Consider the following 50,982-nt stretch of genomic DNA (forward strand, 5'->3'; position numbering starts at 1 on the left):
TTTTTTGAAGCTACATTTCAGCGGATATCATCCACGTTATCATTATCACTCCCTCTTATCAGGAGTGAACATTGTTGGCAAAACTTTTGTCGTTTATTTCGACTTCCTTCATGTCAGTTGAATTCGTTTTGTTTCCTTCTAGGTGATGAGTTGACTGAATGAACCATTCGAGGAACCTTGGAACTTTGAACTTGTTTCCAAAATATGAATCGTGATAACTCGTATACCTCCTTGAAATTTCTATTGAAACGATTTGTTGTTTTATTGTTTCAGATTTTCTCACGATACGGAAAAGTCATGAAAATTGTAACGTTCACCAAGAATAGTAAGTACATAACTACTAGTAGCTACCCAGGTATATGAGTTGAGAAAACTTATGCAGTCTCTTGTAGAGATGATGTTCCAACTACATTCATAAATATCACGTAGTTTCCTCATGGCATTATTCACTTCTCACTTCAAAAACAAAGTACTAAATTTTCTCTGCTATGCTCGCCTTACATATTGTTTTGTCATGTTAACAAATTGAACATGAAGTAATGTAAGTTTATGACAACCCTAAATAGAAAGTTTCTATCCCATTGCAACAATATTCCTCTTCTAGGGTATAGTGCTAAATGTTGTTTGTTCTGTTTCTAGACTCATTTCAAGTGTTGATCCAGTATCCAGATGTGGTCACCGCACAGTCAGCTAAATTGGTAAGAAAAGATGGGGTTGGGTGGGGGGGGGGGGGGTTTGGGATTCGAACAGGAAGGAAACATCTGCCAAACAAACTCTACAATGTGCCCCAAGAGGAATGGACTCCGCTCTTTATCTTCCCTTCCCTCTTCACCTTTTCCTCCCTCTCCTGTCCCCTTTATTTATTATCTCCCTCTGTTTCTCCCCACTAGATGAATCTTATATTATTTATTCCCACATATTTTTATGGCCTATAAATTTTCTAACAGATCTTCCATTTTACCCTTTCCTCTGTTGTTCTCATACACGTTCATGGGTGGATATAGGTATGATCTAGGAAAGGCTATTCTATTGAGGTATTGAATTGTTTTACTCGGTTAAAGACCTCTTTCCCTCATGTAACTACATACCTAATGTTTTTGGTTACCTAGATTCCGAAAGTATTTGTTATTGGCTCAGTCAGGTTACCCTCAGTGCTCAGAAGGGACTAACTGAAGGCTGGAGGTTGTGGCTGAGATAAACAAAAAGGTTTCTACGCGGTCATGGACAATTTAAAGAAAGAAAATAAGATGGAAATGGGTTAATGTTGTTTTAAATAAAACACAATGTTTTTTCTGCACAAGAATAATAAATAATGAAATTATACAAACAAGAAAAAAAAAGAGGAAGGTAATGAATAAAAAAGAATACATGCAGATTTTTAATTACAATGGAAAAAAGTACAAAAAGCAAAGAAAGGTGGATATATTTGACCAGATATTTCTTCACAGCACAGCTAGCGTTTACTCTTTCTTTTGTATCAAAGCACATTTCCCTCCAAAACGGATGCATCTCACATCCATGGGATGGACTTTCTCTCCTCAACTTTCCATTAATTCTCCTTCTTGTATGCTAAATTCTTTAATACCTTACTCTCTTTTTCTTTGTTCCTCCAAACTTTGTGTGGACTTTCTCTCCTCAACTTTCCATTAATCCTCCTTCTTGTATGCTAAATTCTTTAATACCTTACTCTCTTTTTCTTTGTTCCTCCAAACTTTGTTCAACTTTTTTTTCCTATGAACTTTTCACTTTATTCTTTTGTTATTTTTTCTTTCTTATTCTTCTTTCCACCTTTCTTTGCTTTTTGTACTTTTTTCCATTGTAATTAAAAATCTGCATGTATTCTTTTTTATTCATTACCTTCCTCTTTTTTTCCTTGTTTGTATAATTTCATTATTTATTATTCTTGTGCAGAAAAAACATTATGTTTTATTTAAAACAACATTAACCCATTTCCATCTTATTTTCTTTCTTTAAATTGTCCATGACCGCGTAGGAACCTTTTTGTTTATCTCAGTTACATTATTCAAAAGTTACAAACTAGCCATGCTGTGAAGAATAAACTGAGCTCTATTTGTTCAATTTTTACATATTATGAAAATGGTATTAATTTTATTTCAGATACAGATGAAGACCCTCAAACCGATAAAGATCCTAAAATCCCTAAATCTACAAGTTTCCTACCAGGACGAAAGAGACCGCGAGATCTCTATTCCACTACGATATGTAAGTAAAGTGCCTAAAAAGTCTCAATATGTTCAACTTTGGCTCCTTTTTTGAAACTGTTTCATAAACATTTTTGTTACAAATATAGGACCCTCTTGAAGTCAATTACCTCTTCATTCAGGTTGCTAACGAGGAGTACACAGGTTTGGCCTTGAAGTTGTCCAGGCAATCTAATAGGTCCCGCTCCTAAAATCTCAATATGTTCAACTTTGGCTCGTTTTTTGAAACTGTTTCATAAACATTTTTGTTACAAATATAGGACCCTCTTGAACTCAATTACCTCTTCATTCAGGTTGCTAACGAGGAGTACACAGGTTTGGCCTTGAAGTTGTCCAGGCAATCTAATAGGTCCCGCTCCTAAAGAGGTGCCATTGCCTAGTCCGAATCCGCCCAGAGGGAGACCTAAAATAGAAACATAAGAAGATGACACATTAATTTATTGAAGGTTTTAAAAATGCTAAACAACCTGAAAAATCCTAAAAATATCTTGTACCTCAGGTTATCTTCCGACAGTTTTCTATTGATTGTGGACTTGTGGAGCAATAGAAACATAGGAAAATGACACATTAATTTATTGAAGGTTTTAGAAATGCTAAACAACCTGAAAAATCCTAAAAATATCTTGTACCTCAGGTTATCTTCCGACAGTTTTCTATTGATTGTGGACTTGTGGAGCTCGGAAAAAAAGCATTGTTGCGAGTAAAAAAGAAATGTCGGTATTCACAGCTAAATAGACAATTCTTATTTATAAAAGTTAGGTAGGTAATAATAAAACTAATCTGAGGAGAAAATAAATATAGTTGGTCGTAGAAAATGGGACGGACACATGCAAAATAAAATGGGACAAATAAAATATAAAGCATCCCGCTACCTACAAAATAAGAATAATGTTAGAACAATTGAAATAATAAATAAATAAATCAAATGTGTGCTCGGAAAAAAGCATTGTTGCGAGTAAAAAAGAAATGTCGGTATTTACAGCTAAATAGACATTTGTTATTTATAAAAGTTAGGTAGGTAATAATAAAACTAATCTGAGGAGAAAATAAATATAGTTGGTCGTAGAAAATGGAACGGACACATGCAAAATAAAATGAGACAAATAAAATATAAAGCATCCCGCTACCTACAAAATAAGAATAATGTTAGAACAATTGAAATAATAAATAAATAAATCAAATGTGTTAGTAATAAAAATAAAGCACCCAGCAACCTATGAAATATTAATGTACTGAAAATTAAATGGGGGAAATAATAGAAAGTAAAAAAGAGTTGTAAATGGTGCTAATGAAAGTTTAATGAGCAGCTATCAAGATCAAAATAAAGGATAGATAGAACTAAGAGAGGGAGAGAAGGGCAAAAAGAAAAAAAAAAAATGAGTTGTAAATGGTGCTAATGAAAGTTTAATGAGCAGCTATCAAGATCAAAATAAAGGATAGATAGAACTAAGAGAGGGAGAGAAGGGACATTGACAACATATTCACTGTCCAACTAAGAAGCGAAGAGATGAAGATTGAAAAGCGAGAAATGAGGGTTCCATAGATCCAAGGAGGACGTATAAAACAATAGAACTGATCAGCATGATCACTGAAACAAAAAAGATAAATCTTCATTTGATCCTCCGTCTCCCAAGGAGAGCAGAGATTCTAGAACGAAAGAGGGCGAGAGAAATAGAAAAAGAAAGAGAGACACTGAGAAATAGGGGAGGGGGGCGAAGAGAAAGATGAGAAACATAAAAACAGTAGAGAAATAGAGAGAAGAGCACTTGCCTGCTTTTAACTTCTTCAGATATTGCCTAATTGGGACGAGTTGAATGTGTGAAATATGCACTTTGTGGTTGAATCAAACCCACAACGAAGAGCACTAATCACCAGAGCACAACAAGAGATAGAGAGGTAGAGGAGAACACAATATTTGGAAGTACAAACCTCCCACAGGGGATCCGGCAAAGGAAGCTAATGGTGACCCCAGGCCATGAGGTAGGGAGAACACACCCGGCGAACCTGAAAGTACATGCAAGAGATATACGGCACGTGAAACACCCACAGAGAAACACGTGAAACATGTCAACACAGATGAACGTGAACGCTACACAATTACACATACACATACGTGATGTAATAAACAAGGGTCCTGTTCCTTAACACTGACAAATCCTGTTTGGCATTACGAGAACAGTTGAATGCCGCATCTTATTATTGCCCAATGATGCAAGATTTCCCCCCTTAACCAAAATATGATATTCATCATATCATCAATATTATATCGGAAATGTATTCTAGAATCGTAATAGTAGTAGTAATGTAACGTTTTCAGAACTTTTCAGTTTTGAGAAACAGGACCCAAAGTCATTAGGAAATGTATTCTAGAAACTCGTAATAGTAGTAGTAATGTAACGTTTTCAGAACTTTTCAGTTTTGAGAAACAGGACCCAAAGTCATTACAACATTCACATGGCTGCATACCACAATTACGTGAGAACATAAAATACCCAAGTTACTACATCTTACCCCACGTGAAAATAACTTAGAGTGCACCAAAAAATCTACACAGCGTTTCTAAGGTTCTTTCGTCATAAGTTTAGTTTTCTTTTCACAACTATGTTTCTTTTAAATTATGTATTTTATTGATCATTGTCAGATGGACATACTACGAGTATATTATAAAATTTTGTTAGTACATACAATATTTATTTCTGAATAATTTAAAGTAAAGGAGTGAGCAAAATCAAAGGACATTCCGTCGGGCAGTCTAATGTGGACTTTAACTTTCTCTTTCATTAAGGTGGACTTTTTTTCACTTTTCAATTTTGGGCTCAGCAAAAGGGATTTCAATTAAACAGCCGGCCAGTGTGAGTTGAGTGAGGAGTGAGCAAAATCAAAGGACATTCCGTCGGGCAGTCTAATGTGGACTTTAACTTTCTCTTTCATTAAGGTGGACTTTTTTTCACTACCAAGTAAGCGCAACGGATCTATTGTGACAATCTGCTGAAGACGGGTTTGGAATTTAGACGCGAAACGTCCAGTACAAAACAAGGTACGTGATGCCGTACAGTGGTTAAGTTGACACCACAGGGAAATTTTCAATATTTCGATTACCTACTAGGTAATGCCTGGTAGGCATACCATAAGGATCAGAAATAATCACGGCTATCAAAATCATGTGGAAAAAATCCTGTTTATATTATAAGTTAAGTTGACACCACAGGGAAATTTTCAAAATTTCGATTACTAGGTAATGCCTGGTAGGCATACCATAAGGATCAGAAATAATCACGGCTATCAAAATCATGTGGAAAAAATCCTGTTTATATTATACAGGGTGTACGGTAAAGTCAAAAACATTCACCATAGTAACCAAAAGTCTATTGCAAACATGGAGCTTGTACAATATGCTACTGTCAAAAGTACCTCCTTACGAGTAGCAAATGAAATGGGAGAAGGAATGCTAAAATTCCTGAATCGTCTAATCAAAATTTTCACCTCTTTTATGAGACGAGATTTTGTTACAAAATAACCAGGAAACTAGTATAGCTCCGCTATACTGTAGTAATAGAAAGTAAAAAACAGAAGTATGGAGGAGTGTCTAATCAAAATTCTCACCTCTTTTACGAGATTTTGTTACAAAATAACCAGGAAACTAGTATAGCTCCGCTATACTGTAGTAATAGAAAGTAAAAAACAGAAGTATGGAGGAGGCTTGTTCATTGTCATCAAAGATGCACTCGGTAAAGACAGGCTCAAAAACCTCTCTTTATATGCCTCTAAAAATCACCAGCATATTAGCAAGTTTGTAACAACATGGAAAACATATGAGAGAGGAACTCTAACAGCTCTACTGCACAGGTTTATATGAAGCTACTAAAAAAACTTATCAAATATTTAACGTAAATTGAGATGAAGGGGGCGTGAGGGGGGAGGAAAATGTGAACATTAAAATTATGAAACTACACACTGGAAACTTGTTCAAACTTTTCCCGAAAGGAGTTCGTCAAAGTGAAAACTTCACATTCCATGTTCGTCACACATAATAAATATCTACATATACCTAATGCTCTTATGTATTATAAATAATAGTTTGGCATATGGAACAAGTGAGGAAGATACACAAGATTCGTTTGACATCAAATAATAGAAAGAGTTATCCAAACAGGACTAAGGTTAGGTATTTACACTTAACATCTTGGGGCACTATTTCTCCACACTCCCAAAATTGGCAGGTACCTACACACATTTAAATACTGAGGGCTATTGAGGGGCTAAAACTGTTAATAACTTTCCATTATACCAAAGCACGTTCTATAAAATAATATTTTAAAATAATTACAGTCAAAACTTGTATAATTTCCATCAAGACTCAAACCTTGTGGGTATCCGTGCTTTGTGATGAACCCCTTCTATTTTCCTATTATTATCATTATAGGTATACCCTACCTACTTTTACTTACTTTTTTATGTACTTACTACGAACCACGTAGACCCTTCTATTTTCGTATTATTATCATTATAAGTATACCCTACCTACTTTTACTTACTTTTTTATGTACTTACTACGAACCACGTAGAATGTAGGCATTTTCCAGGAGGGAGGTAGTTTATTTCATTGGGGCTAATTACGTCACTAAGTAAATACTGCCATTTATTTTCTATTAAAAAACTTTGTGCAACATTTTCCGAAACGAGCACGCCTGCCTGGTTTCATCTACGAGAGAGTATTCTGAAAACATTTTCCACGTATTGAAACAAAATCTGATAGTGCCATCTCGTCATACAATGGCTGAATTCTGATCAGAAATATATTGGCACTTCGTTTACTTTACATGATGGAGTTTTCAATTACGTATATGTAAGTTAGCATTGAATGTTAAGAGAACATCAGAATAAAATCCGCCCCGGGCGGGAAACCACTAGTAGATACTAGATACCTGTACGTCACATTCACAATATTATTAAATTGATAGAATACTAATGCATACCCACAACCTCACATGTTGGACTGCCATCACCGGCAATGTTATTTACTCAAATCATTCCAATAGCGGTGGGACGGAGGAAAAAGTACAAATATTTACAAGAGAAATATTTGTATTTCCCCCCTTCCTCCTTTCCTAACCGGAACTCTGGTATTTTCCCTTCCCTCTTGTTCTTTGTGGATTATATAAACTGGAAAGCTTTCAAGAGAATTAAAATAGGTATATATTTGATGGAAAAAAAATATAACAATACGTGGAATGGGGCAAAATCGAATGCAGGTAAAAACCTACCGATATTCTCGGAAAGAACAGAATTGAGCGAAAAATTAAAGCCAAATGCCTATCTTGGTGCTGTCTAGCATAAAAAAAATATAACAATACGTGGAATGGGGGCAAAATCGAATCTAGGTAAAAACCTACCGATATTCTCGGAAAGAACAGAATTGAGCGAAAAATTAAAGCCAAATGCCTATCTTGGTGCTGTCTAGCATAAATATGTATAATCTCAGGGCATGAATCCTCGAACAACCTTGTAAGAGTATCCTAATATTTGATCAGACCTTTCTGTTGATCGTTTGATGATATTAATCTCAGGGCATGAATCCTCGAACAACCTTGTAAGAGTATCCTAATATTTGATCAGACCTTTCTGTTGATCGTTTGATGATATTGGATTTCGAGCAGCTTATAAAACAGAGCAGCCCCCCATAAAATTGAGGCATCAGCATAACACTCAATCAAAAAACCAAACAAAACGGGGAGAAAAGGAAAGAGGAAGAAAGGTAGAGAAGAGAAACATAAAAGGAAAGAGAAATGACACATTTTTTTGAAGCTACATTTCAGCGGATATCATCCACGTTATCATTATCACTCCCTCTTATCAGGAGTGAACATTGTTGGCAAAACTTTTTTCATTTTTTGAAGCTACATTTCAGCGGATATCATCCACGTTATCATTATCACTCCCTCTTATCAGGAGTGAACATTGTTGGCAAAACTTTTATGATGGAGTTTTCAATTACGTATATGTAAGTTAGCATTGAATGTTAAGAGAACATCAGAATAAAATCCGCCCCGGGCGGGAATCGAACCCGCAGCCTAGCGCTTACAAGGCAAACGCGCCACCAACCAAGCTAACTAGGCTGGCTATATCACAAAAGTTTAACTTTCCAGTCTTTACAACGGAGATATTGGCATTATTGGGAAAGTGGCATAATTTATTATATGTAGTTTTCCATAACTTGGCTCTTTTACAAGACCAAGTGTTTTCACACTTAAAACGGAAAATGATATTTTGATTTGAGTTCACTGTTTAGTGAACCACACGGTAAAAACACGCACATATTAGTTTCTCTACACCTCTGGTCCGTATTAGTATTCACACAACTTTGCACTTTTACTTCGGGATGTTATGAATTTAATTTCCCCGTAAAACACATCAAATTAACCCCGCTGTAGCTTTCTGGGGTTAATACCATCCCACCTTCCCACCGTAATAATATGGATTCCTGTGTCCTGTTATCACTCTCCTCTATCTCTCTCTCTCTCTCCCTCTCTCCTTTTTTATTATTATTATTGTTATTATTATTTTAGTATTTTTACCTCTTATAGCAAGTACATCATGATGCTATGAATGGGCTAAAAGTAAACTTCAAATTATCATATACATATTTTTTTCTCTCTTTTCGGTTTGAATAATAATTATTTTACATATCAAAGTTTTCTCCCCCTCCCCAACTCACACTGGCCGGCTGTTTAATTGAAATCCCTTTTGCTGAGCCCAAAATTGAAAAGTGAAAAAAAGTCCACCTTAATGAAAGAGAGTTAAAGTCCACATTAGACTGCCCGACGGAATGTCCTTTGATTTTGCTCACTCCTCACTGCTTTACTTTAAATTATTCAGAAATAAATATTGTACTAACAAAATTTTATAATATACTCGTAGTATGTCCATCTGACAATGATCAATAATTGTTGGTTAGTAATAAATAACAGATACTTGATCAAACTGCCCGATGTATGACATTACAATTATATGTACGATAAAATTAACAATATGTAATTAAGTAATTATGTAGGGATGTCATGAAACCATGAAACATCACAACTAGGTGGTTAATGTGTTTGAATGATTTATTTTGCCTTTGTAATAATTGCTAATGTGTTATACCTACTTAGAGCTTGAAACGCGTAGTTTTTCAAATTAGTCAGTGCTATTTTGAATACTAACTTATCTGGACAGATATGAAGACTAGTGTTATGTAATGTCAGTTGAGAATGTTCACTTTGATTTCGTCAACTTTGAGGCTTTGATTGTTAACACTTTCCATCTTCATAAGCTCGCTAATACTTGGATTATTACTATGTATTGATGGATTCCGTATACCTTTTTTAAGTAGCGCGGATGAGATTATCAAAGTGAACATTCTGAACAATGACAAAGTCAAGTCTGTGCCCTGATCTCAAGGATCAACATTTAGAACTTTAAGTATTACATTTGCAAAACATAAAACATTTCTAATTCTTACTATATTTCCCCCGTATTCTCACTATTTTATTATTTATTTTTGTGTTTTTTTCCTTCTCTGTTTTTGTTTTGTTCTCCATTTCTCTGTGGCCTCTTCTGGACTTCTGTGGCTCCTCTCTCACCTCTGTTACCTGCTACTACCTACCTCTGTTACTTCTTCACCTCTCATGTCTAGATGGTCACACCCGATGCTCTCTTTACTCTATTTGGTACGTTTTATTACTATTTTATTTATTTTTACTACTTCTCTTATTTACTTGTAACTCTTGCCTATCTTATTTGTATTGTGGTTTCTTCTTCTTAAACAACGTGATACCTTACCTACATTGCTATACTACCTTTATTTTAGAAATAAGTTAAAATCTATTAGGACAAAGGAAGTAAAAAACTGTCCGTCGTTTAATTTTATTATAAATGTTTAATATCAAACCTTCTAACATTTTTATTATTATTACTTTTTCTCTAGAAATATAATCAAAAGTTTTTTTTTTTCTTTTTGTGGCATGTCTCAAAATTGAAAGTTTCGAACTAGCTAGACCTCTTGCAATCTTGCAAATCGGAGTCCTATGATAACTAGTGAAGAAGTTTCCTTAGCTGGGTACCCTAGCAGTCAGTCAGTTAGGTTAAAACAATTAATTGATCCACTTATACCTATGCTCTTAATGGGATGCTATAACTCCTCAGTAAGCTTTTGACTCGCTCTCACAATCATTCTGTCAAAACATGAAAAATATCTATAGGGCTACTTCATTGTTTTTCCTACCCCATTTCCCACCTTTTCTTCAGGATTGGGAATATTCAAATCAATTTTCCACAATGAAACGTTTTTAATTTTAAGTCGAACAAAAAAAATCCCGCGGCAATATTAAAAAATCGATGTACAGGGTGGTTCAAAACGCGAACAACAGTAGACTTTGGTTCAACAAGTTGATGGCAACTTGTTCTAATGCACACCCGATAAAATAATACAAAAATTTCAATTGGTAATACAAACGCGACCGAACTACAGACAATATTGTTACAGCTGTTCCTTACTTCTATCTTCTGCTTTGTTTGTGCCACAAAAATCGATGTACAGGGTGGTTCAAAACGTGAACAACAGTAGACTTTGGTTCAACAAGTTGATGGCAACTTGTTCTAGTGCACACCCGATAAAATAATACAAAAATTTCAATTGGTAACACAAACGCGACCGAACTACAGACAATATTGTTACAGCTGTTGCTTACTTCTATCTTCTGCTTTGTTTGTGCCACTTTTCGTCCTTCATCATTTCAATTGGTAATACAAACGCGACCGAACTACAGACAATATTGTTACAGCTGTTGCTTACTTCTATCTTCTGCTTTGTTTGTGCCACTTTTCGTCCTTCATTAGCATCTTGAAAGACTTTATGACTACAGATCTCTCCATCTATCTATTCTTCTTAATTACCTAAGCACTTTGTCATTTTATGTAGCACACTTTTACACCCTTCTTCTTTCATTTCATAATTTGACACGGTGGAATGCCATTTTCCTTTAAAAACGTGGCCTCTCACCCTCTTCCTTCTTCCATTTTAACCTAAAAGAATCACACTTTTGAACTTGGTGCATAGAAGGTACCGTACTGTCTCTTCTTCTCGGGGGTGATTAGTCCCCTTTACTTCTTTTATGGAAACTCAATTCTATTATTATAGAATATTTTTCAAACATATGAGGGGTGCTTAGTCTTGTCTAAATGTATTCAGGTGTGACTGATACACACGTATCTACTTTATAGCTATAAAATGTATAGGAAATACACATAGGTATAAAGGTTCTCTGTTTTTGGACGAACTTTTCCTTCGATAAAACCTGGGTGTTTACTTTTCATTTTCTCTTTGTCATTCCCATTGAAATAAAACAATTCAGAAACTATCTCTCAAGCACCTTCCCCATCCCGTACCTCTCTCTCTCTCTCTCTCTTCCTTCCCTCCTTCCTCTTTTTCTCTCGCTCTATCTCTTTGCTTTTTGCTTACTCTCTTTTCTCCCTTCTTCCGCTCTCGGCTCTCAGTTCTCTGGAAAGTTTCTCTTTTTCTCTCGCTCTATCTCTTTGCTTTTTGCTTACTCTCTTTTCTTCCTTCTTCCGCTCTCGGCTCTCAGTTCTCTGGAAAGTTTCACACTGACAGATTGTTTCTCTTGCAAGTTTGAAAAACGTCTCGAGCTCTTCTTTTTCTCTCGCTCTATCTCTTTGCTTTTTGCTTACTCTCTTTTCTCCCTTCTTCCGCTCTCGGCTCTCAGTTCTCTGGAAAGTTTCAGACTGACAGATTGTTTCTCTTGCAAGTTTGAAAAACGTCTCGAGCTCAAGTTGATACGTGAGTTGTGACGACCATGGGAGCTTTACTGGGGAAACTTTCAGCATAGATCCCCACGAGAAAATAAATAAACAAACGAACACTCTCGTAAAAAAACACACACACAACCATGTATGATTTTTCAGATTAAATTTTAATTGGAACTTGTGAATCTGGGATGTAGAACAAAAATCTGGTGTGAACATACCATGTATGATTTTTCAGATTAAATTTTAATTGGAACTTGTGAATCTGGGATGTAGAACAAAAATCTGGTGTGAACATCACACGACTTTCTATTACATTTGCGAAATACGTATTTGAAAAAAAAAGTCCCGGATATTTCCAACCATTTCCCGATTTTGAAAATTTGGACCGATTGCAATACTTTCATTACTAGTATAGCTCGCTACTCGCTACACTGTAGTAATAGAAAGTAAAAATACCAATAGATACTTTCGACATGATGTAAATCACTGATCCCTACCGAGTGTGTCTGTATCTACATAGCACTCTGCTATACTCTAACGTCCGTATCTAGCGGTTAACATTTTAACTCCTTGCATGTATCTATCTCTCTCCCGATCTCTTTCTAATACCTATAGCAACTTTAGTACTTCTTTCCGCTATAATTATATTTACTATCACTAACTTACTGTGGCCTGTGCTTACTACTTTGCCACTACTTTCTTGTAAAATGTAAATTATGGACATGATTGTAAAATGTAATCATGTCCATAATTCGAAATCGTTGGAATTTTATGTAAAAATTGTATAACAGATATGTAGGTAAATAAGGTAGATATAGGCCTAAAGGTACATTAGTAACATTATTGGTATAATTTTCCTCCCACAAATTGGTTTCTAAGTACATCTATGATATTGGTTAATTCATCGTGTCATAGTTAAGGGCAATTTCTATGTAATCATGTCCATAATTCGAAATCGTTGGAATTTTATGTAAAAATTGTATAACAGATATGTAGGTAAGATAAGGTAGATATAGGCCTAAAGGTACATTAGTAACAGTATTGGTATAATTTTCCTCCCACAAATTGGTTTCTAAGTACATCTATGATATTGGTTAATTCATCGTGTCATAGTTAAGGGCAATTTCCCAGGGAAATAAAAAAAAAGCTATCAAATTTTATTGTTTTATGAATGGGGGTATCTTGATATCTTTGAATATAATTCTTAACAACGTAGGTTTATCAAGATCATTTTCTGAAGACATAATGACGGATTTTACCACTTTTTCTAACGGTGTTCTCATGTTTTCTCTTACAGGAGTGTACGGGGATGTATTACGTGTAAAAATTTTGTACAATAAAAAAGACAGTGCTCTCATTCAGAAGCTATCAGAAATTTTATTGTTTTATGAATGGGGGTATCTTGATATCTTTGAAGATAATTCTTAACAACGTAGGTTTATCAAGATCATTTTCTGAAGACATAATGACGGATTTTACCACTTTTTCTAACGATGTTCTCATGTTTTCTCTTACAGGAGTGTACGGGGATGTATTACGTGTAAAAATTTTGTACAATAAAAAAGACAGTGCTCTCATTCAGATGGCCGAATCACATCAAGCACACCTGGGTAAGAACATTGCACGAGTTTTACTGCTTTCTTGGCATCCCACTTTTTTTAATCGGGATGATAAAATATACCCTCTTAGGTATGTTCTGGATTGTCTGGGACACGACTTAAACAATGACTTTACTTATTGTATAAAAGCGAGATCCATTGAAACTTTCACACACTGATCGCTCTATCTCCAGAACTTAAATACCTAGAAAGTTGAAATTTAGTAGGAATATTCCAATATTCCTTATATGTTCTAAATGTGCAATATGACTTTGCAGATTTTAAACCGATCTCGGGTTATGATCAATTTTTCGAAGCGCGGGCAACATGCTAGTCTATCAAAATTTTAATGCATTCGTTCTAATCCTAATGCATTCGTTTTGAATTGTGATTTTAATTTTATCCTCTTTGGATTTTCCCTGTTCAGCCATGATGCACATGGACAAGCTTCGTGTGTTCGGCAAACAAATGAGAGTCATGATTTCCAAGCATCAAGCTGTGCAGCTGCCCAAAGAAGGACAACCTGACGCGGGACTCACGAAAGACTACACGGCTTCCCCACTCCATAGATTTAAGAAACCCGGCTCCAAGAATTTCCAGAACATTTACCCTCCTTCTCCCACCCTTCATCTCTCTAACATTCCGTAAGTTATTAGTTATTAGGCATCAGTGGATCAACAAGTCAAAACCGTTTAAAATGTGATCGGCTGACAACACAAGACCTATGTAAATGTCATATTTGCCATATACAGAAGAATACTCGTATATTATTCCTCAAGTTCCTTCCATATGTTGAAATTTCATTATACATATTCAAATATTATCTACAGTCTACAAAGACCTACCTATGTAAATGTCATATTTGCAATATACCTACAGAAGAATACTCGTATATTATTCCTCAAGTTCCTTCCATATGTTGAAATTTCATTATACATATTCAAATATTATCTACAGTCTACATACATTGTACACTATTACACTGTCGCTGGGGTTTTCACCCACTTGCTAAAAGCATTTCTTGTCAACACTAATATATGGTCGCAACACTGATATATGGATGATAATTTACACGGATATATTTAAATCAAGATAAAATGAATTGAATTATTTCTTTCATTTTCCAGGGCTAGTGTCACCGAAGATGAACTCAAAGAAGCTTTCACTGAGAAAGGTTTCACTGTCAAAGGCTTCAAATTCTTCCCGTAAGTACACCTAAGAACAGCTTTTCTCTCATCTTCATCAGTATATGGGGGACAGCTTTTTCAACATTCCAGCTCCAATTAGGTTATATGCTACCTCATCATTTCCACTGAAGTCAGATGTCCTCTTGAAAAATTAAAACTGTTTAAAATGTATTACCTATTAAGTATGTACCTAACTTAATGTTTTTACATTTTCTGCTTTACAGGAAGGATAGAAAGATGGCTCTACTTCAACTAGACTCTATTGAAGAAGCGATTACCGCATTAATTGTAAGTATCCCAGACAATTATTAAGAGAAGATCAATTCAGTAATTTTTATAATTCAACAATTGTTCTTATATCCAAGACACAGAAAACGTTTGGTTGTTTTAGTTAGTAGCTATTCTTCAGAATTTCAAGTTATTAGGTATTATTATTATCTTTACTTTTTTATCTTGGAAAAAAATGGCCTGGTCAAAAATTCCGACATTTGTAACAACTTACTTTTCATCTTTTTCAGCAAATGCACAACCACCAGCTCAGTGAACAGAGTCATCTGCGTGTGTCCTTCTCAAAATCCAACATCCAAGATATCCGGGACAACTAAACTCCCTCCCACCCCCCTCCTCCCCCTCCCGTAGTGCGGGGTTAACTCCTTGTTGATAACGTGAGGTGTCAGCAGCGGAATTCAAATCATTATCATTTGATGTAATGTGTTTTTTTCTGTTCACATGTGGTCATTTAAACAATATTTCATGTCTAAGTGTTCTATTGAGTTGTATTTAAAATTTAAATTTGAAACAAACAAAATGAATCTCAAGTGTAAAACCTTAGTGTGAAGAGAGTTTTTATTTATTCAGTTTATGTGTGTTTATGAAAAGATCTAGATTATTTTTTCTTCTATGGAATGTCAAACAAGAGCTAGTTGTACGTACTTTAAGTACTGTCCACCATGTTACTACTGTGTACCTAATTTAATCTTTTTTATTTATAATATAGTGCATGTAAACTTTGAGTTCTCATGTCTTTTTTTTTCTCAATATTAATCTCGTTTACTATGAATCCTTTCTTCAGAGATTTTTGGAATGTCTAAATCTGAGTTAGTAAACCAAATGTGCCGTTGTATTTGGGTGAAAAAAAAAAAATAAAGCCAATAAGTATATGTAAAACATTAAAAAAAAGTGGCACAAATTATCCATACATCATAAAAAAGTAAAAAAAAAAATGGGATTCAAGCAAAATTTTACAAAGGAGAAATTGAGTTTAAGATAGCCATTTTACAAGACAAACATAAAATAAAATGTTCCTAACTGCAAAATTAATATGTTGGATTGTTTTAGTATAGATTTGAACAGTATTATGCTCGTCATTTTATTATTTTAAATGATGTACCAAAAGAAGATTCTTAGCAAACCGTATAGTTAGTGTTCTAAATCAGTAAGGATTTTGTGTAAATCAAAACTCAAGTGTTAGCATTTAACTCTATGTATATAATATTTTAAAAAAACACACAAAAAACAATTTACTTGCATGATTAAATGAAAAATGTTATGGTTTCGCTAATTTATCTTCTTTTACTTGGAATCTTGTTCATTTTTAGTTAAATTAATACCAACACTTTACATTATATTGAAATTTTACAACCTCGAACAGCTACCTGTAGTGTATTCAAATTTTATTCGAAATAAAATTGGACGAAGAAGATAATGTAACAAATACCTATGCATTAAATTGTGCTAACTGTTAGATTCCCAGGCAAGGAAATAATTACTATGAAGTTTCCCTGGGGAAAAAGTGTCCAGAATTTCAAATGGAATTTTTAAAATTTTCTTGCTGGAAAGAAGAAAAATTAAATATTTTATTTTTATTACCTTCAAGTAGTAGCTGTTAATACATAATTTAAAGTAATAAATTCTATAAATACACTATGTTCCTTACGTGCATTTACATTACTAGACACTGTAGTTTAAGTTATCTTCAGAATAATAAATTATTATTATTATTTGTGAGGGAAAACAAAAAGAACTTCATTTTCGACTGTTTGTTCACGCCCATCATCTTTACATTCAAACAATTAAACCAGTACCAAAAGAAACACGTGAAATTCATGGACCTCTAACTTTATTTGCATTTATTTTCATTTTGCTCCCTTTCCCCTAATTCATTTCTGTCGCGTATGACAATCTCTAATAATATAAAATAAATTTGAACAATCATTCCAACCAATCCTTTATTTTTTTAATTAATTTATTATTTTATTTATACATATATTAAAAAAGGATCTATATTTATTATTGTATAATTGAATTTTGTAGCTATATTATATTTTCTCACTTCTCTATGTCTGCTTCTCCCTCCTTTCTTCTCTTTCTTTTTTACCTCTATTACATTAAATGATGTGTTATATTATAGGTATTTCTTTCATTTAGGCTTTTGAAAGAAAAGAGAAACCTGTAGCAGTAGTTTTAATGTTTAGTCTATTTCTGTTCTTCAAAATTAGAGTAATAATATATATCGTGAGAGCAAAATTGTTTCACAAATCCGATTTACGCAGACGATTAGACATGTTTAAAAGCAGTACTTATAGTAATACTTGAAAATTTACCGGCTTTGTACAGATTGTGTCAGAAACATGGTATATGTATGATGACCAGATAATAACATATCATAACGTATATTTGATTATATATTATGCTTCGAGAGAGAAAAAGTAATCAATTGAAACGTACAAGAATGTCCCCATCTTGTTGTGTAAATCGAAGCTTTTTTCCTCTTGAAAACTTTGTATTTTCCATCTTGATTTTTCCAAACACGGTGCTCATCGTCCGTGTATAAATAATATTATTTATAAGTAGGCTCTAAACTTTCCATTCTTTTCCTATCTATTGGAACTTATCCTCACACTCATCATCTCCATTTTACCTACTTGAAATCTAAAACCCAAGACAACTGAAAACAAAAAGATTTTCTCACGGTGAATTTGGACCAAAACAAAAACTAACCGTTTGCCTTGATAAATAATTATTCGGGACGCGTGTTCCAATGAGCACGCTTTTGTAATTACATCTTATAAAGCCTGTTTTATAATATCATACTATCACCATATTATGGTAATGACATAATTAGGTATTTAAATAAGTAAGTAGTATTTGAAAATAAAATTTACCTGATCTATCACCATATTATGGTAATGACATAATTAGGTATTTAAATAAGTAAGTAGTATTTGAAAATAAAATTTACCTGATATCGAGTCTGTGAACCAGACCTAGTGCTTTAATTGCTCCATGTACAAAATGAGATCTCCATGTACCTGCAACATGATGATAAAGACCAATTGAAAGTATGATCTTGAGAATAGAAATTTAACAAAGGCAAAATTTCGTTCCAAAACCAATTACCTACCTACAAGATAGTCAGAGCAGTATTTCTCTGATGATTAAACATGGGCATTTTAATTATAAAACAGTTATGAAAAAATCCCGAGATAAGATTTTAAACAAGAGACGTCAAATAGACACATCTGATGAAGATTTTGGTCTCTCATCTTTTATTGTAAGTTTTCTTAGGTAAGTCTTATATTCTTATTTCATTATTATTACCTTAATTACTAACTACGATTATCCTATTTACTAACTTACTATTATATTTATTAATCGATTTGTTTTGTGGGCAAAATTTATATTCTTCATTTGCTTTCTTTGACGAATAACTGTGACTACTAATATGAATTCTGCCCCAAAACATTTTTATTTACTAAACTTTTACACATCTACTTACTATAACATCTATTTTTTGGTTTAAAAGATGGATAACTAACTAACTAACTTAAAACTTAAATTTCCACTCAACATTTTCTATGTATTTAATATCCGTGAATTCTGCCCCAAAACATTTTTATTTACTAAACTTTTACACATCTACTTACTATAATATCTATTTTTTGGTTTAAAAGATGGATAACTAACTAACTAACTTAAAACTTAAATTTCCACTCAACATTTTCTATGTATTTAATATCCTTTGATAGAATTTAAAAATTTCTAGTTTTAGATGTAAGCTGGTTTACAAAACCATTAGTGGTAATTGATTGACTTACAAAAGTGTAAAATGTAGATAAGTACCATTGGCGTATATACACATAATTTTATTATCTGTCTATATTTGAAGAAAAAAATATGTGTAAAAATATTTTAAAGGATATCACCAATAGATAATTATTGATTCAAGAAGTACGTCATTATTTATTTTACATTCTGCACTTAACAAGCATTGTTGAAATTAACTTAGTTGTAGATAATTATGTCTGTAGCTACTACTTTTTATGCAGGCATGAACATGAGAATAATCTATCGACGACAGATTGTTTTTTACTTGTGCCAATATACATAGGTTGTACCAATTACTTGCGACTTGTGAGACATTTAACATCAGCTTCAAGTCGGTAGATACGTAATAATTATAGGTAATTAGTTTAGTGAAATAAGAAGTTCATCACAAAGTCGTTTTGTTATCGTTACCTTGTGACAATTTGTCGTCGGTAGAACCTCGAAAATTGGTACATAGGTTGTACCAATTACTTGCGACTTGTGAGACATTTAACATCAGCTTCAAGTAGGTACATACGTAATAATTATAATTAGTTTAGTTAAATAAGAAGTTCATCACAAAGTCGTTTTGTTATCGTTACCTTGTGACAATTTGTCGTCGGTAGAACCTCGAAAAATTTAGGTTCAAACCATAAACGTATCTTAGGACGGAATTAAAATTATTTTGAACATCCCTACAGTCACATTATGATGTATCTTTTCTTCTATCCCAAGTTGGACTCGTCTGTTCCTTGCTGTTAAAACTATAAACACAAATGTTTATTTTCTCCTCTTCTCTTTTGTTTCTAAGGCCGGCCACTCACGGTCTGACAGACCTATAGATCTGTCAGACCACCGAAACGTGGCGGGAAAAGCTTCCGACTTGTAGGTCTCTCAGACGGTCTGAAGTTTGAAGTCGGAATGCACCACACATGTTCCGGCGATCTGGCAGTCGAGTAGGAACGTAATTGCCGGCCTTACACGAAATAATCATGCTATGACCGTTTGGATTTTTCACTCCCGAGTACATCTTCCTCTTTCTAGTATAGGAGGCAAATATTGCAGTATTGACTAGAATACTGCCAGGTTATAAGGAGGAACTGATGGAAACTTTGTCGCATGAGCCACACTGTAGACGTTGGAAAGAAAATGTCATATTTGTCTCTTATAGTTAGAAGAATACGTTCTATCCTCATAAACTTCTCTTGCTCGTACAACACCTTAACTAATCAGCGCCAACATGAAGCCAAATTGATGAACTTAATTCAAATATTTAAGTATAGGTTATATAATTTATAGATTAGATACATTATGTTGCATGTAGTTGGTTTAATAATAAGGTGGAAACCATGATAAATATTATTTATATCATAATTTATATACATTTTACTTATCATATTTAATTAATAAATAAATGAATTTGAGATATAAAAACAATTTTATCATCTATTGAAAATTTTGGACTTTTTTTTTACAAAAAATCATCGACAAGTCTCTTCACATAACTTCGCCCCGCCTGAGTGGGGCTGGAAAAGAAGCACATTGCCCAGATGGTCACCAATTTGAAACTAACCACACGTAACGTTGCTTAACTGGGTCGGGCTGGAAAAGCGAGCAGCACGTGATTGAAAAGCCAGAAGTCACCTATTTGGATTCTAACCACGTACCTATGTACCTAAAATATAGGTTGCTTACAGGTAGGTAGGCAATATACAGGGGTGTTCAACCTAAAAGTGCCCCAAAGTAATTAACCTGACTTCTTGAACTAGATTGTTATTAATTCTGATTGTAATGTTAACAGATGTTATAAACCTTGGCTGTAAAATAAAACATCTATAAATTTGGTTTGAAACTAACCACACGTAACGTTGATAACTGGGTCGGGCTGGAAAAGCGAGCAGCACGTGATTGAAAAGCCAGAAGTCACCTATTTGGATTCTAACCACGTACCTATGTATGTACCTACATTATTATAGGTTGCTTACAGGTAGGTAAGTGGCGGAAATGCGTATGTTGAGGTGGAGTCTTGGAGTGACTAGGATGGACAGAATAAGGAATGAAGTGATCAGAGACAAGTTAAAAGTGACAGAAGTTACCAAGAAGATACAAGAACGAAGGTTACAATGGTATGGTCATGTGATGAGAAGGGATGAAGATTATATTGGAAAGAAAGTGAGCAGAATAGAAGTGACAGGACGCAGAGCAAGAGGCAGACCAAAGAAGAAATGGGAGAATTGCGTGAATAAAGATCTGAGTGAGAAGGGATTATCAGTAGATGATGTTCCAGTGCTCAAAAAGTCGAATCGCTGAGTCTAAAGCAACGACTGTAAATAGTCAACTTTCTGTTGTTACACTTCCCCCTATCATCGTTCAAAGTTGAGGTAGGCACTTCAGGCAACTCTGCTGGGTTTAGCCAAACTATATTTGTATTTTAACTGGGGTAAGACCTAGGACCTAGGTATCAGAGTTCAAATTTACCGCAGTATTGAAATTCGGCCACCTATGGACCTAAACTAGACTAGACTTGTGGAATCCGCACGGCCGGTCCAGTTCGTCTGAAATTTAAAAACAATGTTCGTGTCCTAAAAAAAAAGATACCTAGTTAGAGGGAGTTGTAACTGCTAAGGTCTTATATATTAGTAGGGGTTAACTCTCACCTTTTTAGAAAAATATTCAACAGCTTACGTAGGTACGATAAACTTTCAAGCCACTGTCTCTGTTGGGCGAATGGGCCGTCAAAATCGGATGAACGGATTGAACGGTTGTTAATGAATTTTTTTGACGCCTTCAAATAAAACAAAATGCAATATGCAAGAAATAGTCGTCACGCTCTATCTGCGTGCGTGTAAACCCGGCTTTCATTTAATGAATTTTTTTTGACGCCTTCAAATAAAACAAAATGCAATATGCAAGAAATAGTCGTCACGCTCTATCTGCGTGCGTGTAAACCCGGCTTTCAAATCCCGCGCTTTTCAAATTTGAAAATGTAAACATTGAACTTTTTTGAAAAAAAAAAAGTTTTCTGCTAAATCTAAAAGTGCTAAAGAACTTTTCGTGGGACGTCCTCTTCAAGTTCTATATTATTTTAATAATAAGCTGTAAAGAGTTAAAATTATGAGTCTTTGGTTAATCTCTATAAAGTTAATGAAGAAATAAAAAACCAAGCAAATTGTACGGTAAGTTCTTGATAGTTTTCCAAGTACAAACGTAAGGGAAGCTTCCAGTGTAGAAAAACCTCTCTATGGAGTCTACCAAGTTTGCAGAGTCTAAAATATATACAGTATTGTATACAGGTCATAGGAGTGCTCTACCAAGAGTATAGTGTTCTACAGTAGGTCGTTGTCACTTCTCAAGTGATTACGTAAAATTAAACACAAATATTGCATGATCAGCTAATTAAAAATTTGCCAGCCTAGTTAATGACTATCAAGCTAAACTTTTATTCCTCAGTGCAGGTATTTCTATTTACAACAACCTTCCATCTTCGTTAAAATCTCTAAGTAACGAAAGATTCAAACCTGCACTGAAGGACGTCCTACTGAATTCCTGTCCGTACAGCATCCAGGAGTTCTCCCTGACCTAGGGACGGTTCTCTATCTCTCCTATGCACACACACACCTTCATTAAATTTGCTCTCTCACTCTTTTCACCTTACATATTGCTGGTATAATAGTATTGACTTTTTCTTATCATATTATCATTAGTATTGTTTTTTTTTATTATTATTATTGTTTTTTTTTTATTATTATTATTTTTTTTTTTTTAGTGTTAAGCATAGATGTAAGCTATAAATTGTGAACATACCCTGTATAAAAAATAATGTGAAGAGACTTGTCGATGATTTTTTGTAAAAAAAAGTCCAAAATTTTCAATAGATGATAAAATTGTTTTTATATCTCAAATTCATTTATTTATTAATTAAATATGATAAGTAAAATGTATATAAATTATGATATAAATAATATTTATCATGGTTTCCACCTTATTATTAAACCAACTACATGCAACATAATGTATCTAATCTATAAATTATATAACCTATACTTAAATATTTGAATTAAGTTCATCAATTTGGCTTCATGTTGGCGCTGATTAGTTAAGGTGTTGTACGAGCAAGAGAAGTTTATGAGGATAGAACGTATTCTTCTAACTATAAGAGACAAATATGACATTTTCTTTCCAACGTCTACAGTGTGGCTCATGCGACAAAGTTTCCATCAGTTCCTCCTTATAACCTGGCAGTATTCTAGTCAATACTGCAATATTTGCCTCCTATACTAGAAAGAGGAAGATGTACTCGGGAGTGAAAAATCCAAACGGTCATAGCATGATTATTTCGTGTAAGGCCGGCAATTACGTTCCTACTCGACTGCCAGATCGCCGGAACATATGTGGTGGATTCCGACTTCAAACTTCAGACCGTCTGAGAGACCTACAAGTCGGAAGCTTTTCCCGCCACGTTTCGGTGGTCTGACAGATCTATAGGTCTGTCAGACCGTGAGTGGCCGGCCTTAGAAACAAAAGAGAAGAGGAGAAAATAAACATTTGTGTTTATAGTTTTAACAGCAAGGAACAGACGAGTCCAACTTGGGATAGAAGAAAAGATACATCATAATGTGACTGTAGGGATGTTCAAAATAATTTTATTTCGGTCCTAAGATACGTTTATGGTTTGAACCTAAATTTTTCGAGGTTCTACCGACGACAAATTGTCACAAGGTAACGATAACAAAACGACTTTGTGATGAACTTCTTATTTAACTAAACTAATTATAATTATTACGTATGTACCTACTTGAAGCTGATGTTAAATGTCTCACAAGTCGCAAGTAATTGGTACAACCTATGTATATTGGCACAAGTAAAAAACAATCTGTCGTCGATAGATTATTCTCATGTTCATGCCTGCATAAAAAGTAGTAGCTACAGACATAATTATCTACAACTAAGTTAATTTCAACAATGCTTGTTACCTAAGTGCAGAATGTAAAATAAATAATGACGTACTTCTTGAATCAATATTATCTATTGGTGATATCCTTTAAAATATTTTTACACATATGATTATTTATAAGTAGGCTCTAAACTTTCCATTCTTTTCCTATCTATTGGAACTTATCCTCACACTCATCATTTCCATTTTACCTACTTGATACATATACCTAATGCACTTATGTATTATAAATAATAGTTTGGCATGTGGAACAAGTGAGGAAGATACACAAGTTTCGTTTGACATCAAATAATAGAAAGAGTTATCCAAACAGGACTAAGGTTAGGTATTTACACTTAACATCTTGGGGCACTATTTCTCCGTCGTCCTTTATAATAGTCATAACATGCATTCTCGTTTAATTCTTCTCAGTGCCTTCTATTTATCTTCCTATTATTAAATTCTATATTGCTTGTGAATTCTATTTGAGTTACCTCTAAGCTAAGCGAATACCGTACTTTACTGTGTCCATAGTCTATTAATCTGTTTGTTAGTTGTAAGGGTTTATTTGTAAGTTGTTGTATTCTCTGGGTATGTGTTTTAGACATCTGGGATGGTTGGTCTCATCACTTGCCATTTATTTGAGTTTTGTCTATTTTACTTAGGTTATTGTCTCTTACCACTTGAGTATTGTCTCTTAAAAGTCTCTTATGTACTGGACATACGACATAGTTATGTTATTTTCATATCATTTTCATTTTTTTCTCACACTATTAATGTATTTAGGTACAAAATATATAGGTACCTATGTAAGTAGGTATATAGGTAGTTTTTTTTAAATTATTATTTATCACAATCTTTCTTATACTTTCACGTTCATACAGTATCCTGTAGGGGCTTTATTTTTCTGTTCTTGAGCTTTGTTTTGCCCCTACTTTATTTTTTTCATTACTAACTGCGAATATTTTATAAGTGCATTAGTATTACCCACATGTAGGTACCTATATTTGGTACCTACATATGTTTATTTTTTATGTGATCTTATATTAAGAGGTACCACAGGTGCTATCGAACTTATAGGTATTAAATATGTAGGTTTAATAATAATTCAATTCAATTATTAGCCGCGAGAAAGTAAGAAGCAAAAGTTATCTGGTTGTACATAGATATTATTTATCATCAGATTTTTTAAGTCTTTAGTTTGAAAACCAAAAAATTGAGCTCGGCCAATACCAGGCGTATTTATGGACAATCATATAGATAGTAAATAATTAACTGAAAATGTTTCAAGAGGTCTCTATGTTTTTCAAATTTTATTAAACAAACGAAGTCTCTCACCAGAATTTACGATCTTGACAAAATTTTGGCAAAAATCTTCAACACAAGAAGGAAATTTTGCTCATTATATTTCACGCCCCCGATTGGGCCTCCAGGGTCCGTAAGGGTTTCTTTTAAATGTTTAATTAATTCCATGTTTCACCACAATTTCCAAACTGTCTATCCAATTTGATGAAATTTGGGGAAGGCAATTTTTTTATTTTCTAAACAACATTTGCTCTCTAGATTTTTTACCTGTAATTATCATCAATTCATCATGTAAGAAAAAACAATTAAAATAAAATATCTACCAACACGGAATATTTTTTGTCAAACAAAAAAGTTCCTTGGACCTATTTCTGTTTAGTTTTAATCTTCCCTATTTCTACTTCTACAGTTACTTATTCAGGCTCACAATATTATATTTTATCATTATAAACCCCCCCCCCCCCCAAAAAAGTTTTATTATCAACAGGGATTACTGTTTATTGCAGAGTGTTTTCATGATGACAGATCGCTGGATATCAAATGGTGTAATAATAGCCACAGATAGATGAGGGTATTTGTTTTTGACTTCTATAGCGATGTTCACCACTAGGGTGGCTTCCTGATCACATGACTTGACCCTGAAAACCATTCACAACATGTGAGTAAAACAATGAGGAGAAAGGGTGAAATTATGAAATGGGATTGAAGCTTTTTCAGGTTCAGTCTCTTCAAAAATGCTTTGTTTGTTCATTCGGCCCGAATAGGACTGAAAAGTCACTCTTGTGTGTATGTGTCCTCAAAATCTATTTTCATTTACGTATATGTCTTTGTTTGTTCATTCGGCCCGAATAGGACTGAAAAGTCACTCTTGTGTGTATGTGTCCTCAAAATCTATTTTCATTTACGTATATGTAGTTATTTATTTAATTTATTGTATACTTAATTTCAGGTAAACTGTGTAATGAGTCTGTAAAAGACAAATTTAGGTGTGTGAACAGACCAATTCCAAATGAACTTTACCTGACTGTCCTATCATTGGTAGAATCAGCCAGACCTTCCAGCTTGTGATCAATAACACACCAGTCCATAATGTTTACGTTGTTAGACTTGGGATCGCCATTCAGACTACCCCCGTGACCAAACACAGCTTTGATGTTTTTCCTCAGAGTAGACGTGCCGCGATGGATTTGATTCAATTTGATGACCGGGATTGTCTGTCTATGACTGACAGTCTTAGCACGAATTAATCTACAAAAATAAAGGTTTAATATTATATCAAAGGAATAAGTTTGTATTAACTTATTTGTTGGTACACACACTTGGTAAAACAATTCAAACACTAAAAATTATTTTGGGTGAGTAAAAACACTTGGCTTTATGTTTTACGTATTTTTATTAAATTACAGATGAATCCATTTCGGCTGTTACGCCAGAGTAATAATACACTGATTGATGATGGCGTAACAGCCGAAATGGATCCATCTGTAATTTAATAAAAATATACATAAAACATAAAGCCAAGTGTTTTTACTCACCCAAAATCATTTTTAATGTTTAATATTATGTTGATAAATCTCTTTGACCATCCTTTGAAATTTGGAAGGTTCATTTTACATACCCTGTGCTCCCTTCTGTTATTTACGCTAGCCACTCACTATCAGGTAAGTTAAGGTTAGTGGCCGCTCCTGTGTAGTGTGTATGCTCATCAGGTCTACCTGATAGTGAGTGGCTGACCCTAAAACTACAACCAAAAACCCACCAAGGCAATTATCTGGGTAATCAAATGTCTTATTTTTAGGTACCTAGGTACAAACCTTTTGAACAAGTTCCAATGGAAATTCTTCCGGTAAAGACACGCAAAAGGTAGAATGACATCAACTGTGGAGTCTCCGATCAGAATGAGCTTGTCAATATGAAGCTGAAGTATCAAACTCAAGTCCAGGTCAGTACACAAGTTTGCGTCTTCGATGATACACACTGTAGTTTTCCTTTGGGAATTCCTGTGGAAGACAACACGGGATTTTTTATTAAGGTTATATCAGGTGTAAGTGTAACAGAGCTTAAGATATAGGTCAAATAGGTGTTAGAGTGAACAACATTGATTAAGGTTTTCTGAGTAGGTTACATTAATACATAATGGATTTACTTACACGTTAATATAGTTGCAGGATTCTGTGTTCAGCAATTCCTTCAAGTTACAGCACACAATGTCAGCCCCGTCTATCAAATATCGTTTCTGAGTCTTGAAGAAGTAGAGAAGAAAATCTTTGCTCAACACTTTAGTTTCTGGATAACTGTCCAAATCTTTCAATGCTTTCTCTAGGCTTTGACAGTATGGACTGTTCTTATGAGGCTCCTTTGATATTAAGTTCAGAATTTCATGTCTCCGACGTTTTAACATTGCAGGGTTTTCTAATGCTTCTTTTTTAAATCCTCTGAGTTCACTTTGTACAAACTCATTACAAGCATAAGTTTTAACTTCCGCATGCTGACTCTCGTCTAGTCTTAGGAATTTGATTTTCTTCTTTTGGGCCTGGGATGGTAGGGATTTCCTCAAGTTAATGAGTAGACTAGAAATCTCATCCAGAGACCCAACACTTGATCCAAAAAGTAAGACTCTGTGATGATGAGAGGGATTGGTGTACAATAGAAGATTTTCTATCGCCTTTGCTAGGGATGTCGTCTTACCTGTACCAGCAAGAGCATCCACCATTACTAATTTTCTATTGTTCTCCAAACAAACATCAAGAAATGTGGAGACCACATGTTTCTGTCCTAAAGTACAAGTTCCTACGTTCTCAAGTGAATCTCGTATCCTGAGTAGTGGTGGTTCAATTATATTCACTGGGTTTAGAAATACAGGAGCAAAGTGATTGTTGACAGATTTACCGAGCTGACTCTTCCATTGGTTAATATCCACTCTTGTCATGATTTGAGCAATTATTTCCGTACTGGTAGGAATGAAAGTCAACTCTTTTTCTGACACAACATTTAGCGTGATAAGTATATCGAACGAACTATTGTTGGAAAGCTTATCGATGCCAGTTATATAAGCAAAACATTCAAATGTTGGGGAAGTTGTAGTACCAGCATGGTTGAACGTAAGTAACAAAATTTGTTTTTCTTGTAACCATTTGGATATGGAATTTTTGATAGAACATTGGAGGCGAAAGCTATTGTTGGAAAGCTTATCGATGCCAGTTATATAAGCAAAACATTCAAATGTTGGGGAAGTTGTACTACCAGCATGGTTGAACGTAAGTAACAAAATTTGTTTTTCTTGTAACCATTTGGATATGGAATTTTTGATAGAACATTGGAGGCGAAATAATTTCTTCCTAGTACTTTGAAAACTGCTACTGGGTACATACTCTACTGTATCTCGATGTAGGATAAGCTGTCGTCTTCTGCGTGATTCTTTGATATATTGAACAAACATATCACTCCAGGTTTGATAGTACAACAATGGCTCTTGAATTTCATAAAAATCGCCAATGTTTGTGTATGTTTGTTTTACTTGGGGTATTTTTTCTATAGGAAGTCCTTTGAAAATAGGTGGTGGTAGTTCCATGGTCATTTGTTGAGGTAGCCATGAACACAGCCAGCACAACAAGTGAACATTATCTCCCAAGTATGTTCCAACCGCGTTTCCATTATTTTTGTACATTCCTGATAGAGTATGCTTGATTGATTGACTTTCCATGGATTGTAATTTGCACAGTGAGGGATTTGTATTCAGTTTGATCATGTGTCTCTGAATATTTCGTACACTACTCGATGTATCTTCGTTGTCAAATTGAACTTGTTCTGCGTTACTTTGGAAATTGACTTGCCTTACTTTAGATTTGCTCCTTTTCTTCTCTTTACTCTGTTTTAGAGTAGTACCCAAACTATTTGATGCTACCTGTTTGAGGCTGGTTCTCATGAACTTTGGAGATTCATCATGGGACCTGCAGTAGAAGGAAAGACCAGTTTTATTATTAACGGCATCTAATGAATTTCTACTAGTGGATGCATTCGAAGTCATCTCTGCACTTTTTGTGTTTCCAGAATTCCGTTTACTTCGCCTAGGAGACTCAGAAGGGATAACTGGAGCTTCGATAATTTCAATTTTCTTGGTCAGGTTGGCATATTTATTTTTTATTTTGTCTTGTACTTCCTTGATGGATTTGTCTCCACTTTTGTCATGCTCTATATGATCTTCCTCGTCAAAACGAATGATATCTTCATCATGCTTGATGAAAGCAAATGATGAAGTATTAGCAGATTGGTTGACATCTTCATTTTTGTCTTCTTCTTCTTCATTAATGACCAGTGCACAACTATCGTCATAGGACTGGGAAAGTTCTTGGAGCCATCCTATGTCCTCGTCACCTTTTCATTAATGACCAGTGCACAACTATCGTCATAGGACTGGGAAAGTTCTTGGAGCCATCCTATGTCCTCGTCACCTTGTCTTCTTCTTCATTAATGACCAGTGCACAACTATCGTCATAGGACTGGGAAAGTTCTTGGAGCCATCCTATGTCCTCGTCACCTTCAATGTTTTCTGGAATTGTTTCTTCTTCTTCAGACCTAACGTTACTAGTGCTTGTAGTGGTAGTTGCTACATTATTATAATCATCATATACAATATCAACAATTTCATCTTCTGTCATGGAATATTGAGACATCACTTGACTCTCTTCCACTTCACCAACCACTACACTTATGTCTCGAGTCTCTTCATGTTTCTGCAGAGGAGATTTTTGTTTTCGGGGTTTACTGTTTGCTTTTATTTTCATTTCACTTTTGGATCCGGATGATCCATTGATGCTCTTTGAAGATCTGGGTTTTTTGATACTTGGTGTAGATTCACTCGTAGATATAGATGATTTCCTACTACTAGTACTCGGTTGAGGAGTTGTCTTTTTCGAAACTGAACTATTTCTTTTCTTTGTTTCTTTCTTGTCGGACTCGAAATCATAAAACTTTTCAAAAGAATAATCAAACTTTGGTTTCTTCGAAGGACTTCTGACTTGACTCTTGAATATTTTTTTAGATGCGTTTTTCTTCAATTGTATTGCGGTAATAGGTTTTACTTCAACTGAATCTTGTGAGTCCATCAAAATATTTTTCAGATCCTGAGTAGAGTTACAATCCATATCTAAATCAGAATTACTAACGTCACTTGTTTCTCCTCCAAACACTTTACTAATTGTTTCTTCTACACGGGATACTCCATTACTCTCAAACGATTGACATTTTCGTTTTCTCACAGATGGCATCTTGAAATCAAAGTCAGGAACTGTCTTATTGTTTGGGGGATTTTCAGGGACAGCTTGACTATCCATAATATGTAGAAGATCTTGTGTCGAGTGCATAGGTTCATCATCAGGAATTATTGACTCTCCATTGTTTTTGTCTGTCAAAATTTTTTGCATTTCCAACTCTAAATTACTTGTTTTATCCAGACATTTTTCTCTTGGTATAGCACTGACTTTAGGTTCTTTTAAACAGAGTTTACCCTCCATATTACTTTTGGGCTTTGCTAATATCTTAGGTGGCCTAATGACACTACTGGTTTTTGTATTTCTCTCGCCCAGCACATTCGTTTTACTACTGGTAACTTTTATATCACTTTGATCTGTGTTAGTTTTCTTCTTCTGTTTGACATTTTGCTTATCTACTTCCTTGGACAACACATCTGCTTTATTGAGTGAGGCTTTTTTGACAGGTGGTTGTTCAGATGATTCTTGACTACTGGGTTTGCGTTAGCACATTCGTTTTACTACTGGTAACTTTTATATCACTTTGATCTGTGTTAGTTTTCTTCTTCTGTTTGACATTTTGTTTATTTACTTCCTTGGACAACACATCTGCTTTATTGAGTGAGGCTTTTTTGACAGGTGGTTGTTCAGATGATTCTTGACTACTGGGTTTGCGTATATAGGTGTTAGAGTGAACAACATTGATTGAGGTTTTCTGAGTAGTTACATTAATACATAATGGATTTACTTACACGTTAATATAGTTGCAGGATTCTGTGTTCAGCAATTCCTTCAAGTTACAGCACACAACCTTGATAGTCATTAACTAGGCTGGCAAATTTTTAATTAGCCTATCATGCAATATTTGTGTTTAATTTTACGTAATCACTTGAGAAGTGCCCATAATTATGATCTATGACAACGACCTACTGTAGAACACTATACTCTTGGTAGAGCACTCCTATGACCTGTATACAATACTCTGCAAACTTGGTAGACTCCATAGAGAGGTTTTTCTACACTGGAAGCTTCCCTTACGTTTGTACTTGGAAAACTAATCGAGAACTGGAGGTTTTTCTACACTGGAAGCTTCCCTTACGTTTGTACTTGGGAAAACTATCGAGAACTTACCGTACAATTTGCTTGGTTTTTTATTTCTTCATTAACTTTATAGAGATTAACCAAAGACTCATAATTTTAACTCTTTACACAGTGGCGTAGCGTGGTCTAAATTCAAGTGTAGGGCGTGTAGAACTCATGTACAGGTCTACCAAGTCCCATCACAGTACATGCCATGCCATTAATATTTATGGGCATTAGAGTGAACTTTTGAGTTGTATGGCCGCCATACACGCCATACATACACGCTACGCCACTGTCTTTACAGCTTATTATTAAAATAATATAGAACTTGAAGAGGACGTCCCACGAAAAGTTCTTTAGCAGAAAACTTTTTTCTTTTTTTTTTTCAAAAAAGTTCAATGTTTACATTTTCAAATTTGAAAAGCGCGGGATTTGAAAGCCGGGTTTACACGCACGCAGATAGTAATCCAATAAAGGAAAAGGAACATTGTATTACTCTGCAATCTTGGTGTAGTTTTAAATCAAAATAAAATGATGTCCAGAGTGACATTATCTGTATTTCGCCAGTATTTGCTTGATCCCATAATATTTTCCCTCACGTTCGGTTATGATTGCAATGCTATGCAGCTTAACTCAACAAACACTCCGGAATTGCCGGAAATTTTCAGTGTTGATTGCAGTCCAATATTTGCTACCTTCATAGGATAACATAATCCAATAAAGGAAAAGGAACAATGTATTACTCTGCAATCTTGGTGTAGTTTTAAAACAAAATAAAATTATGTCCAGAGTGACATTATCTGTATTTCGCAAGTATTTGCTTGATCCCATAATATTTTCCCTCACGTTCGGTTATGATTGTAATGCTATGCAGCTTAACTCAACAAACACTCCGGAATTAAAGTGAAACAATAAATGAATTACTAAAATTCACAAGTACAGATTGTAGAAGTAGAAGAATCTTTTGTGGCGCAGGAACACACAATAAAGTATCCATGAGAACTGTCATAGGTACAACACAGATGGAAAATTAAGTTAATTTGATTGACGATGTAAATTTAGAGAGAAAAAATAATGTCTCTCTCTCTCTCTCCAAAAGATTAAAAATATTGAACAGGACAGATATTTACCAGTTGGTATTTAATGGTGTTAAGTATTGTTAAGCAATTTATAGGTAGGTAATAAGAGAAAATAAATTGAAAACTGAAAGTCGTTCTGTTTAAATGAAAAATTCTTGGTCCTTGGCTGCTTTTTACATATGTGTTTTCAACTAACAAACTGTCAACTGAAATAAACGATAAAAGTCCTATGGAAGAAAAAGAATAGAAATGAAAAATGAAAAGAAATATAAAATAAATGAAATGATTGGAAATATATTTAAGAGAATAGAGATACAAATAATAAATAAAAAATATGAAAATACCTTACATAAAATGAAGGAAAAGAGAAATATTGAAATAGAGTTTTCACGTATTTTCAAATCAATTTCAACTTTAGGGCTTATGCCTTTTTCTTTGATATTTCAAACGAAATAAATAGTTTAGAGCAAGAGTGAGATAAACAATTTATAACGTTTAACAAAGAAAAAGAAACTTGGTATTAGGACACGTTGATTTGAAAAAATTAGAAAATAAAAGTAAACTAGGTAAACCTAAGAACTAAAAGTAGATAAAACTAAAATAAATAACATAGACAAGTAAAACTATAAAAAGAAGGAAAATAGAAAGAAACGTTATTTATAATAGAGAAACAATTTTACTATAATATGTAGAAGAGTTAGTACCTATCTAAAAAAGTTTGAGAATTATTATCGTGAAGTTATTATAGAGTAGTACAAATAATAGGTAGTACGTAATAAAATTATTAGTTTTATTACCAAGATAATTGAAAGCATTGACAAAGTACCTACATCCCGATTAAAAGAAATCTCTAAACGACCAAGAGTATTAGGTATTGATTATTAATACAATAGAGTAATAGAGGCATCTAAAAACAAAAAATAAATAATGTATTTATATGAAATATGTAGCACTGCAATATTATTAATTTTACCCAATCATTTGTACAGCACTTGGCACGAACAGAATGCTTTACGAAAAGATGCTGTTTTCACAAATTCCAATATTGTCTACAAAATGATTGTAATTGCTGAGTTTCTTGAGAAAAGAGACCTACAAAATTAAGCAACCAAAGCTACTTCTACGAATTACATTTTCTAAAAAAGCAGGATCAGTTCCAAAAATATGTAAATGTGTACTATCGGGATATAAACATTCTCAAGTTAATTGCTCCTTCATTTTTTTTTTTTTTTTTTTTTTTTTTTAATTTTTTTTAGAACATAAGGAATATTGGAATATTCCTACTAAATTTCAACTTTCTAGGTATTTAAGTTCTGGAGATAGAGCGATCAGTGTGTGAAAGTTTCAATGGATCTCGCTTTTATACAATAAGTAAAGTCATTGTTTAAGTCGTGTCCCAGACAATCCAGAACATACCTAAGAGGGTATATTTTATCATCCCGATTAAAAAAAAAGTGGGATGCCAAGAAAGCAGTAAAACTCGTGCAATGTTCTTACCCAGGTGTGCTTGATGTGATTCGGCCATCTGAATGAGAGCACTGTCTTTTTTATTGTACAAAATTTTTACACGTAATACATCCCCGTACACTCCTGTAAGAGAAAACATGAGAACATCGTTAGAAAGGGTTTGCGTTTTTTCAAATCTTCTTTTTTGTTTTCAGTGGATCCCAATTCTTGACTATTATTTCCATAGAAATTTCCACTCCTGGTTTTCATTGTACTGTCAGATATCTCATCGGCAGCTACTCCATTTTGTACAGAAAGATTTTTTGAAGGACTACATGTTTTAAATGTGGCATTATTTACAATTAGAGAATTATCACAGGCTGGTTTTGCTTTCACGTCATTTGTATTTGCATTGAGTTTACACCTTCTATTTACTTGAACTAGTTTGAAGAAATATTTTTCTTCATCCTTTTTGGTAGTATAGAAGTCCACTCCAATGCCTGCATCAAAAAGATAATGGAAATAGAGGTAATAAAAAATAATAATCTAAAAATGGAACCAAAAAATTACAAATTTACAAGGAAACATGGATACCTACTTATAGGTGCATGTACCAAAAAGAAGAATAAAGAAGTTGGTGTGTTCTTACTCAAAACATCATTGTTTTTAAGTGGTACCCAAACATTTTGTTTGATTTTCTTCCCATTCAGAAATGTTCCATTGATAGTATTGAGGTCTTTGATTTCAACATTTTCATCTCCTCTGTGAACAATGATAGCATGCTTTCTACTAGCTATGGGTGATACCAAACAAATGTCTGTAGCATCATCTATACTCCTATTCATGAACATCTGAAAAATACAAGAAAAAAAATCATCTCAGTAACTAATTAATCAAATGATTAGAGAGGGGAAAAAAGTATTTTTGCTTGAATTTCAGCTTCTTAAATTGTCTCCATGAGGATGAGTGCACCCCCTAAATAGCCAGCAGTATGAATTGTCTCAGACAGTCACCTGTCCAGATATCACTGTTGCTCAGCTTCAGAAATCATTTGGAAACTGATAGTCAGCTATTGAATGTTGCAGGTACATGGAGATCTCATTTTGTACATGGAGCAATTAAAGCACTAGGTCTGCTTCACAGACTCGATATCAGGTAAAAATACTACTTACTTATTTAAATACCTAATTATGTCATTAGTTATTAAGGATTTTTATGTCAAATAAATAAATAAATAAATAAATAAATTACCATAATATGGTGATAGTATGATATTATGATATTATGAAACAGGCTTTATAAGATGTAATTACAAAAGCGTGCTCATTGGAACACGCGTCCCGAATAATTTATCAAGGCAAACGGTTAGTTTTTGTTTTGGTCCAAATTCACCGTGAGAAAATCTTTTTGTTTTCAGTTGTCTTGGGTTTTAGATCCCAAATATTAAGGTCCCTGAGAAATAAAGAAATTCCAAGGTTTCAAGATAGGTAAGGTATGTATGTATATAAAAGAAGTAATAAATTATAATAGATCGAATAGAGGAAAGCTAAAAATCGAGTAATATCTATTTTTAAGAATAGGAGTAAATTTATGATAGTAAAGATAACTTATAAATAGAGAAAAGTAAGTGATAAATAGATAAGAATAAAAACTATTGATAGATAATAGATAGAGTAGAAAATGAAAACAAGATAAAGTGTAAAGACCAGAGTGTGAAGAGAAGTAAAGAATTTTCAGAGAAAGAGAAGAGAAAATATGCCATAGGAAAAGACAGCAAAAACAAATATGAAGAGACATGAGAAATATAATAGTCTACCTGTATGATTTTTTCCTAATATCCTAAAGTGTCTCAAACTCTAAAATGGTTTTGAGTACAGCATTATACGTACACAGTTGAGTGTGTGTTTGAAAAGTAGGAAACACGAAACATATTTTACAAATTTCAATTCCATTCAAAATGTCTCCATAAATACATAGATATGTTTTAAATATCATTAAAGTTGTCTAGTTAATGAACTTTTCAAGATTTATTAGTATCCGTTCAAAATGTCTCCATAAATACATAGATATGTTTTAAATATCATTAAAGTTGTCTAGTTAATGAACTTTTCAAGATTTATTAGTATCCGTATTATTTTTATCTCTTTATTAGTATTGTTAATTGTCACTGTATTAGTTTTGAGTGTGAATAAAAAAAGCCAAAGCTTCGAGTTATAAACAGTAAAAATTATGTATGAGTATGAAAGAAGGTTTTATTAAAATAAATAGAAATAATAATGAACAAAATAATGAATATAATGAAAAATTGCGATATGTTTTTTTTTTTTTTTTTTTTTTTATTTTATTTTTTGTTTTTTTTTTTTTTTTTTTTTTTTTTAATTATACTTTTTGGTTTCTTTTGTACCTATCATACTCATCATTAGCTTACAATATGAAACATTCTGTAGACTTACCCAGTGAAAAGTAAAAATCAAAATTATTGAAGAAGGACAAATAAACTTAAAGGAATTTCCAATTAAATGATTTTAACAAAAACATTTTTTTCTCAACAGTACATATAAAATTTCTTCACAAAATAATAATAAATTAATCTAAACGTAGTATTTAAAGGAAATTGTTCTAGAGAACAATATATGTAAAATAAATATTATGTCATCATACATATACCATGTTTCTGACACAATCTGTACAAAGCCGGTAAATTTTCAAGTATTACTATAAGTACTGCTTTTAAACATGTCTAATCGTCATGCCGACCCCACTTGAGTGGGAAAAGGTAAAGAAGAAGAAGAAGAACAGGTAGGTAGGCAATATACAGGGTGTTCAACCTAAAAGTGCCCCAAAGTAAGTAATTACCCTGTAAAATAAGTTTTTTGCCCCATAAAAGTCCCCATTACACTTTCCGGGTCCACTGATCATTCTTTCTTCTGTACATTTTGACGAGGAATCGATTGGTGCCACTTTCAAGATTGTCCGACTTACAATTAAGGAGTTACAGGTTCGAAACTCGGCGAATTCAAGAAAATTTTTCAACCGTAAGTCTGATAGTGTTAGAAGTTGCAGTACCATTCAGTTCGGCGTAAAAAATCACATAGGATTGACTATTCTCATGCTTATTTGTCAATAGTCCTGTTATCTACATTAAAACGTGTTAACTAGATAGTGCTCAAAAAGTCGAATCGCTGAGTCTAAAGCAACGACTGTAAATAGTCAACTTTCTGTTGTTACACTTCCCCTTATCATCGTTCAAAGTTGAGGTAGGCACTTCAGGCAACTCTGCTGGGTTTAGCCTAACTATATTTGTATTTTAACTGGGGTAAGACCTAGGTATCAGAGTTCAAATTTACCGCAGTATTGAAATTCGGCCACCTATGGACCTAGACTAGACTAGACTTGTGGAATCCGCACGGCCGGTCCAATTCGTTTGAAATTTAAAAACAATGTTCGTGTCCTAAAAAAAAAGATACCTAGTTAGAGGGAGTTGTAACTGCTAAGGTCTTCATATATTAGAAGGGGTTAACTCTCACCTTTTTAGAAAAATATTCAACAGCTTACGTAGGTACGATAAACTTTCAAGCCACTGTCTCTGTTGGGCGAATTTTTCCTTTGGATACATTATCATCTTTTCTACTAATCAAACTAAAAGAGCACCAAGCAAATTGTTTATTGAAAATATGTATTAACTAGGTAGTTAGGTATGTTTTCATTTAAAAAGGTTATTGTTATGTTTTATTTAGAGCAAATAAAATATTCCTATGTGTATAAATTTCCTTTGGATACATTATCATCTTTTCTACTAATCAAACTAAAAGAGCACCAAGCAAATTGTTTATTGAAAATATTAACTAGGTAGTTAGGTATGTTTTCATTTAAAAAGGTTATTGTTATGTTTTATTTAGAGCAAATAAAATATTCCTATGTGTATAATTTATTATGATGTAATATTTTAGACTTTTTAGCCAGAAGAAAATAATTATTAATTTATTGATTGTATCTGAATTGTTTTATTAATTTATGTTCTGTTTAATAGTTTTATTAATTAAAAGATTATTAAAAAGAAAAAAAATCGTTTGAGGGAGATGGTGGTTTGAAATCTCCATATTTTATAATCTACGATACATTTAAAAAAAGAAATACCTATGTAGATTTGGAATAGACCATTAATTGTACATAATCGCATTTTTTGTGATCATATAGAAATCATTACTATTGCATTTGAATTCCATTATAATAATATTAACGTTTGAGGGAGATGGTGGTTTGAAATCTCCATATTTTATAATCTACGTTACATTTAAAAAAGAAATATCTATGTAGATTTCGAATAGACCATTAATTGTACATAATCGCATTTTTTGTGATCATATAGAAATCATTACTATTGCATTTGAATTCCATTATAATAATATTACTATTACATTTATAGTGCAACATAGACATAATAAACGTAATAATTAAAATAATAGGTTGTGCAGATGAATATAGCATCTTTATTTTAAATTGCAGGTAAATAAGCATGTAACGAATTGTGATTCCTTATACAACTCATTCTAGATTCAATTTTCATTTCTCCCATGTACGTACTATGTATCTGCAGGTATTAATTAAAGATGTACATTACATAACTATTATACTAGAGGTACATATTATAATGTAAAACTGGAATTGAAATGCAATAGCTTTTTTTTCGGTTATTTGATTTAATATTAGATACAATTTTGATCTAAAATGTGTATTTATATTATTTTTCTAGTTTTAATGCAAGAAAATGCGAGACAATCATGAATCTTATTGAGATAGCACATGAGGATTGTGCCTATCTCTTCTATGTTTTCCTATTCTACTCTTGGTGAAAAAGTTAGATCTGCACAACAAGATTAAAGAATGTTAGATAATAACATATCATAACGTATATTTGATCATATATTATGCTTCGAGAGAGAAAAAGTAATCAATTGAAACGTACAAGAATGTCCCCATCTTGTTGTGTAAATCGAAGCTTTTTTCCTCGAGATGATTCCCACAGGGTATCATAAATGAGCCGTTCGGTACAAGGGAGGCTTGAAACTCAAGGATTAAGGGATCTTTCCTTTTACTCATTGAAAACGTGAACGTTATCTCTTCATCTGGAATGATGTACTGTTTGGTATTAGAAAGGATATATTCCCACAGGGTATCATAAATGAGCCGTTCGGTACAAGGGAGGCTTGAAACTCAAGAATTAAGGGATCTTTCCTTTTACTCATTGAAAACGTGAACGTTATCTCTTCATCTGGAATGATGTACTGTTTGGTATTAGAAAGGATATAGTATAAAGAACTATAAAATATTCTCAAAGCCTACAACGACAAAAGTATCTTCTCCTTCTGCTCATTGAAAAGGTGAACGTTATCTCTGCATCTGGAATGATGTACTGTTTGGTATTAGAAAGGATGTAGTAAAAAGAACTATAAAATATTCTCAAAGCCTACAACGACAAAAGTATCTTACGTCTGCGTTCTACACTCCATTTAAAAGGGTCCTCGCGTACAAGGAACATAAGAAATAATGGAACAAAATTTGAATTGTTCAAGGCAAATTTTTGAACCTTATAAAACCCACAATCAGTTAATATTATCAGCACATGAACAAGGCATGTACCAGACAAGACGTGAGCTATCGATTTTTCTTTCGTTGCCAAACTTCCTAAACCTAAACCCAAAGGAAAGTGGAAATTTAATATTCTGTCTAATAATCTGAAAATAATGGAGTTCCTAATTAAATTGGAATAACCTGCATTCTAGGTCTCGAGGTAATCAGGAGCGTCCACTTCTACATCTTCATATCAATTTTCCTTCCACTATATGACTTGGCCTCATTTTGTGTAGCTCCATTAAATTGAGTCTACTGATGTAATGTTTACACAGCGGACACCTCAATAATATCATCAGAATTTGTGATTAATTTAGCGTGGAAAATACAATGAGGCTCGGCTCCATTGAGATGGTCCAGAAGAGATGACTGTCTTCAATGTGGCGATAAGTCTAGTATAGCTGGTAGACCTCTGATAGGTTTAAATGGACCTAACTGGAAGAACCTTGCCCACAAGAAGATCTCATGCAAGCAAAGCCAAAAGCTATTCACGTTGTCAATTTCTGGAAGTCTAAGATCCGACGTTCAAGTTTGATTCCGGATACGGAAAGAAAGTAAGAGTAATGGAGGGATAGAAGAAACTTGGTACAGTCTATGCTCTTTGATCTCATTGCTCACAACTCGTGATTTTACGGGTTTACTGAGCTCTCTTTATGGGCTCTCTTTGTGAAAGCTTTCATCAGAGGCTACGGGCCCGGGCAATGGGATAAAGACCACAATACCAACCTACTCTCTAATCTCAAGTTTCGTAGATTCATTATGAGACATTGTCTTCATCACCTTCTCTCAGTCAGTCGAGAGTTGACATTTAAGGAACTAAACAAACCAACATATTATCCGTCATTTTACAGAGGAGGAGGAGGAAGATGATATTGCAGAAGATAAGGCATGGGGGGAGGAGGAGGAGGAAGATGATATTGCAGAAGAGAAGGCATGGGAGGAGGAGGAGATAGATGAGAGAAAATAGGAGAAGGAGAAATCAAATTACCATCTTGTGGTGTGTGTGGTTAACACGTAGGGATGAGGGGATATATGAGAGATTTCAAAATCTGACTAACTAGGCTGGCTTCATTTTGTTCAGTACCACAAATAGTCCAACGTATCTTTTGGATACATCAAAGTACGTATATCTCATTGCTCAGAACTCGTGATTTTACGGGTTTACTAAGCTCTCTTTATGAGAGCTCTCTTTGTGAAAGCTTTCATCAGAGACTACGGGCAATGGGAATAATGGGATAAAGACCACAATACCAACCTACTCTCTAATCTCAAGTTTCGTAGATTCATTATGAACATTCAGACATTGTCTTCATCACCTCCTCTCAGTCAGTCGAGAGTTGACACTTCATCACCTTCTCTCAGTCAGTCGAGAGTTGACATTTAAGGAACTAAACAAACCAACATATTATCCGTCATTTTACAATCCACCACAAATCTCCTTCATAATAGGATTAATAGGAGAAGATATCTTAAATGATGTGGTTAAGACATCGATATTTGATTTCTCCTCGAACTTTTTCCAGTTTACACTTGACTGAGAACGGATATTTGAATATTGGGTGAAAGATTAAACTAATTGGCGATATTGTTTGGGTGACGGACAGGATTAATAGGAGAAGATATCTTAAATGACGTGGTTAAGACATCGATATTTGATTTCTTCTCGATCTTTTTCCAGTTTACACTTGACTGAGAACGGATATTTGAATATTGGGTGAAAGATTAAACTAATTGGCGATATTGATTGGGTGACGGAATTAACTGAACCACAAGAACTAAATCACTAGTTCAATCTATTCCGGAGAAATGTCAATTGTCAGATCTCGATGACAAGACAAGTTGTCACCACAAATCTCCTTCATAACAGGATTAATAGGGAGAAGATATCTTAAATGACGTGGTTAAGACATCGATATTTGATTTCTCCTCGATCTTTTCCCAGTTTACACTTGACTGAGAACGGATATTTGAATATTGGGTGAAAGATTAAACTAATTGGCGATATTGTTTGGGTGACAGAATTAACTGAACCACAAGAACTAAATCACTAGTTCAATCTATTCCGGAGAAATGTCAATTGTCAGATCTCGATGACAAGACAAGTTGTGTTTACCATCTATTAATCTTGAGACGAGGGTCTCTATTATAACTGGAGGTGTTAGTAGTGAATAGGGAATACCTATAATGTATAGTGGGTTCTCAATTGAACGGAAAAACTCGGATAAAGTGAAAGGGGGGGGGCGGAGACTATAGGTATATCTAGGCATTGTGGAAGTGATTTAGGATTTTAATCGATGTCGATCGACCATAAAATGATTTAAAATCCAAATCGGCATCATTCATGAGAATTTAAGATCGATCCGGCCTGCGGGGACACTATAGGGGCCCGACTTTCAGTATTCGATACTCGAGAAATAAATTACTCGTTACTCGACACTACTCGGTACTCGACACTACTCGATACTCGATACTACCCGGTACTCGGTACTACTCGGTACCCGTACTACTCGGGTACTCGAACTACTCGGTACCCGTACTACTCGATTCCGGTACTCGACACTACACGGTACTCGACACTACTCGGTACTCGATACTACTCGGTACTCGACACCACTCGGTACTCGATACTACCCGGTACTCGATACTACTCGGTACCCGTACTACTCGGGTACTCGAACTACTCGGTACCCGTACTACTCGATTCCGGGTATTACTCGATACTCGGGTATTACTCGACAGTCGAGTAATACTCGAAAAGTCCGGGTACTCGAGTACCCGAGTAATTGGGAGCACTACATGAAACCAATTCACCTATAATACTGGCTAAATTTCCCATTTGTACAAGTAGATCTATGAAACACGAAACATTCTACTTCTAAAAATTCTTATATTCTAAGTATTTCCTATAGTAAAGTATGGAACAACATTTATAACAAGTCCTGTATAATAAGTCCTATAATACGGGCTTTCGAGAAGTTCCTATAAAATCAACTCCTAAGACTGGCTGTTCATTTTTAAATTAATTCTTACTGATATCTTTCGGTGAAACGACCATCTTTAAAATTTGGCTTTAATAGAGGCAATTTCCCTGTATTACAGGACTTATAAGTTTCATGAAACAGGGCCCAGGATGTGTTAACGTTCTATGAACTGTCACAACTTCCGTAATGATGTCTTTATTGACATTCTTTCCTTCTCACTGAAAAACTGTCTTATCACTCCCTCTGACATTAAGGTTTCTATCTGTTTTCACTTAAAATCCCTCTAAAATGACAAAATATATGTACTGTTTATGTAGTTTAAGGATAACATTGAGGGTTAAACATATTCAATCTAATTTTCTCTAATTCAGAGAGACAAAAAGAGCGAGAGATCACAGAAAAGGAACTGCCCATCATTGCCCAGTTAACGACTAAGGGATTGTCAAAGTATTCGCTTAGTTCAGTTCGAAAGTGCATTGAAATATCGCTCCCAAAATAAGAGCTCCTTTTCCTTCAAAATCGAAAAACTCATTTTTCAGTAAACATTGTAATGAAAAAATGTAAATTAAATAGACATCAAGAAAAAGAACATTAAATTTCCTTGTCTCATCTCTCTATTTCGCCCTTCAACAAAGAGAAAAGTAATAACAATAATAAAGAAAAATGAATTATTTAAATTTCAACTATTAAGCACAAGAAAAAAAAAAAAAAAAAACAAACCCCTGTGAAGGGGAAAAACCGAAAACACCTCCCGCGCTCTTCAATCTTCTTCAGGTCTTTAAATCTTCCTTCCTCTTTCATGAAGAGAGAGAGCCAATAGACTAAGACTATAGACCGACCCACTTACATAGGTTCATAGCTCCGCATACTTCAGTCATCCTGCTCTCATCCTAGACCTAACTTCTATCGATTACAACAAAAAGTTCAAAGTTATCCTGACACCTAAACTTTAAAAAAAAAGTTGAATGAAGGTATTAAAATAAATATACATATACAAAATGTATCCTATAAAACGTCTAAATACACAAGACCTTACTTAGACTGCGGGATTAAAGGGATTTTTCAGTCCTGATTCAGCAGGATAAACAAGATATATTCTATTCTAAGCCTGTACCTGATTCACGTTAGTGTGTATTCTACATGAGATGAGAGTATGGAAAATCGAGGATGTGATTTGTGAAACGTTTTGATGAATAGGAACGTTTTCACTCTCACCATTCTGTGCCATCAGCAGATGTGTGAATTATCTCAACCTTCCACAACGTGATTGGACATAATCTAATAAGTCTTGTTTCTTGAAAACTCTCGTTTGTGAGACTTTGAGTGACGAGGCAATATTTTATTGGGAAAAATTCAGTTGCTATATTGCAGTGCTATACTTGCTAGTGCAGTGACAAGGTATTTTTTTTACTAAGGCCAACCACTCACTATCAGGTAGACCTGACAAGTGCGGCTGAAAAAGTCCGTCTGTCAGGTCTAGCTGACAGTGTGTGTGCTCATCAGTTATCAGGAAGACCTAACAGACGGACCTTTTCAGTTGTACCTGTGATAGTGTGTGTACTCATCAGGTAGACCTGACAGGCGGACCTGATTAGGTGCATGTACCTGATAGTGAGTGGCTGGTCTAAGGATCTATGAAGTTGTCAGTAAAAGATGATGAGGTACTGTTTCGAGTACAATGATAATTAAAACGGGCGTGTATTTTCCAGCAACGCAACGTTGTGATTTTTGCGTTACTATCTGGTACCCTTTCCTTACTCTTATTTACAGTATGGGCGCAGGGGTTAATTTGTTTTGATTGATGTCTTTTCATTAGGTAATTTCATTCATCATTATAAATTTTCTTCTATTTATTTACATGTCTACCTTCTGTTTTTATAAGTACTTCACATTCCATTTCGTTTCTTATATTTACCTTATTTTTAGTAAGATAGTCTGGTAAACTGTTCTTGCGGGACCAGAGTGTGACCAATGTGTTGGTATCTTCATCTTTCGGGACCACCAATTTCGTTCCGTTAAATCATGCTAAGCAAGGGTCCCATACAACTGAAGCATTGACTCGTTAGGAATTAAATTTTCTTCTATTTATTTACATGTCTACCTTCTGTTTTTATAAGTACTTCATATTCCATTTCGTTTCTTATATTTACCTTATTTTTAGTAAGATAGTCTGGTAAACTGTTCTTGTGGGACCAGAGTGTGACCAATGTGTTGCTATCTTCATCTTTCGGGACCACCAATTTCGTTCCGTTAAATCATGCTAAGCAAGGGTCCCGTACAACTGAAGCACTGATTCGTTAGGAAACGGATGATAGAGAAGCGCCTCCCTTGCGTCCGATGCCCTTGAATTTTCTGTAATGAGAGAACAAAAATGAAATTGAAGCTGTTAAAAGTGTTAAGAGATTATCAACTTATTCTCTTTCTCCTTTAATTTCTTCGTCCATAATCCTTTCACAGCTCTTCAATCTCCTTCAGGTCTTTAAATCTTCCTTCCTCTTTCATGAAGAGAGAGAGCCAATAGACTATAGACCGACCCACTTACATAGGTTCATAGCTCCGCATATAATTATGTAACTCAGTCATCCTGCTCTCATCCTAGACCTAACTTCTATCGATTACAACAAAAAGTTCAAAGTTATCCTGATTCCTTCAGGTCTTTAAATCTTCCTTCCTCTTTCATGAAGAGAGAGAGCCAATAGAATATAGACCGACCCACTTACATAGGTTCATAGGTCCGTACATAACTCAGTCATCCTGCTCTCATTCTAGACCTAACTTCTATCGATTACAACAAAAAGTTCAAAGTTATCCTGACACCTAAACTTTTTAAAAAAAGTTCAATGAAGGTATTATAATAAATTTATGATGTAAAAAATGCATCCTATAAAACGTCAAAATACGCAAGACCTTAGTTAGACTGCGGGGGTAAAGGGATTTTTCAGTCCCAACTCAGCAGGATAAACAAGATATATTCTATTCTAAGCCTGTACCTGATTCACGTTAGTGTGTATTCTACATAAGATGAGAGTATGGAAAATCGAGGATGTGATTTGTGAAACGTTTTGATGAATAGGGACGTTTTCACTCTCACCATTCTGTGCCATCAGCAGATGTGTGAATTATCTCAACCTTCCACAACGTGATTGGACATAATCTAATAAGTCTTGTTTCTTGAAAACTCTCGTTTGTGAGACTTTGAGTGACGAGGCAATGTTTTATTGGGAAAAATTCAGTTGCTATAACTTGCTAGTGCAGTGACGAGGTAATTTTTTTACGAAGGCCAGCCACTCACTATCAGGTAGACCTGACAGGTACGGTTGAAAAGGTCCGTCTGTCAGGTCTACCTGACAGTGTGTGTGCTCATCAGTTAGCAGGAAGACCTAACAGACGGACCTTTTCAGTTGTACCTGTGATAGTGTGTGTACTCATCAGGTAGACCTGACAGGCGGACCTGATTAGGTGCATGTACCTGATAGTGAGTGGCTGGTCTAAGGATCTATGAAGTTGTCAGTAAAAGATGATGAGGTACCTACTGTTTCGAGTACAATGATAATTAAAACGGGCGTGTATTTTCCAGCAACGCAACGTTGTGATTTTTGCGTTACTATCCCTTTCCTTACTCTTATTTACAGTATGGGCGCAGGGGTTAATTTGTTTTGATTGATGTCTTTTCATTAGGTAATTTCATTCATCATTTCTACTCATTTCTAATGGAAAACGTTTTATTGTGTAAATTGTGTTACGTCTAGGTATATATATTTTTTTAAAGAGGTTTGATAGAGGGAACTGTAACCGCTAAGGTCTTATCCTCCCGAAACCGAAGAGAGAAAGAAGACAGAATATGAAAAAGCCACCCGTTCCGGGTACGAACATTATCCGTTCAGGATAAAATCCTTCCCGGACAGAAATCCAACCCACGGCCTAGCTGTTACAAGGCAGACGCGCTACCAACCAAGCTAACTAGGCTGGCATTTGTAAACTTTCCCTTGATATAAAACTGTCGAGATAAACAGACTACACATGCCGAACATCGACAGTCTAATTAAAGCACCACCATACTATAGTCTTTACTTACCATAATCATCACGCTTTTGACGTTTCTGTTTCAGATGTGGCGCTGAAGAGGCCAAGCAAGTAGTGTTGGAAACAGCGCTAGGACAAAAGGTCTGAGTACACACGGTCACTTTCAACTTCCAACAGAACCAACGTCCAAACAACTGTGTCAAGAAAGTTAAACTTGTGTTCGCAAACTATGTAGATCCCATGGATTTCCCTGAAAATAACCATAATATAAGGTGAAAAATCTGGTGGGCGCAGGGGTTAATTTGTTTTGATTGATGTCTTTTCATTAGGTAATTTCATTCATCATTTCTACTCATTTCCTTTTCATTGAATCATTTCTACTCATTTCTAATGGAAAACGTTTCATTGTGTAAATTGTGTTACGTCTAGGTATATATATATATTTTTAAAGAGGTTTGATAGAGGGAACTGTAACCGCTAAGGTCTTATCCTCCCGAAACCGAAGAGAGAAAGAAGACAGGATATGAAAAAGCCACCCGTTCCGGGTACGAACATTATCCGTTCAGGATAAAATCCTTCCCGGACAGAAATCCAACCCACGGCCTAGCTGTTACAAGGCAGACGCGCTACCAACCAAGCTAACTAGGCTGGCATTTGTAAACTTTCCCTTGATATAAAACTGTCGAGATAAACAGACTACACATGTCGAACATCGACAGTCTAATTAAAGCACCACCATACTATAGTCTTCACTTACCATAATCATCACGCTTTTGACGTTTCTGTTTCAGATGTGGCGCTGAAGAGGCCAAGCAAGTAGTGTTGGAAACAGCGCTAGGACAAAAGGTCTGAGTACACACGGTCACTTTCAACTTCCAACAGAACCAACGCACCGTCTAGACAACTCTGTCAAGAAAGTTAAACTTGTGTTCGCAAACTATGTAGATCCCATGGATTTCCCTGAAAATAACCATAATATAAGGTGAAAAATCTGGAACATTGGGAAAAGTACAAATAATTATATTTCGGTAATATTGAGCTTTTCTGCCGTCTCTGAATAAAAGATAAGTTTCAAAGTAATGTTCATGTGGGTCAAAAAGGGTCACGTTTTAGTGATTACAAAACTATTAACAATTTTAAAAAATTATCATAATTATATTAATTAGATAATTATCGACATTAAGAATTTTTGTTGTCACTGTGTTATGATTTCTAAGCATACCACGTTTCAAAGTAATGTTCATGTGGGTCAAAAAGGGTCACGTTTTAGTGATTACAAAACTATTAACAATTTCAAAAAATTATCATAATTATATTAATTAGATAATTATCGACATTAAGAATTTTTGTTGTCACTGTGTTATGATTTCTAAGCATACCACGTTAATTTCCATGTATATTACATAAATTTATTTATTTTAGGTAGGTTCCATGGACATTTGTAGAGATTAAGTTATTTATTTGTATGTTCATCATAACTTTATCTTTTTTCTTAAAGAAAAACGTTCGTTATTGTACATAAATAAATCTAAAATATCTACAAAGAGTGAATCTTTTTTTAATTTCAAAAAAACTGAACTTTCTTTTCAATTGTGAATTATCAAACCTCTCTGCAAAATTTGAGCGATCTGAGGCTAAAGGTAAAGTCCTGAGAACCGCGAACTCCTTTTAAGCTTTTTCCCCCATAGCCGTAAGTAGGGGAACTTTGGCCCTGATTTTTTTTTTTACAGATACGAGAATACTTGGGACTTAAATAAACAAAGCCTACTGAAGATTTCATTTAAGATCTAGCATAATGGCAGAGAAATGTTTTGCACAAGAACATGTCTTCATCTTCGTCGGAACCGCAGCATAGAAAATGTTCAAGATAAACTCTGACTAAACATAATGAATGAATTAAACTTTAACCCTTAAGTGACTCAGAGATTAAGCTTTTCCCCCATAGCCGTAAGTAGGGGAACTTTGGCCCTGAATTTTTTTTACAGATACGATAATACTTGGGACTTAAATAAACAAAGCCTACTGAAGATTTCATTTAAGATCTTAGCATAATGGCAGAGAAATGTTTTGCACAAGAACATGTCTTCATCTTCGTCGGAACCGCAGCATAGAAAATGTTCAAGATAAACTCTGACTAAACATAATGAATGAATTAAACTTTAACCCTTAAGTGACTCAGAGAAGTTGAAAAGTAAGTAACTAAGGACATCCAGACTCAAGAGCCATTGAAATAATAGGAAGAAAACAAGAGAAAAAATGTGAAATCATCGAGAAAGAAGAAAGTAGGTATAAATATGTTGGTTGACTTGGAAGACTTTTAATGGTTTTTATATGTGGAAGAAAAGACGAATAATTATCATAAGCGAGTACTCGTACATGCTTCAACTATTGTATAAAACCATTCTAAGTACAGGTGGAAGCACCTATACTGTATACAACTATACAGGCAGTGCCCTTTTTTCTATGATATTTTATTTTTCTTTCTCTCTACCTCTTTTCCCGTATTCTATGTGGAAGAAAAGACGAATAATTATCATAAGCGAGTACTCGTACATGCTTCCACTATTGTATAAAATCATTCTAAGTACAAGTGGGAGCACCTATACTGTATACAACTATACAGGCAGTGCCCTTTTTTCTATGATATTTTATTTTTCTTTCTCTCTACCTCTTTTCCCGTATTTCTATTTAATTATTCCAAGGTACTTTCAAAGTAGGGCTACAAAGCCTATACTAATTAATTCCAATTTAAAATTTTACTTTGACTTTCTAGGTAGGAAATGATAAGAACAAAGCAAGGGTTAAATGAACGTATATTAAACGAATCTACAAAGGTAGGGGAAGCATTTTATTTTTCTTTGATTTATTTTTCCCATTATCTAGGTATTATGCTATTATGTTTAACATATTTGGATAGTTGGTAACTCTTCTGTTCCTCTAACCCTTCGGTTTTCTCTTGGTTGACTTTGCCATTTCTTGGAAAGGTTTTGAAGCATTAAATTAGAACTAAACTGAAATAAAGTTGATGGCAAGAGAAAAACCTTGGATAAAATTGAGCTAATTTTTGGATTCGATCTAAAGAAGGGGAGGAAATGATAAGAACAAAGCAAGGGTTAAATGAACGTATATTAAAAATTAAAACTGTAATTTTCTTTCAGGCTCCTCCAACATCCCAACTTTATTTGAATACCATCCCTTCCCGGCCTATCTCTCCCTCCCTCATTTCACTTTTCCTCTTTCTCCTCACTTTCCTAGATTTGTTTTTAATATTTACTTTCATATGTAATATTGAAGAGAAAGAAAGAAGGAGAGAGAGAAAGAGAGGGGGAGAGAAGAGATTGAAGAGAGACAGACAGACAGAGAGGAAGAAGACAGGTCTAGTCAGAATCAGGCCCTTAAATTCACAAATAAGGACCTGCAATTAATGAAAGGAACTCAATGTTCATAGAAAGGGGCCTGAATGAATTGAACAAATACAATATTCGTTATAAACAAGGGCCTGCCTGTGAATAAGGGCTTAGTCTGCCCTGAAATGGAATTTGCAAAAGGAGAAGGGAATTTATACCTACATTTCTCCTTGTAGGATTCTTGTGTCTGGCAACCAAAGGCATTTTAGATAAGCTTTAGAATTCTTCTCCTATTTTTTCTTCCAGCTAGATTAACTCAATGCAACTGTTATCCCAAGAGGAAAAATGTATCCCGAGTGCATCCGGTTGTGAGAAGATATGCAAGTCAAAGTGGCAGGCACATTTTGTCTGCATAAAACATCAATTTGAAAAAAAAAAAAACATAACATGACCAAATTGAATTAAAGCCTATTTTAACAATTTTATCAACGGAAAACCCAGAATAAAACATACAATTCTTCAAGCACAAGGGTTCATTTTGTCTTTTTTTTCCAGTTTTGAAACGAAAATTAATGCATTCTCTAGTGAAAATTAAAATAAAAAGACATTCCAATATTTTCAATGGAAAATCCACTTCATAGACCATTCAATGGACTAGTACAAAAACCATACAACTACATTACAGCCAAACCGTAGTCTATTGTAATCTGATCCCCTTTATCTCTCTCTTCCTCCCTCTCTTTTCCTCCCTCCCTCTCTTTTCCTCCCTCCCTCTCTCTCGTTATCCCTCATTCTGGAAAATTCATAGCAGCTTTTTTGAATTTGGAATTAAAAAACCCAACAAATTCAATAATTAAACCACACAGCGAACATAAAAAAAACTAACAAAATTAAAACTCGAAACTAAAAATTTTGATTAAAATTTTTTGGAAAAAAAAAATAAAAATAAGCAAGAATTGTTGCGAATGCTCATTTGCGACCCTTCAACTAAAAGGGAGGGAGGGAGGG

The 50,982-nt window shown here is 34.3% G+C and overlaps 2 protein-coding genes and 4 long non-coding RNA genes across 6 annotated transcripts; 4 read left to right on the top strand and 2 right to left on the bottom strand.

Moving 5' to 3' along the window:
- Positions 1–2,503: 2,503 nt before the first annotated feature.
- Positions 2,504–4,275, bottom strand: LOC113471084. The gene is made up of 2 exons (XR_003393916.1): positions 4,152–4,275; positions 2,504–2,625 (listed from the first exon to the last, which is right to left on the bottom strand). It is a non-coding gene; the product is annotated as an uncharacterized LOC113471084 (long non-coding RNA).
- Positions 4,276–9,897: 5,622 nt separating this feature from the next.
- On the top strand, positions 9,898–17,418 carry LOC103518071 (polypyrimidine tract-binding protein 3; the record flags this gene model as incomplete). Its single annotated transcript, XM_026829965.1, is given in 6 exon segments — positions 9,898–9,931; positions 13,544–13,636; positions 14,052–14,268; positions 14,752–14,829; positions 15,036–15,099; positions 15,330–17,418. Coding segments are annotated over 6 exon segments (573 nt in total). The 3' UTR covers positions 15,417–17,418.
- Positions 17,419–17,835: 417 nt separating this feature from the next.
- On the top strand, positions 17,836–18,261 carry LOC113471085. Its single transcript, XR_003393917.1, has 2 exons — positions 17,836–17,935; positions 18,013–18,261. It is a non-coding gene; the product is annotated as an uncharacterized LOC113471085 (long non-coding RNA).
- An 877-nt stretch (positions 18,262–19,138) lies between these two features.
- Positions 19,139–19,849, top strand: LOC113471086. Its single transcript, XR_003393918.1, has 2 exons — positions 19,139–19,201; positions 19,376–19,849. It is a non-coding gene; the product is annotated as an uncharacterized LOC113471086 (long non-coding RNA).
- A 5,776-nt stretch (positions 19,850–25,625) lies between these two features.
- Positions 25,626–30,884, bottom strand: LOC103518072. Its single transcript, XM_017447680.1, has 5 exons — positions 29,673–30,884; positions 27,286–29,509; positions 26,950–27,135; positions 26,156–26,383; positions 25,626–25,773 (listed from the first exon to the last, which is right to left on the bottom strand). The coding sequence occupies exons 1-5, from the start codon at positions 30,646–30,648 to the stop codon at positions 25,626–25,628; spliced, it is 3,762 nt and encodes a 1,253-aa protein (XP_017303169.1). The 5' UTR covers positions 30,649–30,884.
- A 13,403-nt stretch (positions 30,885–44,287) lies between these two features.
- LOC113471087 lies at positions 44,288–47,838 on the top strand. The gene is made up of 3 exons (XR_003393919.1): positions 44,288–44,420; positions 46,714–46,899; positions 47,610–47,838. It is a non-coding gene; the product is annotated as an uncharacterized LOC113471087 (long non-coding RNA).
- Positions 47,839–50,982: the final 3,144 nt, after the last annotated feature.

This window comes from Diaphorina citri, unplaced genomic scaffold, assembly GCF_000475195.1.
Source record: "Diaphorina citri unplaced genomic scaffold, Diaci psyllid genome assembly version 1.1 scaffold2063, whole genome shotgun sequence".
NCBI lineage: Eukaryota > Metazoa > Arthropoda > Insecta > Hemiptera > Psyllidae > Diaphorina > Diaphorina citri.

Excerpts from the sequence above, each read along its gene's own strand:
- LOC103518072 (XM_017447680.1), bottom strand. The coding sequence starts at position 30,648 with ATGGAGGGTAAACTCTGTTTAAAAGAACCTAAAGTCAGTGCTATACCA. Across the intron at positions 29,510-29,672 it reads AATTCCAGAAAACATTGAAG|GTGACGAGGACATAGGATGG; the intron begins GTGACGAGGACA and ends ATTAATGAAAAG. Across the intron at positions 27,136-27,285 it reads TCCTGCAACTATATTAACGT|GAATTCCCAAAGGAAAACTA; the intron begins GTAAGTAAATCC and ends TGTCTTCCACAG.